This window comes from Castor canadensis, chromosome 14 (genome assembly GCF_047511655.1).
Source record: "Castor canadensis chromosome 14, mCasCan1.hap1v2, whole genome shotgun sequence".
Classification (NCBI taxonomy): domain Eukaryota; kingdom Metazoa; phylum Chordata; class Mammalia; order Rodentia; family Castoridae; genus Castor; species Castor canadensis.
Window position 1 is genome coordinate 28,751,553 of NC_133399.1, and position 72,089 is coordinate 28,823,641.

The window sequence follows — 72,089 nt, forward strand, 5'->3', positions numbered from 1 at the left end:
AAACAAAGTTCAGTCTCCTGCCCGCCCCTTTCCTCCACTGATGTTCACGCTCTGTTGATGTTTATTGGAGCATTGTGGGCTTTGCCTGGGGCTGGCTGCCCTCACTTTTCACCTCTGCTCACCAGGTTCTGGAAGCTCATGCAAAAACCCTCTTCCTTCCTCTGCTGTTCAGATTGGCTCTGTGGGGCTTAGGCAGTGCCAGTCCCTGCGACCCCAAAGCAATTGATGAGCCCCCTAGGCTTCCTTCACACCCTCTGGCCTGCTCTGCCCACCATTCCTTGTGGGCTGCCAAGGGGCTAGCACAGTGCTCCTGACCTCTCTTGCCAAGAGCATGCCTCTTTGCTGGGTTGCTCCTTTCAGGCATATGTGTGTGATTGTACGGAAGTTAGACTTGCCATGTGGGGTCAGTTTTAGGAATTGTTTCTAGCTAGGACTGGTGTCCTTCCAAGTCTAGCATTTGGGGTATGGGAAATCATTGTGTGTGGTAGGGTTTTTGTTTTCTTTTGTTTTAAGGGTTTTGGGGGGTGTTCTCCTCTTTGGTCTCTTGGCTTTTTCTTTTTCCTTTCTTTTCCATTGGCCAGCTTAGGCCTCTTCCTCATGTCATCCCTCTAGAAAGGTGCCCACTCTTCTGTCCTCTTGCAGCATGCATCCAGGGCCAGAGCTCAGACCTGCAGATGGGTTGGTGCCTTCTCTGCCTCAGGGGCGTGGGAACTGGGAAAGGGGCTTCTAAAAATAATAAAATAAAATAAAATAAAAAGGTGAAGTCTTTGGCAGTTTCTACCCACTAAGATCCTGGAAAGCTGCAAGGTTTTGCTGATCTAGATTCATTACAAATGTCTTCTTGCTAACCAACCAGGATCTGGGCCTGCCAAAAGCAGAGGCCCTCCCGGAAACCAGGCCACCACCACTCCACGGGGCTTTGTGTATAGAGGCCTGGACCTGAGGCCTCAGAGGCTGCAGAAATCTGGGGCAGCCAACATCAAGAAGCCCCTTTCAGGGGCCAGAACTCCTCTGCCAGGGTGGATTCCTCAAGCCAGAACTGCATAACTAAAGCAGTTGCAGTTTTTTTTACAACTTTTTCTTTTCCCAAAAAATGATTTGTAGTTGTGTGTGCAGCACTTTGCCCTGATATGTGTGCTCTACAATAAAAACCAAATCTAATATATTTTGAAAAAAAAAGAAATACTCAAGGAATGGAAACAACCAAATTGTTCACTACAAAATGTGGTACATATATAAAATAAATACTATTCAACCATAAAAAGAGTGGAATCATCATTTTGACAACATGGATGGAAGTAGAAGTCATTATACTACATGAAATAAATCAGACACATAATGTCAAGTTCCATATGATCTCATTTATATTAGAATCTTTAAAAGGTTATCTAATATTTGTTGAAAGTGGAATGATTATTACTGGATTTTGGGGACATTGAAGGATATGGGAAAAGTTTGATCAATGTGTGCTGGCTAACAATTAGAAGCTAGAAATTCTGGGGTACTAGTGTATACTGTGCTGATGTATGTATTATGGCTTTACATTCCAAAAATGTAGATGAAAGATTTTGAAAATGTTCACCAAGAAATGACAAGTAAGGACATCAATACATTTAACCTGGTTTAATATTCCTAAATGTGTACATATATCAAAATTAATGTGTATAAGTTTATATATTTGGTGGCAGTAAAACCAAAAAATTCACAAAGGTACCATGATTTTACTTCAAAGTCAGTTAATGTGATAAAATGTATATTTGGAACTATTGTGGTAGGATTGCAAATAGTGTTTATGAAACTCTAAGCAAGGAGTAACATCCCTGGCTGTATTTTGGGCAGTCTTCAGTCATCAAATAAAATATATTTGACTCTTTCTTGTAAAATACAGAAAAAGTCTTGGTGCTGAAATCATCCAAATTGATTCGGGAGAAATACTGTAGGTGTGTGCATTTTTATAATGCTAAAGTTTGCATATTTTTCCTGAAAAGGCCCATGTATTAAACTGTTTTGTGTTTTTAACCTTAGTTTTATTTTATTTTTGAATTAGCATAGATAAATAAGAGGTTTCATTGTGATAATTCCATGCATGCATATAGTGTACTTTGAACAAGTTCACCCCCTCCTTTACGTTCTCATTCTCGGGCTCCCTCCTCTTGCCCTTTTCAGTGTTTGATGGGTTTAAACATACATCTATGTACATATGTGTATATATATGTATATATATATACGTATATATATATATATATATATATATACATATATATATATATATATATATATATATATATATATAAGTATATACAACCTAAATCCTTCTCAACATTCAGTAACCTTTCCTTTCCCTCTCCCCTCTCACATTTACTCTTCTCCAGTCAAACCCCTTCTTCATATCCATTTCCCATAATTACTATTATTATCATCATCACAATTTTAGGTCTATGCTGCATAGGGAGTGATAAGGTGATATTTGGTTTCTTAAACTTTGGTTTATCTCACTCAATATTATGATTTCTGGTTCCATCCATTTTCTGCAAATGAGATAATTTCATTTTTCTGAATATTATTCAGCCATAATAGTATATTTTACTACACATACACAGGATATTTTCTATATCCATTAATAGTTGTTTTGTGTCTAGGCTGATCCCACAGTGTCTCCCTTGTGTATTTATATACACTGCTTCAGATATATGCCCAAGAGTGGTAGGGCACTGTCATAAAATAGGTTTATTTTGAGTGCTTTAACAAAGCTCCAGATTGGTTTTCATGGTGGTTATAATGGTTTACATTCACTCCAATAGTGTATGAGGGTTCCTATCCTTTTCCCTGTATATTTCCCAGTATTTGTTGCTACTTGTATTATTAATAATTGCCAGATTGCCCAGGGTGAGAGAAAATCATTGTGTACTTTTGATTTATATTTTCTTAATAGTTAAAGATGTTTAATATTACTTATGTATTTATCAGCAATTTTAATTTCTGAGAACTCTGTTCAATTCATTTGCCCATTTGTTTGCTTTTGGTGATTCACTTTTTGAGATTCTTTGTATATTCTAAATAATAAAACTTTATTCACAGACTATCTGGCTAAGATTTTCTCCCCATTCTGAGCATTATTTCTTGGTTCCAATAACTGTTTTGATGAGCAGAAATTTTTTAGTTTGATGCAATTCCATTTATCAATTCCCATTCTTACTTCCCATGCAATTGGAGTCCTATTCCAAAAATAATTACTTACGCCTCCATCTTCCACAATTTTTCCTATTTTTTCCAGTAGTAGTTTCAAAATTTCATGTCCTTCCATTAAGATCTTTGATCCATTTAGAATTGATTTCTGTTCAGGGTGAAAGGTAGGGATCTAGTTTCAGTGTTCTGTACGTAGACAACCAGTTTTCCTATTACCATTTGCTGAAGAGACTCTTTTCTCCAGTGTAAGATTTTTCTCCTTTGTCAAACATCAGAAGAGTGTACTTGTGTGGGATTTTTTTCTGGGTCTTCTATTCTGTTTCACTGACCTTCATGTCTGTGTTTGTGCTTGTACCAGTCTGTACTTGTTACTATTATTCTGTAGTGTAATTTGAAGTCTGGTATCGTGATATCTCCAGAGTTGCTCTTTTTTTCTCAAGGATATAAATTGTGGTATTTAGTATCTTTTATGTTTCCATGTGAATCATAGTATTGATTTTTCAATTTTTGTGAGGATTAACATTGGAATTTTGTGGACATTTCTTTTAATCTGTAGATTTCTTCTGGTTCACCATGCTGTGGTGCTGTTCAAATGTGGTATAATCTATAAGAGGTTAAGTACATTGGAAGGAAGTAGGTCAACGGGATATGGTCTTGAAAGAGATACTGGAACATCCAGCTCTCCTCTTTCCCTCTTTTCTCTTTCTGTCTGTCAAGAGATGAACGGGCCTCCTCTGACACACACTATTTCCATGAAATGCTGTGTTGTCACATGTCCAAAGCAACAGATCAAGTGACTCTGAAATGAAACTGCTGAAACTATGAGATGAAATAAACCTTTCCTTGTTTTGATTTGTCTCAGGTATTTTGTACAGAAATTAACAAAATATCTTACCTAATATTTACTAATATGTAATTTATACACACATACACACATATATACATATATATACCACATAATTCACAATTAAAAATTATACATAGTTCCAGATAACATTAGTTTATTTGGATGTTTCTGTTTGCAACTTAAAAGGCACTAATTAGAAAAGTGTCACGTGTTGTGGTTATGTAAACAAGGTCTGTGAAATGGAGCTGACCAGAAAAAAATGGAGAGAACTGAGTGATGTAGACATGGCCTCAGAGGTCTAGAAGTCAGACTTCCCAAACTATTTGTTTCTACGGAGTTGGTTTTTAGGGATGTGCACATTGGGTATCAGAATGATAGCAATGAAGATCTCTGGATATAGAACCCCAAGGGATACTGAGACTACAAGTGTCACCTGGGACAATCTTATTCAATAACCCTGCACCAGTCAGAGAAAAACACTTGAACCTCCTCTCCCAAGATGGTCCTTCCTGATCAGTCAATGACTCAGTTAATCTGTCTGCAATTCCTGAAGACACATCTTCCATCTTGAACGTCAATGTGACATATTGGATATCATTTCCTTTTTTAATGTTGTGGTAGGTGGGGGTACATTGTGGCATTTACAGAAGTTATCACGACATGTCAAAATATCATACTTGAATTCATGCCCCCCATTTATTTGAGATCTGTGTTTTTAATATATGAATTCATGGCTATAAAATTTTCCCTAGAACTGCTTTTGCAATGTCCTATAGGTTCTGATAGGCTGTGCTTCCATTCTCATTAAATTGCAGGAACTTGATCCATTCGTCAGTAGTGGGGCATCTTGGTTGTTTCCATAACTTGGCTCTTGTGAATAGCACTGCAATAAAATGGGTGTGCAGGTGCCTTTAGAGTAAGCTGTGTTGCATTCCTTTGGGTATATCACCAGGAATGGGATTACTGGATCATATGGCTGATCTATGTTTAGACTTTTAACAAGCCTCCAAATTTTTTTCCAGAGTGGTTTCACCAGCTTGCATTCCCACCAGCAGTGTACAAGCGTTCCTTTTTTCCCACATCCTCACCAACACTTGTTGGTGGTGGTGTTTTTGATGATGGCTATTCTACCAGGGGTGAGGTGTAATCTTAGTGTGGTTTTGATTTTCATTTCCTTTATGGCTAGAGATGGTAAGCATTTTTTCATGTAGTTTTTGGCCGTTTGAATTTCTTCTTTTGAGAAAGTTCTGTTTAGTTCAGTTGCCTATTTCTTTATTGGTTCATTGCATTTTCTTAAGTTCCCTATATATTCTGGATGGCTATACCTTTATTTGTTATTTTATTTTTCCCTCTAACTACCTTCAATAGTCTTTCCTTGCTCTCTATGCTGATTGAACTATAATATGCTGTGGAGAGGTTCTATTTTGGTTATGTATGTTTGGTGTCCTGGAGGCTTCCTCTACTGGGTGAACATTATTTTCTTGAGAGTTGGGAAATTTTCTGCTATTATTTTGTTGAACATGTTACATATACCTTTGGCTTGAACCTCTTCTCCTTCGTCAATGCACATGGTTCTCAGGTTTGGTCCTTTGACAGAACCACAGAGTTTTTCTTAGTCCTTTCTCAGCTCTTTAGTATTTTTGTCTAAGAATTTTTCTACTTTTTCTTTAATAACTATTTTGTCTTCAAATCCTGTAATTCTGTCTTCAACTTGTTCCAGTCTACTGTAGTGGCTTTCAATTGTATTTTTAATTGACTTAATGGATTTTTTATTTCCAGGATTTCTGTTTAATTCTCTTTTTTTGAAACTTTCCATATTATTATTAAATTCCTTTTTCATATCCTGTGGTGTCTTATTTCATTTATCTCTTTTTTAAAATAATTTTCTTATGTTCATTTTAGAATTTTTAAAATTATCTTGGAGTTCCTTTAGTTGTTTCTATGTCTTATTGAGATTTTTTTATCCATGTTCTCCTGGGATTCATTGAGTTGTTTTCTATGTTCCCTTTAAGTTCCAGTTCAAGTTCATTGAACAACCTTATCATCACTCTCCTGATGTCAGCAACTGGGGATTTACCCTCTTCCACCAAATGCTCTATTATGTTATTGTTAGTCTTTTGCAGAGTCTTATTGCCCTGACTTCTTTTTCTCCCTATGTTTTTGTTTTGTATATTTCCCCTGTGTTGTTGATTAGTTTTGTGGGGTTTTAATCACCTGTTGTCTTTCCCTTGACTTAATTTCTATGCTCTGACTAGTTCTGTTGTTAGCGAGGTTATAGTAATATTTCAGTTACCTAACATAGATGTATAATTTTGCAATAACAAATCCACAGATTATGCCAAACCAGTTATTTATATAATATATAAGGAATCCTTGGTGATATTACTTATAAACAGTGTGTACTGGGAAAATAACAGATGTTTTCAAAGAGATAGCTACTTACATTATAAAAGAGATGGCTCTAGAAGAGGGTGTAGGGATGGGGACGGGACAAGGAGGAGAAGAAATATGAGGTGTGGTGTCTACAGGGTAATAAGGTGGAAATGTGTGTAAAAGAGTGGTTCGGTTGTTGGGGGAGGATGCTATTGTTAGTTATTGCAGATGGACAGGAAGGATCCACATAATGTGTAAAGCTGGTATAATAGACTATTCGATGAGTGGTTAATGTGGAGGGGAAATAGGGGGAAATGAAGGAGCAGTTGAGGAAAATAAGGGGAAGAAAGGAAATGAGAAAGGAAGAAAAATTGGGTGTAAGAGAAAGGAAAGTGGAACAAGACAGGGCTAAGCAAATTGAAATTTGAACATATTGGAAGAGGGAGATAAGTAACAACAAACTTTAAAAATTTAAATGTTGAAATAATAAAAACAGTAAACAAAAGTATATATTTATTATCCAAATTTCTTCCTTGTTATGGAGAGGAATGGGTTTTTCCGCAATTAATTGAGATTTCTGGCTCTTTCCTCTGATTTCTAATCTAGGTGCCAACACTTTTTTATATGGGCTTCCCCTTAATTTTTGTAGGCTGGGTTTTGTGGCAATGTAGGTTGCCCCTCCCAATCAGACAGCTTTAGGTGGGATCTGCTCATGTTGTTTGAGCCCCAGCTCTTCTTAGTGGGAAGGGCTGTCTACTGTAGGCAGAATCTTCAAATTGGTGCCGTTAGGAGCCAATATGGAAGCAGTCACCTGCTCCTACTGCCTATGAGGTCAAGCCTAGGAGCTAGAATTGACCTTTTTGTTTGACTGCTTTTCTGTTGGAAATATGTCAGTTTCAGCTCACTACCAGTTTCTCTAAGGTCATCTAAGACCACCTTAGGGAAGAAACAGGGTGGCCTCAGACTGGCTGGGCCAACCTGACCCCACACAGTCTGAGTCAGCTTGGTGTTCCTTCCCACCCCCCACCAGGTGGAGGTGAAATTTTACCTGCATTTAACTGGCCACCAGTTTTGTTCAAGAGGGGTGCAGTCTGCCCACAACCTGTGCTGGACTATGTGGGTTCCTCCAGAGAAGATGATGTATTGTTCTTACCTGGCAGTTTTACTTGGTAGAATCTGGTCAGCTCCAGGATGGTGCAAGTAGGCAGCCATCAGAGATTCCATGTCCAGGGATTTTGGCAGGTGCAGGATATCCTAGATGCTTGCAGAACTTGTTCTGTAGTTCTCTGCATTGCATTTTTGTTCTTCCAAGGAAGGAGAAAAGAAACCAAAAAAGTAGAGAGAAAAACGCATGTGGGCCGTCCACAGCTTGTCTGCAGTATCTGGGCTTTAGTGGCAGTTATGTAGTATAAAATGCTAATTTAAGAATCAGTCTGTGTACAATATGTGCACCCTATGGATTGTCAGTATCATAGATGGCAAGGAAGCCATGCTACTGGATCTTGCTACCACAAACGTGATGTATGCTTCTGGAATGGTGAGAGCCCAGGGTTCCAGGGTCTCCAGATATTCATCCTCTTGGTTTCCTGACATCATTACTCTTAAATCCAACCAGGTAACTGAAGTCTCTTAGTTAATGATTGGGAAGTGAGGTCAGATGTAGTTGATGAATCTAACTCACTTAATGTCAAATTCATTTAAGCTCTTATGTGTTTCATTATATATATCCATGCCAAGTAAACATTGTTATCACTGATATTTCTTTTCTTGTTGTATTTGACCATGATTTCCAGAGGCATAATCAGTGCCCAAATATTTCCTTTATATTTGAAGTTTTCATGGTAAGGATCTTCTATGTCTTTCTTCTTTCCTAAATTAACCTGACACATTGCTTCTTTCTAAGAAATGAATAGTGTTATATGCAATATTTCATGACAGAAAAAATTAACCTAAAATAGAATGTGTCAGTATGATAGTCTCATATGGTGAGGACTGCACTGGATGTTTTTCTTATATTCATTTTTCATCAAGAAGCATTGCCAAATTTAATGTGTAGCTTCATTGAAGCTTGCTAAAATAAATTTGTATATACAGCATAATGGATTGATGTATGTAATCATTCCAAAGTGACCACATTTGATGTTCATGAACACATTCATCACACAGTTCACACTGCAAAAACAATATATCTAGTCTCACACAGTTAGTGACTTCACCTTCTCAAACTTGTACATGAATCTGAGTGACATTCCTGGTATGTAAGTCCACATTACCTGGAATGCTAAATGTGGTCATGGACCCTGTGTCTTGCCATGAAAACAGAAATCACTGATACTAGTAGGACTCTGATTGTATTATAAGTGTTTTGAAGTGTGTGTTTCCTTGTAATTTATTTTTTGTGAACATCAGGAAATCATTTTTCACTTGTTTCTTAGATGTCTATGCATTTCATTTTGTCTATCAATTAAGTGATTTTTTAAATCATACTCACCAACCAAATAATGGGAATAACTCCTTTAGGATAAGACAGAGAATCCTAAAGACACAATATCTGGTATGTATGTAATTCAGAATTTGACAGTATTTTGTATTATTCCATTTAATCTCCTTTCTTCCCTTTTCAATTATATTTTTAATAGGTTGTGTAGAGTTTGAAATGTACATTTATAATTAACCTAAGCTATTGACAATAATTTATAACTAATCCATTGCTAGAGTCAGCACCTTCAATTTTGAATTTTTTATTAGCATTCATAAAGAGTTTACAATGTTTTCACTGTGATGATTTCATAGTGTATACTTTGAACAAGTTCATTCATTTTATTATCATGTAATTCTCTCTCTTCTCCATACCATTTTCAATAGTGTTTTCTGGGTTCAATTATGGATTTTTGAACTGATCTCTCCATACAGTCCCCAATTTGCACTCATTAGACAAAAAAATCTTGCAATCAGGGTTGTGCAGCTTTTTTTAAAATTAAATTTTGGAGTGCTTCAGTTGCATTTTCCTGGGGTATCATGTGAGTTTCAAATATAAAAACAACATTTTCTAATCTTTGCTCACCTGCTAAAAATAACATTATGGGAAGAGATGGAAATATGTTTTAAGGAAGGGTAAGACTAGAGACTGTGGTCTGAAAGGAAACATTGAAAATGCAAATAAGCTATGAGGTATGAATGATAATTTAGGCATACTTGTTCTGTATTATCAGCATATCTGCGCTGAAACCCAGTTTCTGCCAGGTATTCATGGTGGATCTAACATCCATGCTATAACTACAGCTTACCTTTGGTTCCTCTTGAGCAAGTGGGGTGACAGTAAAACTTATCATAGCTGAAATTTGAAAAGATCTTCAGGTGATTATGAGGCAAACTGAAATTACATAACTGTCATATCACAACTCAGATTTTAAGATATCATTGCTGTCTTTTTAAAATAGCATGGAATACTTCCAATTGCAAATAATACTTTACACCCAGAACTTGTTCTCAGCATTTACAACAATGAATGACACTGAGTTGGCATTCAATGAATATTTATTTCAAATTTTCTTTGGCCATTAGTCAGTAGATGGGCACCTATGCTGATTCCATGAGTTGCCTACCACAATAGGCAACTATAGTGCTGTCCTAAAAAATGGGTGTTTCCAGGATCTTAATTGGAGGCTGACCTCTATTCACTCAGATAAGTGTTCAAGACTCAAAGAGCAGAATCATATGGTAATTCAGCTTTTAGATTTATTGAGGAACCGACATATTGACTTCCATAGTGGCTGTACTAATTTACATTCCCACCAACAGTGTGTAAGTGTGTTCCATTTCCCCTGAATACTTTCCAGCATTTGTTGGTTGACTGTATTTCTGACTGGGGTAAGAAAGAAGCCCAATGTCATTTTGCTTGGCATTTCCTTTGTTATTAAGGATGTTGAACATTTCTTCATGTGTTTAGTAGCCATTTATATTTTATCTTTAGAGAACTATCTGTTTAATCCACTTGTTTATTCATTCACTGAAATGTTTGTTCTTTTTGGTTTAATATTGTGTGTTTCTTGTACCTACTGGATATTGATCTTCAGTCAGATGAGTAGCTGACAAAGATTTTCTCCAATTCTGTAGGCTGTTTCTTGATTCTGATAATTCTTTCCTTTTCTATCATTTTTATTTTTACTTATTTCATCTTTATTAATATTTATTCATTGTAGGGGAGGCATTTGTTGTGAAATATATGAATAGCCTTACAGTGTACATTAGTTAGATTGCCTTCTACATCTTCCCCACAACCACCCCCTCCGAGTCTCACTTAAAGCAATTACAAGAGGTTTCTTCACTCTATTTCCTCTATATGTATGAAGCCATTGATTATATTCCTTCATGTTCATCTCCACTAGTCATCCTCACCCTTCCCACAAGCACACCCCCACACAATGCACCTATTTTACAGTCCTGTCTTTCATTATTAATTCCAAAGTCAATATACAAACATATTTCTCAATGCGTCTCAGCTGTGAATATGCTTTACTTTAGTAAGTTCAAACCCCACTATTACTCTCCCTTACCCCTTCCCTCCTACACTCCATTACTTGGCTGTTTCAGTACATATCAATAGGGCTTCAACCTGCCCAGACATGAAATATTTTAATATTGTTGACTCTCTGTTATTCTCTTTTCCTTTCCTCCTTCCCTGAGCTCCATTGTAGTTCTATTATGGTCAACATATTCTACCTGTAGATACACATATGATCTTGTTTATTTCTGTGGATCTATCTTCCACATATCAGAGATAAAATGCAACCTTTGTCTTTCTGAACCTGGCTAACTTCACTTAATATAATGTCTTCTGATTCCATCCATTTACTTTCAAAACATGTAGTTTCATTCTTGTCTATGGCTGAATAAGACTCCATTGTTCTTGGATCTTATTTGTTGGGACAGTATTTTACTGCTTCAATCTCATGGCTAGTTATAGATCTATTTAGGTGGTGAATATCTTCTTGATTGAATTTCGATTGGTTAAATGCAAGTAGAAATTTATCCATTTCTTCTAGATTTTACAATGTACTTGAATGTGTTTCAAATATTCCCTAAAAATACCTGGATTTCAAAAGTATTTGTAGTTATGTATCCTTTTCCATTTTTTATTTTATTAATTTGGGTCTTTTCCCTTGTCAGGTTGGCTAAGGGTTTATCGATGTTATTAATCTCTTCAAAGGTCCAATTTTTCCTTTTGTTAACATTTTGTTTAAGAGTTTTGGTGTTGATCTCATTGATCTTAGCCCTGATCATTATTATTTCTTTCCTTCTACTCAATTTGGGTTTGGTTTGTTCTTGTTTTTGTACATGCTTAAGGGGTATCATTAGACTGCTTATTTGAGATGCTTCTGTTTTTTTAAGGTAGGCCTGCACAGCAATAATTCTTCCCATTAGCAGTGCCTTTGCTGTGTTCAACAGTTTCGGTCAGGTTGCATTTTCATTTTCATTAGAGTCTATGAACTGTTTTATTTCTTCCCTTATTTCTTCAATTCAGGAGTATGTTGTTCAGTATCCATGCGTTTGAATATTTTCTCCTGTTTATTTTGTTATTTAGTTCTAGTTTTATTCTATTGTGATCTGATATAATACAATGAGTTATTTCAATTTTCTTAAATTTGTTAAGGCCTGCTTCATGAACTATAATATGATCTATTTTGTAAATGGCCCATGAGCTCCTGAAAAGAATATTTTTTTCGTGGTGGCTGGATAAAATACTCTGTACTTTTCTGTCCATTTGTTCTATTCTGTCTATTAGTTCAGAAGTTTCCTTGTTGATTTTTTTGCCTAGATGACCTATCTATTGGTGACAGTGCAGTATTCAGAACTCCGACAATCACTATGTTGGGGTCTATCTCTTCTTTTAAGTCAACTCCTATTTTTTAATGTAATTGGGTGCACTGATTTTGGCACATATATGGTAAGAACTATTATTTACTCTAGATAAATTGCTTCTTTAACTAATATGAAGTGGCCTTCATTGTCTCTTCTGAATATTTTTCATCCGAAGTCTACTTTATCAGCAGTTAGTACAGCTACTCCTGCTTGTTTGGGGGGGTCCATTTGCTTGTAAAAACACTGTCACCCTTTCACTCTTAGGCCGTGTTTCTTTTCTCAGTGAGATATGTTTCTTGTAAGCAACATATAGTTGAGTTTTTTTTTTAAATCTAGTTTGCTGTCCAGTACCTTTGGATTGGGATATTAAGGGCCATTAATGCTCAGTGTCAGTATTGAGTGCTATGTGGTGTTTGGAGTTATTTTTATTACTCTGTTGTTTACTTTCCACCTATTCCTTATTGCTAGTTTGCTTGGTCAAAATGGTTTTCTTGCATTTTCATGGCTGATTCTAATTTCCTGTTCTCTGTGTAAGGATTCTTTAATTATTGGAATCATACAGAGAACATATTTGTCATCAGTTAAATGGTGGCACTCAAAGTGATATTTACATGTTCCACTTTCCCCTCTTGTGAATATGAACACACTTGATGTAAGTGAATGTCACATATCAATAAAAGGATTTTTTTTCAGATAATATTATGTCTGGATACTCAGTGAATCATAAGCATAGTTTTATGTTTTCTATGGAATAGAAAGAAGCATCAACAGATATGGAATTAATTCAACCAGTTTTTGATAGCCCCAATTGTTTAATTTTGTTTTAAAAACATATTTTAGGACTCTATGGTACTTTTACTATCTCATTGTATATGGCTGGATACATATGAATATACTAGTTTTTATCAGTACTGGCCTTTGAAATCATGGCTGTTTGCTTATTAGGCAGGTGCTCTTTCACTTGAGCCATGCCCCCCACCCATGAATTTTTAACATTCATAAAGTATCAAGGCAGTAAATGATTTCTTTGTCTTGGTTGTAATTTTCATCATTGCACTTTGAAGACTCCATGTTGTTGGGGGGTTTAGAAATTATTCATTTAATTCCAGGGTCTTTCTAATATTGATGACATTTGTGTAATCATTTTTCTGTTACAGCCCATAAAGCTAATTGAATATTCTCTTTCATGTCACTTGACAATCTTTAAGCTAGTTTTACCTAGTGGTGAAATTACTGGTTGAAGAATATAATTTTTTCTACTTTGTGTAGCTCCAGTAAGATTTCCAACATGATTGAGGTAATTTACCTCCTTATTTGTTAATTCTGATGTTCAGTCATCACAAAAGTTATTCTTTTACTCATGTAGTCTAGTCAGTATGAAATAATGCTTCCTTAATTTCTATCTCTTTTTTTATGAGATAGAGTGCCTTTTCAAGTATTATATGCATCACTTCTTTCCTTTTGGAAAATATGTGCTTCAGAAATTTCCAGGGATGTGTTTGTATTTTTGTTAATTTATAAAAGTTCTTTATTGAACTAGAAATTCAAACATTTTTAGTTATTTGTAGTGATTATTATTTTTGTGCTTGGCCTATTGTTCATTAGCTTTATAGTGTTCAGTGAATGTAACAAACACTCACTTTTAATATGGCTTCATAGCTCAATATTTTTATGTAGGGGCTCTCAATAAATTCTTGATAATGAAAGCTGTACTTTTAGAGTTTATCCCATTAGTTAAATTCCTGATGTATACCGAATGTATTTTCAACTTTGGAATAAATCAAAACCCCCCATTTGCTTATTCTGCAGTTCTCTAATAAATAAACTATTCACTTATGTGCTGGTGTTTTCCTGAACTCAGTTTTCTGAACAATAATATTGTTACAGCTCCCCCTGTACTAATATCTTATTTCTTCTTTATTACACCACAACAGACCTTTAAAGCTAAGTTACTTGTGGTGACTATTCCTAATGTTTTTTATTATAGTCACAGTTGTCTTATAAGTATACAGATTTTGATTAAATTCCAAATTCCTCCAACAGTATTTATAAGAAAGAACCATAATTTAAATTGGTGACCTGCAGTTTTCAGAAAAAATGTGAATGCTACTATTATGAAATTAAGAAATGTTCATGGTGAATGAAATAAACGCTCCAAGCGCGAGTTTACAGCACAGGACTCAGCCCTCGGGGAGCTCTTTTCCTGCAGTTGCTTCCACTCTTAAATCCCCACCTCGCAGAGTTGAGGAGTTGGCGACATGAATTTCCAGTCTCTAGGAGATCGCCAGGACGCGAGCAGCAATGGGAACCCGCGCATCCCGCACCTCTCCTCGGCCGGGCAGCATCTGTACAGCCCCGCACCGCCTCTCTCCCATCCTGGAGTCGCCGAGTACCAACCACCACCCTATTTTCCACCGCCTACCAGCAGCTGGCTTATTCGCAGTCGGCGGAGCCCTACTCGCACCTGCGAGAAGCTTAAGCCGCCGCCATCAACCCTCTGCACCAGCCGGCGCCCACTGGCAGCCAGCAGCAGGCCTGGCCCGGCCGCCAGAGCCAGGAGGGGACCGGCCTGCCCTCACACCACGGGCACCCGGCCGGCCTGCTGCCGCACCTCTCCGGGCTGGAGCGGGGCGCCGTGAGCTGGCACAGGGATGCCTACTGCCGCTCCGATCTGCTGCTGCCCCATGCGCACGCCCTGGACGCCGCGGGCCTGGCTGAGAACCTGGGGCTGCACGACATTGGGCACCAGATGGAGGAGGTGCAGAATGTCGACGAGCAGCACCTGCTTCTGCACGATCAGACTGTCAATCGCAAAAGTCCCGTTTCCATGACCAAGATCCCCCTGAGCCTTCCATGTCAAAAGGAGCTGGTGGGAGCTGTAATGAATCCCAGCGAGGTCTTCTGCTCCTTCTCTGGAAGACCGTCCCTTCGTAGCTCCACGTCTTAATATAAAGTGACGGTGGCTGCAGTGCAGAGGCGACTGTCACCACCTGAATGCTTAAATGCTTCCTTACTGGGAGGTGTTCTCAGAAGAGTCAAATCCAAAAATGTGACTCAGATCAACAGTAACTTATTTTTTGCAGTGTTAAGATATGGCTAGTTTTTATGTCCACTAAATATTTATCTTAAAAATTAGTATTTATCTAGCTTCTCCAGAGATCACATCCTTCAGTGGGAGGCAAAGGTTGTGTGTGCTTAGCAGTTAGTTCACAGGTGCCGTTGACACCTTCTAGTGTCAACCTTCTGGTTTTAGGAAACTTGTAGAAACAAAGCCTGCTGATTTTCATTTTCCTTGTCTTTTTTTTTTAACTTTGAAAGTTTTAATTCTTTAAATGGGAGTCTCTCTGAAATGACATGTTCCTTTAAGGTACTGAAGCCTTCTTTGCATATTTATCTCAAATCTTGATTTTTTGACTAAACTTGAAAAGGGTAGGCAGGAAGCCATTGTTGCTGCCTGTCACTCCCAAGTCCCTGTGGAGGCTCTGTATTTTGAGAAACTGTGTTGAGTGTACAGATCTTATTTATGAATAATTTGATAGGGTCTGTAAATACTGGTGCACTTCTTACAAGTTTTTGGAGACATGGGATTCAGTTTTAAAATTAACTTTTAATGGTGATGGGGTAATCTATAACACCTTTTCAATTTTATTCCTATGTACACAGGGAATTCAGAATTATGAGGACACTTGGCTTTGTTCTTGGTTTGTCAGGTTCTATTTAATTGGAGTTCTGTTCAGAAGGCAATAATTTTGCATCTCATTTCTTTGGGGCTGAACCCTCAGAGGAGTGTGCTGTATAGTTCCTGTGGGTGAAATTCAGATTTCCAATTGAACTCTGTAGCTGGCAAAGATTTTCTCCCATTCTGTAGACTGTCTCTTGAGTGGGGTGACTGTTTCTTTTGCTGTGCAGAATCTCTTTAGTTTGAGGCAGTCACATTTGTTCACTATATGTCTTAGGTGCTAATCATTTTGAGTTCTGTTTAGGAAACTATTCCCTACACCTATTTGTTCCAGTGTATTTCCTACTGCTCCTTGGAGTTGTTTCAAAGTATTATACCTTATATTAAGGTCTTTGATTCACTTTGAGATGATTTTGGCACAGGGTGAAAGACAGGGATATAGTTTCAGTCTTCTGTATGTGGATATCCAGATTTCTCAACAGCATTTGTGGAAGAGGCTGTCCTTTGTCTCTATTGTGTGTTTTGGGCTCCTTTGTTAAAGACCAGTTGGCTATAGGTGCATGGATTTGTGATGATCCAGATCTTCTAATCTGATCCATTGGTCTTCCTGTCTTTTTTTATGCCAATATGATGCTGTTTTATTGTTATGGCTGTGTAGTATAGCTTGAAGGCAGGTATTGTGATGCATCCAGCAATAGACTTTTTGCTCATAATTGCTTTGACTATTTGAGGTCTTTTGTACTTCCATATGTATTTCATAATTTTTTCTCTATTTCTGTGCAGAATGTCATTGGAATTTTGATAGAGACTGTGTTGAACATGTAGATTGCTTTTGGTAGTATGGCCATTTTCACAAAATTGATTATACAGATTCATGAGCATGGAAGGTCTTTCCATCTTCTGTTGTCTTCTTTGATTTCTCTCTTCAGTAGCTTATAGTTTTCATTGAAAAGGTCATTGTTTTCCTGTCTTAAATTTATTCCAAGTTACTTTATTTCTTTAGGCTTTTGTAAATGGGATTGTTTTCCTGATTTCTTTCTCAGTCTGTGTGTTGTTGGTATATAGAAAAGCTATTGATTTCTGTGTATTATTTTGTATCCTGCTAATTTGCCAAAGAGACTATGAATTCTAATAATTTTTGGTAGAGTTTTTGGGGTCTGTAAGGTATAGGAGCATGTCATCTGCAAACAGGTATAGTTTGACTTCTTCCTTCACTATTTGAATCCCTAGTATTTCTTCCTCTTGTATTATTTCTCTGGCTAGGAATTCCAAAACTACATTGAATTGTAGCGGAGCAAGTGGACAGCCCAGTCTTGTTCCTGACTTTAAGAGAAGCACTTTCAGTTGTTCTCCATTTAGTGTGAGGTTGTCATATATATCCTTTTTCTTGTTGAAGAACATTCCTTGTAGTCATAGTTTCTTCAGAGCTTTTATCATGAAAGGGCGTTGAATTTGTCAAAGGCTTTTTCTGTGTCTCCTGAGAGGATCATGTGATTTTTGTCCTTGTGTCTGATTATATTCTGTATTACATTTATGGATTTATGTGTGTTGAACCTTCCTTGCATCCCTGGAATGAAACCTACATGGTCATGGTATATGATCTGTTTGACTTGTTGAATTCTGTTTGCCAGTATTTTATTGAGAATCTTTCATTTCCATTCATTAAAGTTATTAGTCTATAATTGTCTATTCTGGTTGCCTCTTTATTGTGTTTCAGAATGAGTATAGTGTAGAATGAGTTTGGTAGTGTTCCTTCCCTTCCTATTACCTGAAAAAATTTGAGTAGTTTTGGTATTAGTTCTTTAAAGGTTTGGTAAAATTTGGCTGTGAATCCATCAGGTCCTGGGGTCTTCTTTGTGGGCAGACACTTTATTACTGCTTAAGTTTCATTGCATGTAACAGGACTATTTAAGTGGTGAATATATTCTTAATTGAATTTTGGTTAATTATTTGAATCTAGAATTTTATCCATTTCATCTAGATTTTCCAGTTTACATGAATATAAGTTTTCAATGATTCTCTGGATTACATTAGTATTTGTGGTTATGTCCCTTTTTTCATCTCTGATTTTATTAGTCTGTGTGTCTCTTGTGTATTGATTTCAATGTCTAAGAGTAAATATATGACCAAGAGTGGAATAGCAGGGTCATAAGAAAGGCATGGATTTTTTTTTCAGTAACTTCCATACTGATTTCCATAGAGGTTGCAGCAGACTGAATTTCTACCAATAGTGTATGAGAGTTCTTTTTTCTGCATCCTTACCAACATTTGTTGTTTGTTTTCTTGATGATAGCCATTCTGACTGGGGTGGCATGCAATCTTGGTATTTGCATTTTGATTTGCATTTCCCTTATGGGTAAGGATGTTGAACATTTCTTACTGTACTTATTAGACAGTTTTCCTCTGAAAACTATATGCTCATTTTAACACTTAAAAGTTGCATTGTTTGTTTTGGAGTTTAATTTTTGAGGTCTTTTATATTCTAGATATTATATTCTAGATATTAATCTTTATACACTGAGTTATTGGCAAAGATTTTTCTCCCATTCTGGGCAGCCATCCCCTCATTCCAGTAATTGTTCCCTTTGATGTACAGAAAGATTAAATTTGAAGCAATTCTATTTGTCAATCCTTGCTCTTATTTCCCTGGCTATTTGTGTCCTCTTGAAAAAGTCATTTCATATGCCTCTGCCTTTCAGGTTTTTTCAAATATTTTCCTTTACGAGTTTAGTATTTGAGGTCTTCCATTAACACATTGGATTCATTTTGAATTCAGTTTTGCACACAGTGAGATAGAGGGTCACGTTTCATTACTCTACATGCAAATAACCAGTTTTCCCAGCACCATTTTCTAAGGAGAATGCCTTTCTCCAGTGTATGATTTTGACTCTTAGGTCAAAAAAATAAGTAAGTGTAGCTGTGTGGGTTTATTTCTGGGTTTTCTGTCCTGTTCCATTTCATATTCATGGCTATTTTTGTGCCAGTACCTTCCACATTGTCAAAAAGGGTCTTTTAATTATACTATTATGCCATCTGCAAAAAGGGTTAATTTGATTTCTTACTTCCCTCTTTGAATAGTTTTATATTTCTTTCTCTTACCTTATGGATGCAGATAGAAATTACAGTGTTTTATTGAATTAGAGTGGGGCTCATGAGGATGCTTCTCTTATTTCTTCCTTTACAGAGAATTATTTGGTTTTTTCTCATTTTCTATGATGTGTGTTATACACTTGTCACATAGACTTTATTATGGTGAAGTATATTCCTTCTACTCCTAATTTTTTCAGAGCTTATTCCATGAAAGGAATGCTGCATGTCGTCAAAGAATTTTCTGCATTTCGTGTGTTGATTATGTGGGTTTTTTCCACAGCCAGCTCCACACCTGAGCAGTTCAGCCTCCTGTCTTCACCTCTCTGAAGTTGACCATTTCTCCAAACTGTCTTATGCTGACATGCAGATGAGCAAGAGATACCTAAGGGGATTTAGGGAGTTTGCTTGTGATTGAGTCCATGTTGCCTAGAATGGTATGTTTTCCATCCATCACAGCAGTACAGCACGTGGTGGAATCCCCATTCGTGTGTCTTGGTGGGAGGGAGTTTCCCCTTACCATGACAGAAGCTAGAGAAGCCACATATCACTGGTCTCCACACATCTCCTGCTAGGAATCACACAGATATAGGCCAAACCTTGGGAAATAGGGTGCTCCTTCCCTAGGCTTTGTAGAGTAACCAAGAGATACACAAAGAGTTATTTGAAAATGTTCAAGACTCAAGTACTGACTTCTGTTTTCATGGGAATTTTTTTAACCAGACTGATTCTCAGGACTGACCATGGCTATGAGTCTTGCAGCTATTCTTTCTTACCTCCAGAACTTTTATTCTGGCCTGGTTCTCTATTCTTTTTGTGAATCATCAAATTTACTTCAAAAAATTCCTGTTAAAACTACAACACTCTTTTTTGTAGAGACAGGAGTGAGGGTGAGAAATATAAGAAGGGTAACTAAGGCCAGGGAACCCAGTGGTCATGATGAGTGTTTGATGACATATTACTTGGAAAGACAGTTAATTCAACTCCCCAGCAGGGAGTATCTTAGACTATAAAAGTGCTAACATGTGTGGTACAGAGTGTAAGTAACATAGGTAGCAATCCATCAGGAAAATGCTGTAGCATTTTTTAATTCCTACATTCACCATTCACACATACATATATATGGGTATGTGTGTGTAAACACACAGATTTATTTGTATGTTATATATGGTTATAGTGCACATACATATGTGTTATATATAGTGATACATACATAATATTGAAAAGACATTTGCATGGGCCATCAATTTTAAAGAATAGCTAATATTCAGTCCTAAACTCAGAATAAAAATTACAAGTTAATTTATTTGGCATGTTTTCAGGTCAGATTTATGTAACATAATAAAAATAAGCTATGTTTTGATATTTTGTCAACAAAATTTATTATGCTCATCACATTTCATAGAAACCCTTTAGTATCCCAATGATCCAATTCTGATTAACACATTCCCACTTGCAAACATTCTGACATGCAGTTGTAAAGACATTGACCACAAAAACCATTTGTCAAATAAACAGCATCCCAGAATCATTCTGATGTCCCCTCAGCCAGGCTTACTAAGGCTCCCAGACAGATGTGGGGGTGTTCCAACAGACTACCCAAGAGAACAATGGGATCCTGGGGTATAAGCTTTTCTCATTCACACTTCAGTTACTCACTGGCTTGTCACTGCACACAACTTACACCACTGCTCCTAATTTAACAAAGTAAAGCACTGAGGAATTACAGGGTATGGTCTCTGATATATATTAATAAGATGTGGGTGCCTTGAGCTCTAAGCAACTGCACATCTATCTCCTTTCCTTCTTAGAGGGCTAAAATTCATTCCTTTGAGGAGAAACACAGAGGTATTGAGTAACTATGTATTTTCAACACCGCTGCCTGGTTTATGAGCTGCGGCCCACCCTGGGCTACACTCTTTGCAGCAAAGCTTCCAGCATATTTCTAGATTAGATGATTTATGCAACTTCTGAGAGAGTGGCCAAATAAAATGTGGTATTATTTTACACTAATCTAATCCCAAAATTCTTACATAACAATGCCAATTTACCAAAACTAACAAATCAACATTGATTTAATATTACAAACTAAACTAGACACTTGCTTGGGATTCCATCAATTCTCCACTCATCTTCTTTCTGTTATAGGATCCATTTGAGGATATCAGATTGTGTTTAGTCTTCTTGTTTCCTTAGCTTCCATTAATGTGAGAAGTTTCTGTCTTTCTTTGTTTTTTTTTTAATTTTACTGCCTAGACCTTTTCTTAAGAGCTGTTTTTAAAGTATATATCCATCTGTAGAACTTCCATCAATTTTGGATTGTATGTTCTATCCTAGTTAAATTGAGGTTATAATTTTTTGGAAATAGCACCAGAGAGCTGAAGTGCACTTCTCATTTTATCACATCACAGAGTAAGTAATAGCAGCATAATTTACTGAGGATATTAACTTCCATTGCTTAATTAAGGTGATACCTGATGAATTGACCCTCTGTGAAGTTACTGTTTGCCCACCCCCTTCCAAGACCTGTTAGTTAGATTGATTGACTAAGGACTGTTTTATCTACATTGAAGAATTATGACCCACCTCCTGAAGGCAAGAGTGTCTAAGAAACTGTGGACATGAGCTAAAACCACACACTGATTAACAAGTATCTTTGGGGAGATACTTTCAGGTTGCCAATATCCTGTTTCTCCCTCAACTTTCACCCACTGATTTTGGTGACAAATTTTAACATTTATCATCAGGCTTCACTGTTCTGCTCCAATGGTGACTATTTCCCTATTCCTTTTACATACTTTTTTGGAGATTATCCTTCATTTTCATTCATTCATTTAATTATCTACTTGTATCAGTCTGGATTATGAGATCTTTATTACATTCCTTGGTTAGAATCCAAAGACTTTTGTTTTTATTTTGTTTTGCTTTGCTTAAGTTGTTTTCTGCATGACCACTGGAATTCCTTTCAGATGCCCTCCTGCTTTATTTTTCTATACTTCCTGATGTTATGGGGCTACATCTCTCCTTCCCCACCTCTCAAATCAGACACTTCTGCAAGGCTCTTGTCCCACTGTTGAAGTGAGCTGTTTATAAACCAAGATCCTGTGAGATTATTATTACTAGGCTCTCTATTGCTGCTTCTGGACTCTGAGAGAAAATATGTATCTGTTACTTTGTGACTACATATATGATTATATCTGTTTCTATATGCATTTATGAGAATATTAAACTAAATATGATTTCATAGTAACATTTCACTTTAATCCAACAGCAGAGTTCATTACAGCCTTCCCTTAGATTGTAATTTTTTCTCAACTAGCAGGAACATGGCTCCCATTATCTACAATTTATTTCCTCATTTGTTCAACTCTAGTATGAATATGGTTTCCAGACTGTTAAACATGACCTTGTGGAAAACAAATTTGCCAACTAAAGTTAAGCATTTTTGTGCAGTGCTTTTTATGTCTAGCCTTATGTACTGAGACAAGTTTCTCCCTCCTCTTACTTACTCAGTCCTTTCTTCCATGAAATTATGCCATGCATTTATGGTACAAACAGGGTGACACTCTACACTTCATTCTCCATTTTCCCCTAATGCCTGCTGTTATGCTTTTAAATAAGCACAAAATTAATTTCACCTTTTGCTGTATCTTTCTTTTTTTTTCTTTTTTGGGGACACTATTGGGGGTACCCTACTTGCTAGACAAGCACTTTACCATTTGATCCATATGCCAACCATTTTTGCTTGAGATGTGTTTCAAGTAGGATCTCGAGTTTTGCCCTGGTTGGGGAGTGGACCATGATCCTCTTAGTTAGACCACTCATATAGCTAGGATGACAGGTGTGAGCCACAACACCTAGCTCATTTGTTGAGATGGGATCTCATTAATTTTTTGCTTGGGCTGGTCCCAAACAGCAGTCCTCCTGATATCCACCTCCTGAATGTGCTGTATATATCCACGAGTTTAACAAATGCACCATCATCATCCACCATCACAGTCCCTTATAGAACCACCCATCCTTCTAAAAATTCCCTGTGCAACACTTTGTAGTAAGCATCTCATCTCAAACACATCACTGGCTACCACAGATTTGTTTTCCAAACCTGCAGTCTTGCCTTTTCCCAGAATTTCACAGAACGGAAGTCAAACATTGTATATTCTGTGGATTTGTTTCACCAATGTTGTAAATGAATTGATAATTTGTCTCTATTGGTGGATTGGAAGTATTAATTTAATCCATGGTACACATTTTATTTACGAATTAACTTGGTGATGAACACAGAAATCATTCCTAGCTTTTCAGGAGTGATAATAAAACTGCACCACAGCTTTCATGAGAACACAAAACCTTAAATCTCTTGGATACAGATCTGGGATTGCTGTGTCCTAGGTTAAGGTACTTCTTGCTTTATAAGAAACTGACAAGGTGTTTTCCAAAATGGACAAATTCAGATCAGTCAGTCAACATTGCAGGCAATGTTCTGCTGCCCCACATTTCTCTAGCCCTTTTTGAGAACTTGTTTTATTTTGTTTTGTTTATTTGCTTTAGCCACGTTCACAGCAACGCAGTGATAATCTGATGTGTTATGATTTACATTTCTTCAATGACCAAAGACATTGAGCAGATGTTTCATCTGCTTATTCCATCTGTGCATCAACTTCAGGGAAGTATTTGTTCAGCTCTTTGTACTTTTTTAAAAATTGGAATGTGTTTATTCTTATACTGACCTTAAATTTTTCTTTTTTCATTGTAGATCAAACCCGTTATCAGATATAAGATTTGAAAATACTTTCTCTCATTCCATGGTCTGACTTTCTGCTCTCTTAATAGTGTCTGTCAAAGAACAAAAGTATATAATTGATAAAAACAATTTTACCAAGTTATTTTATGGGTCATGCTTTTTGGTGTAACATGCAAAAACTCATCAACACAAGGTCATAGAAGTCTTTCCTGTAATATTTTACATGTTACACTTTACGTTTACGTCTATGCATTGACCTCCATCTATCCCTAAAAAGACTATTGTTTCCTCCAGGAAAAAGTCCTTTAAATCTCTGTCCAAAAGAATTTTGCTCTATTTGAGTGACTTAAAAATGTCAGTTCAGTGAAGATGGCTGATAATGTTGTCCAGGTCATCTGTATCTTTGCTCATTTGCTATCTGCCTGCTCTATCACTTGCTGATGGAGACATGCTCTGACATCCAGCCTCCAATTTTAATTTGCCTCTTTCCTTCACAGCAATCAGTTTTGCTTTATGTAACTTTGAAATTCTATTGTTGCATGCATGCACATTTGGCATTAATGAAGTTTTAAAAACTATTCATCCATTTGTCATGTCCCTTTTCAGAGGTGATAATATTCTTCGTTCTGATGTTCAGGTTTTCTGAAACTCATACAAATCATCTAGCTTATTTTCATCTAAAATGATTTTTAAATATACATTAAACACATAAAAAATATACAAACTAAGGAATACCATGTGAAGTTTTGATACATGTATGCACTGTGCAATGTTTAAATCAGGTCAAACATTTATCATTTCTTTGTGACATTATTGCCTCTCATCACCCCACACTGCAACAGCACCCAAGAACTTCTCACTTCTCTCTAACCATAACCTAGTGCTCATCCACCAGTCATCCCCATCTTTCCTTCCTGGCTCTACTTTGCCCCTAGTAGCCAGGAGGATCCCATGAAAGAGACTCTGAGGCAAGGGACCTGCGGTTAGTGGCCATGCAACAGGCATTCTTCTGTGTATTTTCTGCAGGTATAAATCAGGTAAAAATTATTATTTTAGCAAGATTATAAATCCAGACCCACAGGATTCCACCCTGTGAACATGTCATGTTCAAAGTACACTAAAATGGAAACATGTTTTGCCAGTGAACTGAACAAACAGATATAATGCAAATTTTATCTCACCAAAGCTAACTAAAGCCCTGTATGGGTTCCTTTAAAAATCAAACTGTTAAATCAAGACTATTCCACTCCTGCCCTTTTCCCCATCTGGCTCCTTTGACCATGACTCTGAATGCTTCAAATGTCACCCTTCTCATCAGCACCTCTGTCACAAGCACAGGCACATGAATTCCTCTTTCAATGTCCCTGCTGTGCAGTTGAAATGCTAGGTCTCAGTTTCATTTTATCTTTTCTTCTTTTTTTTGTTGACTTGTTTCCTTGTTCTCTTTTTCTTCCTCTGTAATTCTAAGGTTCATTGCCCTATATCCTCATTATGTGTTACCACAGTCCAGGCAATAGCTGTCTGAGCTAAAGCAAAAGTAAAAATATGGAGAGAAATTCATGATCTATGAGGAAGTTTACTTATACTAATGGTACATAGGCAATTAAAAGAGCTCATGACTGGTGATGGTAAACAGATACAAAAAAAGGTCTGTGAATTAAATGTTGCTGAGATTCACCAGGAAATAAACATGTTTATTGCTTCCCCACCCCCAAAATTAAACTTCAAAGCTAAACTTCAGGCATTATCCAATTAAAGTATTTAAGTGTCATTTTTAAAAATAAGTTTCCAATAGAAATGGAGAATTATTTTTTCTCAAGGTACTGGGATTTGAACTCAGGGCCTTAGAAAGTGCTTAGAACTTGAGCCACATCCCACTCTTTCATGCTTTCAGTGATTTTCAAGATAGAGTCTTTCACTTTTTGCCTGGACTGCCCTTTGCCAGTCTCCTATCTTCTCCTGAGTAGCTAGGATTACAGGCCTATAGCATCAAGCCTGGCCCTTAAATTGAGAATTTTTTAATTCTTATTCTTAAATTAGAGAATTTTTTTAAAAAATCTAATTTGCTTTAGTCTTGAAATTAAAAAAAAACCTGAAGTAATTAATGATCTGTAAATCTTAAAGTACAAAAAACTAAAATAAAAAATACATGGTCAACTTTGCAAACAAATTCACCCCCACTCTTCTTCCTTAAGTCACCTTTCTTTCCTCCTTTCCCCCACCTTCAACAGTTTTTAATGAGCTATATTGTGCTATGTTCCAGTTTTTTGAGTCACTGGGTGAGGGGGGTCTTCCCTATGTTGCCCAGGGTTGTCTTGAACTCCTAAGTTACAGTGATTCTTCTACCTTAGCCTCCTGAGTGCCAGTAAGACAGGAGAGTCCCACACCATGCCCACCTTGTGTGTCTTTCCTATGTATAAGTGCATTTTTCTTTTTAACATTTATGCAAAAAATGATCAGTGGATTAGAAATATTTTTCATAATAGGTCAACCTATTTAGCAATATTACCTATTCGTAACTGCCCATGTCTTATCAGCTATCCTTTATTGGTGGAACTTGAGTCAGGCTTTCCCTCTCCTCCCATCAGTCCATCAACCCTAGCTCCCCTGAAGTCTGGGCAAACACTGAAAGCACAATGTCCTCACTGAGCTGACCTGAGCAAGACATGTTTCCTGGCAGAATCCTTCCCCACTGCTGCTATGTGCTATTGTCATCCCTTACTTGCCCACATCTTTTCTTTTTTTAAAAAAAATTCCTCAGTCTTTTTTTTTGGTCATTTATTCACATGTGCATACATTGTTTGGGTCATTTCTCCACCTTGCCCCACTCCCCCACCCTTTTCCCTTCCTTCTCAGTTTCAGGCAGGTCCTGTTCTGCCCTTATCACTGATTTTGTTGAAGAAAAGACATATGCATAATAAGGAAGACAAAGCAGTTTTGCTAGTTGAGTTAAGGATAGCTATACAGAAAGATTCCTATTGCTTTTGTGTACCCATGTGTTACAACCCATGTTGATTCAACTCTAATTGATCTTTACATTGGTTCCTGATCCCCTGCTCATGATAACTTGTCATTTTAAGGTTTCTGTATTAGTTCCTCTGGAGTGGGGACATCAAACCCTTTCATGTTTTGAGTTTTCTACCTATTCCTATCTCTCCCGTATGTGCTCTCCCCTTTTCTTGTGATCCATGCCCAACCACATTGCTGCATTTGCCCTATATCTAAAGCCTGCATATGAGGGAGAACATACAATTTTTGGTCTTCTGAGGCTGGCTGACCTCGTTCAGAATGATGTTCTCCAGTTCCATCCATTTACCGCCAAATGATAAGATTTCATTCTTCTTCATGACTGAGTAAAATTCCATTGTGTACAAGTACCACATTTTATTGATCCATTCATCAGTAGTGGGGCATCTTGGTTGCTTCCATAAACTTGGCTATTGTGAATAGTGTTGCAATAAACATGGGAGTGCAGGTGCCTCTAGAGTAACCTATGTTGCATTCCTTTGGGTATATCCCCAGAAGTGGGATTGTGGGATCATATGGCAGGTCTATGCTTAGATTTTAAAGAAGTCTCTCAATTTTTTTCCAGAGTGGTTGCACCAGCTTGCATTCCCACCAGCAGTGGATTAGGGTTCCTTTTTCCCCACATCCTCGCCAACACTTCTTCTTGGTGATGGCTATTCTAACAGAGGTGAAGTGGAATCTTGGTATGGTTTTGATTTGCATTTCCTTTATGGCCAGAGATGGTGAGCATTTTTTTCACGTGTTTTTTGCCCATTTGAATTTCTTCTTTTGAAAAAGTTCTGTTTAGTTCAGTTGCCCATTTCTTAATTGGTTCATTGATTTTATGAGAGTTTACCTTCTTAAGTTCCCTGTATATTCTGGTTATCAGTCCCTTGTCTGATGTATAGCTGGCAAATATTTTCTCCCACTCTCTGGGTGGTCTTTTCAGTTTAGAGACCATTTCTTTTGTTGTGCAGAAGCTTTTTAATTTTGTGAAGTCCCATTTATTCATCCTTTCTCTTAGTTGCTGGGCTGCTGGGGTTCTATTAAGGAAGTCCTTGCCTATACCTATTACTTCCAGAGTGTTTCCTGCTCCTTCCTGTAGTAACTTCAGAGTTTCAGGTCTGATATTTAGGTCCTTGATCCATTTTGAGTTGATACTAGTACAGGGTGATAGACATGGATCTAGTTTCACTTTCTTGCAGACAGATAACCACTTTTCCCAGCAACATTTGTTGAAGAGGCTGTCTTTTCTCCATCATACAGTTTTGGCACCTTTGTCAAAAATGAGGGGGGTATAGTTGTATGGATTCATATCTGGGTCCTCTATTCTGTTCCAGTGGTCTTCATGTCTGTTTTTGTGCCAGTACCATGCTGTTTTTATTGCTATTGCTTTGTAATATAGTTTGACATCTGGTATTGTGATATCTCCAGCATTGCTCTTTTTGCTGAGTATTGCCTTGGCTATTCGCAGTCTCTTGTGTTTCCAAATGAACTTTAGGGTAGATTTTTCAATCTCAGTGATGAAAGTCATTGGGATTTTGATGAGAATTGCATTAAACATGTAGATTGCTTTTGGGACTATAACCATTTTTACTATGTTGATTCTACTGATCCATGAGCACAGGAGATCTTTCCATCTTCTGTAGTCTTCCTCTATCTCTTTCTTCAGGACTTTGTAATTCTCCTTGTAGAGGTCATTCACATCCTTTGTTAAATTTACTCCTAGGTATTTGATTTTTTTTTGAGGCTGTTGTGAATGGAATTGTCTTGAGTATCATTTCCCTTAAAAGACACAATTTGTTTATTTGGCTAGAGGAGCTGCAGATCTGAGATCAACCTGTTCTTCCTATTACAATGTTCTTTTTGAATCTGTAAGGCTGATTTTTTAAAATGTTACTTTCAAGCATTTACTCTTACTTTTCAAAATATGTTCCTATTTGAACTATTTCTCATTATGATTCCAGATAACTATTGACTATAAATAGCCACAACCATAAAGAGTCCTGTTTAAGGACAACAGTGCTCCAGGAAGGCACTCATGCTCAATCTTGCACAGTCACACACACACACTCACACATTTACACTCCTGTGTTTTCAGTCACTCACTCTTGCAGGCATGTTCACCCTGGTACACTGTCACACTCACACATGTAATTGTACTCATGGTCATTCTCACAATCACAAGTTCACTCTAAATCACTGTCACACACATACACACAAGTTCTCTCACACACGCCATGGGCTGGCAGGCACTGACCCCACAGGAAGTCAGTCAACCCAAGGGCACAGAAGCCACACCTGACAACCATTTAAACCCTGTGTCCTCAGTTAGTTAGCAAAGCACCCCAGGAAGATGCCTTGACCTGATTCTGGATTTCCAACCAGTATGTCTTCAGAGGAACAAATGCCTTGCTGCCCACCCCTCCCGCAATCCTTTCCAAAAGCTGCCTTCCACAGCTGAGCTTGACTCCACTTCCCAAGTGTTCCCAGCACAGGATGCTGCCCCACCCACCTCCTTAACCCAGGCCCAAAGCTGCTCCCACAACCCACTTTGTGGCTCCCATCACCTTGTGCATACTCACCCTCCCTCCACCATGTGCACGCAGTGCATTATGCCACCCCACTTCCCTTCCCCAGTACACTACATTGTGCTGCCCCACATTCCCTTCCCCATGCCTAAAGTCTGCTTCCTCCACCACCTGGCTCCCTGCACAGCTGTGCTCCCAGTAGTGCAGGAGAGGCTCCCACCACTGCTCTGCTCCCTCCAGCACACGCACTGTGTCCCTCCCCCTGCCACTCGCCTCACAGGATGCCTCCCCACCCTGAGCTCCCACACAGATCTCCTCCCAACACCTCCTTCCTGTGTGCCCAAAACCTGCTCTCCCCTCCTGGTGGTTCCCACCACTGTGCACAGGACACCATCTCCCACCCATGTGCTCCCAAGCAATATGCCACACTGCACAGGACCCCTACCTCCTAAAGGATATCTACCACACCCCAGCCTCCCTCAGAAAAGACACCTTCCCAGCACCCAAGCCCAGATGAACCCTGCATGTATGTAGGGGTGGTGCACTTCTGAATGGCAGTGTCCTCGTGGAAGGGAGAAGGGAGGGCACCTAGGCATTTTGCATGGAGCAGGTATACCTTCAGAGGGAAGCATCACTAGCTGAGGAGGACAAAGTGTTGAAATGGCTGCCAGGTGTGGCTACTGTGCCCTTGGGTTGCCTGACTTTGAACACCCTTTCTCCTTCCAATTAATCTTTCCTCACCTTCTGTGACCTCTACTTTCTTCCCAGGGACCTCAATGGTGCAATCCCACCTCAGCAGCTGCACAGGTAAGTGACATCTCTCTCCAACTCCTAGGAAGCCAACTTACCCAACCTCAAAGCTAGGAGCCTGGAGTTGTCTTGGGCACCTCCTGCCCTACTTTGAACTCAAGAGCAGGAATGTGTACTTCCCCTGTCTCCTGCAGTGTTGAGCTTGGGCAATTTACTTATCCTCCCGCTGCTCCAGTTTGGGCAATTTACCTAACCTCTTGGTGCTCCAATTTCCTCACATGCCAAGCTACACTGCTAGCATTTCATAAGTTTGATATGAATGGTAAGTGAAAATGCCGTTCAACCTTGACCAAAATGTCACTCTGTGATGAATTCCATACATGATGGTAGTACCATAAGTGTCTATCTCCTAATGGAGTCAGAGCTGTCTTTGTGTAAGTACACTCTACAATGTTTGCACAGCTATGTGATAACCTGGCAGCACTTTTGTCAGAACATATTCCCATCATTAAGTGATGCATAACTATGTATTTAAGAACCTAACACAGGGACTACCAGGAAAATTAGCTCAACAAATATTTATAGGACACCTATTCTATGTTAGGTGTGGTGGCTCTACCCACTGCATCTACACTGTGACAAATGTTACATAAGTCACACGAAGTCCCTCACCAAGTTTATTGTACTAGGTAAGCCTGAAATGGGGACATGCAGTCACAGTTGATAAAAATGTTAAAAGACATACATAACCTTCAGCAGTTACTATACTATACCACATGCTACATTCTTTTTTATTTTTAACTTTTCACTTTGAATAAACAATGATAGATTCAGGAGTTGTTTCAAAAATGGTTCAGGTTTCTCCATTTTCTTCACCCAATTTTCCCCAATAGCTACATCTTGCATAATTCTATGCAAGTATCAGAAGAAGGAACTGACATTATATAGATCTACAAGACCTCCGTTTTATCTGGACTCACTTGTGCATGTGTGTGTGTATGTGTATGTGTGTGTGGTGGTATAGTTCTATACCATTTTGAACATAGGCAGATTTGCTGAAACCACCACCACACTCAAGATACTGTTCCATCTCCCTCATTGTCCCACCCCTGCATAACAACCCCTAGCAACTACTAATCTATCCTCCAACACAATAATTTTATTGTGAGAATGACACATGAGTGGAAATACACAAGATGTAACATTTTAGATTGCCTTTTTTTAAAACCCAGCACAATTCCTTAAAGATGTGCTTACTATATTAACAATCATTTGAGCTTCATAATTTCTCCACAAAGTATGATCCCCCATCTGACTCCATTAGGAGATAGACTCCTATGGTATACCATCATGTGCTCTTTCAGTGGAAGAAACTGAAGAATGGGCAGACAACATGTCTGTGATCATTCACATGACTGTGAAGAGGCAGAGATGAAATTTGAAGCCAGATCAGACCCTATAACATGACACAACCAAAGTAACTACAGCATTGAAATGTGATCTCTTTATTCAGGACAAATTCTGGAAGTTGTAAGGCGGGATGTAGAGAGGTAAGCATGTTAAGTGGTCAGAGACACATCCTTTAAGGCCTGAGGTTTGGTGGGGATTATAAAAAAGAGATGTTAGATGCAACTGAATTGATTTTCCCCATTTTTTCTCCAAACTGTGGTATTTCCCCAATCCTGGTCCTTTTCATCTTTTAAAGGCAGCCTGCCAGTGCCAGACTTCATCTCCTGGTACCCTGCTCAGGTCCACTTAATTATGCACACCTGTCTCCTGCCTCTAGGCTTCTAACCTGCTTTGGCTGTATCTTAATGTCCTGGGTTATTCCTCTTGTGGCTTTAATCTCTTCCTGTCCTGACTAACTTAGCTTGCTTGACTGTTTCAAACCCTGGCATTAAACCCTTGGTCAGGGTCTTCAGAAGATTCCTTAGTACCTAGACCAGAACTGACTCACATGTGACCTCCTTTTCTCCTCCCCTGCTACAGTGGTGTTTCTGTCCTGGTGCTGTTCACCTTCAACCTCACCATCAACAACCTGGAATTTGAGGAAGACATGCATTGCCTGGGCTCCTGGAAGTTCAATACCACAGAGAGAATTCTGTAGTACACACACACACACACACACACAGAGAGAGAGAGAGAGAGAGAGAGAATATAAACCTAATAAGAAATGCATGTATAACCTTTAGAGTATAAGTTTTAACATATTCTTGAAAGACTCAAACTAGACATAATGAAATGACAATACACCAAATGATGACAGATATGAATTCATATAACCAAAAGTTCTCCCTAAAACACCAATTTAAAGGAATGTCTATGCAAATGCCAACATATTTTTTTTTGCTTTGTTGGGTTTCCTGGAGGCAAACAAGTTGATTTAAAGTGTACATGGAAATATTAATGAGCAGCAGTAGCAAAGAAATTCCTGGGAGGAAGAGAAGGCCCAAGAGAAGGGTGTGCACACACACATTTGAAAGCCTGTACATTTAAGGCAGTGTTGAAGTGGGACACAGAGCAACAAAGAGGGAGAGGACAAAATCTCAACATATTGAAGAAGAAAACCTGGAATTAGAACAAAGTATACACAGTGCTTATATTATGAGTCAGCAAATCATTGAAGAAAAGATGGACATTGAAATGAACAAAATTAGGAAACTGGAGAACCATTTGGAAAAAAGGATAAAATTGGAAACTTATCTTAGATCATCACCTTCATTATGTTAAAAAAGTAACAAAGAATTAGCTTTGAAGCTAGGTGCTTTGGCTCAGTTCTATAATCCTTGTTCCTCATAGAAGAGGTGTACTAACCTCTTACTGAAGATGCTAGCGGATTATGAATTATAGAAGAAGGCTACTATATGTTAGAAGATGAACTGTATCACTGCCGACAAATTCACATTGATTTTTTTAACATGCAGTATTAGCAGGTTATTGAAAGAGATATCAGTGCAGAAATACTACTGGATTTAGGCACCTTGAAAATCTCCTTTTCTTTTTTTGGCTTCACCTAAAAGACTGGTTGTTCGGCTAATGCCCAGCCTGGGCTGTCTCACAAAGTGCAGAATTCACACAAGTGCCTCCAACCAGAGAAAAGCACAACATTTGCTGTCTAGCTGCAGGAACTGCCCCAATTTGCCTGGAGCTAACCTGCTACAAGTTGCTATCTAGAGGCCGAAAATCTAACATGCCACATCCATTACTGTGGCCACATTTATGACATAAACTAAGAACCTAGATGCCTTCTTTCTGCATCTTGTTGTCATTTCTTCATCACAAAAGCCTGGGGCTCATTGAATCTGTTACTCTAGTAAATAAGACAATAGTTTCCACACATTTCCCTCAACTTCATAACTAATATAAATTCAGCTAATTGGGTGTTGTTTGGGCCCTTATCTGATTTGTGTACTTTCCCTATAACAAGAAAGGTAAAGAACATCCACAGTCACAGAAAAACACAAGAACAATGAGATCAAATTGAATATGTATAAACCAAGAAAGCTCTCTGGAGAAACCATTCATCTAAAAACTTGATGTTCTGGAACAATGAGGCAAATAAATGTACGCTATGAAATAACAGCCTTCAGAAGCTCATAAAGTCTTTTAGGAAACACTTAGACTTTTTCTGCAACTATATGACAATATGGTTGAAGGTCATGAAATTTCTTTAGCACCTAAAGCCTACACTGCTATAAGAATTGATATTTCTTATTGGAAGATTGCTTCTCCCTTGGACTATGAAAATGAATGAGAACATATCTGTCAATAAATTTGTGAAATAGTTTGATACCTTTCTTTTTGTATCCATTACACCTTGTGATTAAAATGTCTAGTAATACCTTTAATCTGGAAGTCTTTGATAATTTCTGGAAAGGCAGCGCAGGTGGTTGGTACATGCAGTACTTGTGACAGGTAAGTAAGAGCAGTAGCAACATGCAGATTCCATCTGAGTAGTGTAAAGTGAAAATACATGTAAGATCTGAGATTCTGGATTTGTGAAAGTTTGCCAGTGGGTAGCAAAGGAATGAAGATTGTGTTGAAGTCTGTACTGTGGATAATTCAAGTGGTCAAACCAAGGACAGACCCCAGAGACATCCCATATTTGAGTGTCTGTCTGGGTCCCACACCGGTATTATTTTATTTCTGTAGAGGTTATGTATTTTCAAGATAGGTTCTTACAATCTGTCCCTGCTGGATTTGAACTGCAATCCTCCTGTTCTCTGCCTCCTTTGTAGGATGGATTACAGATGTGAGCCATCAGCTCTTAGCCCTTTAAAATATTTAATTATCCTGGCAAGAGCCAAGGTCAATGTGATGAGCAGTCATTTAAAAGGAAGAGTGCAATGCAGAGAAACTAAAGCAGATACTTTAAAACAACTAAGGCCAATAGGAGAAGGGGACCAGGAACTAGACAAAAGGTTAGTTGAAGAAGAATTAATTCAGACGGTAACCCACATGTACAGGAAATCAATGCAAGTCAACTCCCTGTATAGCTATCCTTATCTCAACTAGCAAAAAGCCTTGGTACTTCTATTATTGCATATACTCCCTCTTCAACAAAATTAGATATAAGGGCAGAATAGTTTCTGCCTGGTAGCGAGGGGTAAGGGGGGTAAGCGAGGGAGCAGGGTGAGGGGGAAAGGGAGGGGTGGGGGAAGGGGGGAGAAATGACCCAAACATTGTATGCACATATGAATAAAATGAAAATTAAAAAAATAAAAGGAAGAGCAGTGTTAGTACTCTAATAGTCACTTGTGACAAGTACAGCTTTAAGACAAATATTAAAACCAGGATTGTGATATGACCCAAGATCCACAGAAGTGCACCTATTCTGCTAGTGCCCTTATCAATAATTCATTTCCTCATCTCAGTCAACTTTGAAAAGACATGAATGTAGAGAGAAAGGGCCTGATGACCAAATGAAGGAATGAATGTTTGGAGACAAGAATCTTGGCACCTCTTGTGAATTAAATAAGATATCCTGTTCTGTCTCACTCTTCCTGCTGTGTACATTTTGCACGGTGTCTTAGGAGTCCTTGTCCTTTAAGGATGTGATTGTGAACCTCACACAAAAGTATTTTTAGTTGGTACGTTTGTAACTATTCTTAAGAACTAATAGAAATTCAACACTTTGCATAAATCCCCTCCCCATGCTTGGCTCTTGCAATAGAAATTTCAGTAGCTCCTCAGGCCATCATACTGGTCTAATAATAGCTTTCTGTCCTGCCAGTCTCAGACAACACACTTCAGGACCTTAATATTCAACTAACAGACATATCTACAATGATTACTATGCTGCAACAAATGAAATATGGATTAAATATCTTCATGGGAACATTTCCAGACATGCCATGGAATCACATTAGTATGCCATTGATAGAGCTCAACTCAAAAATCACTGATGTCCAGGTAGAGGGAGAAATTCTGGCTCAAGTGGTAGAGTACTAACCTAGCAAGTATGAACTCATGTTCTAAACATAGTACCAGCTAGAAGGTTAAAAAACTATGTGGAACTGAATATGAATGCAAAACAAAGTCAAGACATTGACCAAAGCTGATATGGAACCAGGAACCCATTGTGACTACACTCAGGTAGCTGACTTAGGAGGATTTCCAGTTTCAGGTGCCTGAGCTACATAGTGTGCTTTCTGATACACAGCAAGGTCCTGTCTCAAAACCAAACAGAATGGCAATGGTTGGTCTGGTCTATAGCCTGAGCTACTCAGGAGGCAGAGTTCAGGACAATCATGGATGGAGGGCAGTCTAGCCAAAAAGTTCAAGATACACCATAATGGAAATTCCCAACTCAAAACAGGCCTGGAGGTGTGGCTCAAGAGGTAGAGCACTGGCTTAGGATGCATGATAAACAAGTAAGTGTGGGGCAAGTGCCAGAGCCCACCGTCACCCGAGGTCTCACATATCCAATATAACATATAGTATTAGCACCAGCTAAGTTTCACATAGTGTCACATGCATGTGGCCATGTTTTGTAAAGGAAAAACTGTGACTTTACAATAATATAAAGTGGACAAAAGCACATAAAAAACTTACATACCTCAGGTATATAGCTAAAACTCACTACAAGTTTTAGTTTTTCCTTAAAATCAGTTCAAATGTGAAGATACATAATTATTAAAAAACAAAAAGCAAATTCTAATATCATGTCAATGTGTGTATTTTTCTGTGTTTATGAAATTAGCCTAGAAACTTCTCAGTTGTAAGAATAGGAGTAGCCATCATTACCTGATACTAATGTACACTATAAGGCATAATACTGAAATAATAAACACCATGGAATCACAATACATACAGTATGAATAGAAGAACACATGTGAACATGTTTCAGATGGTTATCCAGGTGAAAAATAACTTCAAATGTGTCCTGCCTATCTTAGACCACACCCACGAAGACCTCAATATACCGTCAGAATCAGTATACGTGCAGCGACACGAGGAAGCTAACTCCCTTAAGAGCCGTATGACACAGTCCTCCAGTGACTACGCTTTTGTGGTAGTGGGATATCAACTCAATACTTTCACTTTGAGTCATTCCAACTACACTTTCTCCTGATGTTATTTTAGAGTTAGGGTCTCAGAAACTATTTGCCTGGGCTGGCTTCAAAGTGTGATCCTCTGACCTCTGCCTCCTCAGTAGCTAGATTTTCAGGCGTGGACCACGAGTGCATGCCCAGGGCACACTCCAGTCCCAGCTGCCTGCCAGCCCTCTCCTCATAGTCAGAAGAACTGAAGGCTGCCCTCTCCCAATGCCCCACAGCTAGAGGGTCTCGGGACAAAGGTGTCCAGGAAAGAAGACAGAAATGGGAGGCTCGGCTCAACAGCAGAGGCAGGTTTGTGTCGGGACAAACCTGAGCTGACTCTAGGCAGAGGGAGAGAGCAGAGTGCCGCTTCTAACAGGCAAGGTACGGTGACGTCAGAAATGGCACAGGTGGGGGGCAGCGGGTGAGCCTTGAGAGGCTGCAGGTTTTAGGATGACCTTACTCTTGCTGAACAGAGGGGACCCCGGCGCAGCTGCCCTAAAGGAGGCCGGGCCTGCAGACTCGGAGCACGCGGTGGGGAGAAGCACTCCCGCAGTCATGGACGCCCTCCCTTCCCCGTCACCACGCCACACGCACGCACTGTCCTTGCCTTTCGGGTGTTCGCGTCCTCCCTAAGGTTCTCCCTGCGTCCTGCAATTCACAGGGAGAAATCGGATGTGGAAAAACCGCCTGAGCATCCCGGACCCAGGACACACCTGGAGAGGATTCCAAGATAGCTGCAGATGGCGAGCTCCAGTTAAAGACCCGCCCCGATCGCAAAAGCCCGCTCTTTCCTCTCTTTTTCTGTGCCTGATTGGACAGTGCTCATGCAGTTCCTCCAATAGGACAGCGATTGAAGTCTGAGTGACATCAGAGCACACCAATCAATGGCTGAAAGATGTTAGACTGTCAAATTCTCTGCAGCAGCTTCCTGAGGGAGGACCAACCTTCAAAACTGAACAATTGTACGACCTCGTATTGATGACAGCAGGTTATGAATTATAACAGGAGGCTAGTGTATGCTATGAGCCGAATTGTGTCCCTCAGGAAAAAAAATCATGTTGATTTTATAACACACAGTGTCAGGGACTAAGTGAAAATGTCTTCCCAGGGCAATATTTCGAGATTAAGGGACACTTTAATTGGTCTTTTTTTCTAGTTGTTGGGCTAATGCCCGGTCGTTGCGGTGCCCGAAATTCCAGAAGTGGCTCAGAAGCCTCGCAAACCACTCTGCTGTAGGACTGCACTGACTGGCCCAACCTTCCCTGTGCTAACCTGCTACAGGACACCATCTCTATGCCACCAGTCTGATGTGTCACAGTCGTTACCATCGCCAACTTTATGACATAAGCTAAGCATCCAGAGGCCATCATGTCACCATCTTGCTTCCAGACCAGCAATCCCAGAGAGTCTGGGAGACCCCACCTCCAAAATGACCACAGCATCATGATCTGGTGATGTGCCTCAGGAGTAGAGTGACTGCTTTGCAAGAACAATGCCATGCTTTCAAACCAGAGTTCCTGCTAACTCCTGCTTTTCATCCACAATAAGAAATTGAAGGATAACCTGTATAAGATGACATGGGTATAGCAAGAATGGAGCACAAATTGTAACACAGGCATGTTGGAAGACAAACAGAAGATGCTTGTAACACAGGCATGTTGGAAAACAAACCGAAGATGCTTTATAAAACTAAACTTTAAACTTCAAGATGATCCCCAAACCACAATTATAGGTATGCATCCAAAGAAAAAATTTCAGGATGAGAAAGACAGCTGCACTTCGATGTTAAGTTTAGCAGTGATACTCATGGCAGGTAAGAAGCAGAAACAACGTGCCTTTGACATGAGTGGATAGCCTGAGATTCCTCCATCTGCTCTTGGAGGCTCCAAACCCATGCCTCAGACAATTCTACAGGAGAGGTTCCAGGGGCTGCTGTTCATTAGAAATGCCAAGAGATCCAGACACAGGACAGCTATGGGCACCTGACGGCAGTTACTTGTGAAGTCCTGGGTCAGAAACGTCTCCAAATACATCCAGGCAAAGAGTTCACAGAACCCCATCTTGGATATTCCCAACTAAACTAGGGCTGGAAGTTCATAGCAAGAATGAGACCTTAATTCAAACCAAATACCACCAAATTAAAAAAGAAATAAGAGGTACACATGTAAGTGTGGGGAAAATTCTAAAGCCAAGCCTCACACTAGGTCTTATATGTCCCGTACAAGAAATAGAATTAGCTCAACCTAAGTTTCATATTATGTCGCTTGTCTGTGTTGTTTCATATGTGGAAATTTTTTGAAAAGGAACAATTGTCAATTATTATGGGCATAGGCACGTAAGAAAACTGGATTACATACCTCAGATGTATAAAGAAAACTCCCCACAAGTTTAAGTTTTCCCCCAAATCAATCTAAATGTCAACATATTTAATTTTTAACAAAAAACTACACTTAAATTCTAAACTCATCTGAATGTGTGTATATGTGTGTGCATGAAGTTAGTGTACGTATGTGTATGAAATGTGTGTGTATGAAACTTCTCAGTTGTAAGAAGTCATAGCCATCTTAACTGACAATGATGTACATTATCCAAGTAATAATACGAAAATAATAAAAACCAAGGAATCACAATACAAACAATATTCAGAGAAGAACATATGTGAATATTGTTATTCACAATAGGAACGTATATTTCCTATTGTTACACAGGTGAAAAATAACATTGTGTCTTGCCAAGTTCAGACAGCATACATGAGGACCTCAGTATGGGGCCAGTAGCATTTGTATGTGCAGAGACATTTAGGAAGCACAGATCCTTTCTTTGGCTTTTGGCACAGGCCGCCAGTGCCATTTTTTTCAGGGGTACTGGAATTTTAACTCAGGACCTCGTCCTTGAGTCACTCCAAAAACCATTTTTTTGTGATTTTTTTTCCAGTCAGGGTCTCACAAATAATTTGCCTGAGCTGGCTTCAAACTGTAATCCTCCTGATTTCTGCCTCCTGAGAAGTTATTAGGTGTGAGCCACCAGCTCTCAGCCTCCAGTGACTACTTGAAAGCCTGATTATAACAACTTAGCCATGTGGATGTCATGTAAGAAAAAGCAGACTATGTGCCATTGGTACACAGAGGTCAGAATGGCTATTATTATAAAGCTGTGTGGCTAGGCACTGATGGCACACCCTGTAATCCTAGGGCTGTGAAAGGCTGAGCTCTGATATCCAGAGAATTAAGTGTCCAGACCAACCCTTCAAGAGTCTGGGAGACCCCACCTCCAAAATAACCACACAACTGTGGACTGGTGGTGTGTCTCGAGTGGTAGAGTGCCTAGTTTGCAAGCATGAAGTGCTGAGGTCAAACCACAGTCCTCCTACAAAAAGAGAAGCACAATATAAGATCAACAAAAACAAAAAGGGATCAATTGAGTCTTCTCTGCCTTCCTCTCCTGTGAAATGCACACAAAAGGTAAATACTAAGCACCCTTTGAAAAAGGAAAAAGATGCAATACTGTCTTTTAGACATAAGCAATACATAGTTGATAATGCTATGGAAAGGGGAAGTCAGTTTTAGGGAAAGTGGATTGGATGGAGGATATTAGGGATTTATTGTTAGAGTAGTTGGACTGGGGGTGTTGGTGTTTAGATTTAAGACTTCCTTCCAGATATTTGGATAGCTGTGGGCAAAATGGGTGGGCCCATCTTGAAGATGGCAGCTTGGGTGTGCGTGAACCAATGACCCTACCATCTCCACACACCAGCACACCTCCATGTAATCTAGAACTAGGGAGAGCGTTAGGCAGGTGACCTGTACTGACATCCTGATCCCAGAGCGAGAAGATGCTGAAGGTGGCCCCACACCAATCCCCACAGCTAGAGGTGACCCACTGTGCAGGTGTCCTATAGGAGAATACACAAACGAAGAGGGGAGATGCAAACCGCAGATTACGACCTGCCTCCCTTGCCATTCAGGTCACCGGCCTGCAACTCTATCCTTGGTTTTAGGGTGGCCCAGTGTCCTCTCTGTAATCTGTTTGAGTCTGAGAATTCATAGGGAGACAGAAGCTGTGGCAAAGCCACCTAAACCTCCTCAATAGAGGAGAAACCTGGAGATCATTGCAAGAGGATCTCTGACAAGAAGCTTCAATTAAAGACCAGCCTAACATGATTCAAGCCCACCCCTTTCCTTCTCTATATGTGCCTGATTGGGAAGTCCTCATTCCGTGCCTCCAATTGGACAGGTCTTGAGACCCTGAGCGACATTAGAGAAATGTCACAGTGACAAGTTGTATGCTGCAGATTTGGGAGAGAGGACCTAGTTCATCACAGAACTAGTGATGATGACAATGTATTATGAATATTCCAGGATGGTAGTATATGAGCATAAATGTGTCCCCCTGAAAAATTCACATAAAAATTTTCACACACAGTGTTAGTGGCTACATGAATCAAATGTCAAAGGACAAATACTACTGGATTAAGGCACCTTTAATTGTTCCTTTCTTTTTTGACTGCACATCATAGAATGGTTTCTAGGGCAATGCCCAGTCAACACTGCATCCAAAAGTACAGAATTCACACATGTGCCTCCAAAAGCAGCAGAAACCACAGTGTTTGCTGTTCAGCTGCAGGAACTGCCCCACCTGCCGGGCTCTAACCTGTTACACTCGACATCTATAGTCTGAAAGTCTAATGTGCCACACACATTACTATGGCCACATTTATGATGTAAACTCAAGTTCTGGAAGTCTTCTTTCTGCATCTTCTTTCTGTCACCAAGACACAGGCTCAATGCATCCCTTACAATAGTCATTGTAATGACAATAACTTTGTCAGACTCAACAATGATTTTGACATATTTCCATCAAATTCGTAACTGATATAAATTCAATTAATAGGGGTTTGGGCCCTAAACTGAAAGAAGTTGATGATAACTTGTGTTTGAGAGGACATGTACAACAAGAAGGAAGCCCTGGGAAACTGCAGGTGAGAATAAATTTTTATACTACCATTTTGGAAAAGAGCTTGAAGGTTCACCAAAAAGTAAATATTGAACTGCCAGATGATCCAAAAGTCACAATTCTGGTTATGAATCTGTAACAGTGGATATCAGAAAGTACAAGATGGCTGTACTCTGATGTTCATGGTAGCACTATTGACAGTAGCTAAGATATGGAAAAGGCACTTGCCTTTTAAATGAGTGTACAGTCAGATAATCCTCTAGCTGCTCTGATGAACTGCAAACCCACACCTCAGGCTGCTCTACAGAGCCCCCAGTAGCTGCTATTCAATAGAAACTCCAAGGGACCAGACTCAGGCCAGCTGTGGGCACCTGTTGACACTAAATTCTACAGTAATATAAATTATCAGGCTCTAATATTGAAACAATGAACACCAAATATCACAATATAGACATAATTCTTTTTTGAGCATTATTGGAAGTAAGTTTCCTATTATTAAACATGTAACAAATAACATTAAATGTGAATCGACTAAATAACCCAAACAAAAGGCAGATGTTCTGACTGAGGACATAGCATAGTAGAAAGAGTGTATGTACAGAATTTATAAAACCTTGGGCTCAATTCCCAACACCTACTGCACATATAGGTGTTGGGAATTGAGCCAACAATAGATAGGTCCTAACTATCTCTCCACATGTATACCACTAGGTAAATGAAAATCTACTCCCTTTCAAATCACTCTCTAAAGCATAAATAATTAGAGAGATTTCTGTGTACAGGGCAGGACAGAAAATACCCACATCAAATGGGCACGAAAAGGGGTTGGACATGTGGAAATGTGCCCAGGACAGAATGTCAAACACACAGGATCATTCTCAAGTGAGAGATGCTGGGAACATAATTGTGTCACCCTGACTCAAAAATCTTCCGTGTGTGGATTATTCACTGAGCACAAGGAGAGGAAAGCACTATGCATACATGAGTCTCCCCAGACCACAGAACAAAGGGTGGTGTTAAATGGTCATGCATATGCTCTTCCCTAGGATGAGGGCCGAAAAGGAGTTAAAGTTCAATTTCCTCTTCAAAGAGATTTCCACCTTAGTTTGATCACTGTTGCGAGGTTATCCATGAGTTGTAGGAAGTTGATAAGGCAAAAAGCAAGCAAAACAACAACAAAAACACCCAAGAACCCCCTTACCCCAATCCAGTAGACTTCAACCATCCTGGACAGCAGTTCAGTACTTCCTAGGGCCTCCCCCTGCTCACCCCTCTAATGACTCCATGTCCACCAGTTCCTTCCAGAAGGCGTTTGTTCATGCAGTGGGTATTTCAAATGTAACCCATGCCACTGCAGGGAATATATCCTAATTCTCCAAACTCTGCCAGTAAAGCAGAGGGGACAAGTGGTAATTTCCTGGGATTGGAGAGAAACAAATGATTTTAAAGGTGCATGCTAGTATTTGTATGGTCAGAGAAGGTTTTCCAAGAAGAGATCCTCGTGTATTCCCTTAAGTGGTTTATGGTACAAACCACCAGTAACTACTTAACAGCCTGAGTTCTAACAAATTTGTCTCAGAAATGTTCTGTACCAAAGAGCTGACCACCTGCCACATGAGAACAACCATCATAGTGGCTATTATTACTTTTAAAATTATTTCTTATTGTTCTGTTTTTTAATTTTGTGATAACATTTTGAGGTTTACAAAAGTCCTTACAATATGTTAAGCATATCATACTTGAATTCTCCCCTAAAACCATTCTCCTGTATCCCTGCTCCCACCATTCCTGGACTAGTTTATAGGTCTCATTTCTCCATTTACATAGATTGTACACAGTATTTGCACCATATTCACCATCATACACCTTTTCCCCACTACTCCCCCTTCCCACTACTACCTGTGCCACAGGGAGGACCAGTTTTGTCCTCCTGTTCTCCAATTTTATAAAAGAAAAAATTTACAGTTTTGTTTGTTTAAGGAAACAGTGAGTTTCCTTTTGAGATCTATCTGTCTATATATAGATATATAGATATAGATATAGATATAGATAGATAGATATGTATATATTAACTTGGTTATACCCCTGTAATCTGGCTAATTGGTACTCAGTTATAGAGATCAGGATAATCATGGTTGGATGGCAGTCCATGGAAAAAGCTCAGAAGACCATATCTCAGAAATACCCAACACAAAACAGGCCTGGTTAGTTGCTGAAGGTGTAGAGTACGTATCTAGCAAGTGTGAGTCCCTAAGTTCAAACCCAGCACAACAAAAATGATAAGAAAAATGAAGAGGTAAAGAAGAAAGTGTGGGGCACCTTAAGGGCACAGACTCACACAAGGTCATACATATATACGGTAAGGAAAATAGTAGTAGCAACACCTAATGTTCACATAGGTGTCACATTTAAATGTTGTTTCACATGGGGACATGTGTGTAATGGAAAAATTGTGAACTTATCAGTAAATTAAAATGTACAATGGCTCTTAAGTTTTTCTTCCAAAATCAATCCAGTTGTCAACATACATATCAAATTCTAAACTAATCTGAATGTGTGTTTGTGTATCTAAAATAGCCTAGAAACTAATCAAATGTACATTATTAAAGTATAATATTGGAACACTGAACAGGAAAGTTTCCCAATACACACAATAGTCATGATAAAACATTTGTGGATATGAGATTTCTATTGTTATCCACATAAAAATAAAAATTAAATGTGTCCTTCAAATCTCAGACAACACACATGAGGACCTGAATGTGTCACAGTAACATTTACATGCAGAGAATATTAGCAAGCACAGATTCCTTAAGAGAATTATGGTATAGTACTCGATAGACTACTCTATTTTTCCTGTAGTACTGGGTTTTAACTCAGGAGCTCCATCTTGAGTCACTGTAAACTGTACTTTGTGATGGGTTTTTTCAAGTTAACATATCACAAACTTTTTGCCTGGGATATCTTCAAACTATAATCCTGATTTCTGCCTCCTGATTAGCTAGGATCACAAGTGTGATCTCACATCACTTGGTCTCCAGTGACTACTTGACAGCCTGGGTTATAGCATATTTGACTTATGGATGTACTGTACCAAACAGCAGACCACCTGCAGCCTGAACACAGCAGTCAGAATGGCTATTATTAAGAAGTTGAGGGGCCAGGTGCTGCTTGCACATCCTGTAATCCTAGCTACTGGAGAGGCTGAGATCTGAGATCTGGAGGACTAAGCTTACAGACCAGCACTACCAGAGAGTCTGGGAGACCCCACCTCCAAAATAATGATAGCAACTCGGAATGATGGCATTGCTCAACGGGTAGAGTGCCTGCTTTGCAAGAATGAATACCTGAGATCGAACCACAGTCCTACTAATTCCTACTTTCTTTACAATATAAGAATTTAAAGGGTAATATATGTTGGAGAGGACATGGACATAGCAAGAACGGAGCCTAGATAAATGGTTGGTGAGGATAAATTTTAATAAAACCATTTTGGAAAAGGGCTTGTAGGTTCTTCAAAAAGTAAACATTGAATGGTCAGGTGACCCTAACAGCACAATTCTAGGTATTCATCCCAATAGCGGATATCAGAATGTCCAAGATGACAGCACAGTGATGTTATGTATGGCAAGACTCACAGCAAGAAAGGAACAAAAACAAGTAAAGCGACTTTGATGTGAGTGTATAGACTGAGATTCTTCCCAGATGCTTTGAGAGGCTCCAAACCAATACCTCAGTCTGCTTATGAGGAGAGATCCTAGGGGCTTCTATTAACTAGAAATGCCAAGGGACCTGACACAGGGCAGCTATGGCACCTGATGACAATCAGTTCTGAAGCCCTTGGCCAGAACTGAACTGCCAGATGATCAAATGTTCTGATGAGGTGCCAGTGCTAAAATCCTTGCAACACCAGAGGTAGAGATCAGGAGGACCATGGTGGGAGGCCAATCTCAGCAAACAGTTTGAGACACTATCTTGGAAGTACCCAACACAATACAGTGCTGGTGAGGTTGCCTAAGTTGTAGATCAACTGTCTAGAATGTAAGGCCTTGAGATAAAACTCCAGTACCACAGGGAAAAAGGAAGAACAGATAACAGAGAAAGTGTAGGGCATGGTCTAGAGGCAGCCTTCCTCTAGGTCTTATCTATTCAGTACAACAAATAGTATTAAGCACCACTTAAGTTTCTTATAGTTATCACAGGCATGTGTTGTTTCATATGTGTACATATTTTGTAAAGGAAAAACTGTGAATTTATTATAAAATAAAGAATGTACAACTCTGAGCCCCAGGGGATCAGACCTGAAATCCTAGCTTCAGGAGGCAGAGATTAGGTTTGTGGCTTGAAGGCAGTCCAGGCAGATAGTATGTGAGACCCTATCTTTAAAACACCCTTCACAAAAAAGGGCTGTTGGAGTGGGTCAAGGTGTAGTCCCTGGGTTCAAACCCCAGTACTGCCAACAAATGTACAAAGTCAAATGAAAAAGCTGGGTTACAAACCTCATTTGTGCAGATTAAACTTGTCACAAATTTAACCTCTTTAAATATCCTTCTCTGTCTCCCTTTTCTAGGACAAAGAGCACTGTGCTGCATTAGCTGGGTGTAAAGCATGTACCTCACTTTTCCTTAGATGCTCACTTTAATGGATGACTTCCTGGCCCTTACATCTAAGAAAAAGTTACTTTTGCCATCTGTTCCCTTTGCCTTCAAGGATTCATTGCTACTATTTTTTCCTAGGGCCATCTCTGCCATTTTTTTCTGCCATTACCCACCCTCAGGTTTGCTCAACTACCAATGGTATACAATCATACATATTTACTTCCCAGGATGAGGACAGAAAAGGAGTTAAAACTACTTCCTCTTAGTAGAGATTTCCAGCATAGTTTCCCAACTATTGCACTGCTTTCTAGCCAGCTACAGGAAGTTGATAGGGAATAAAACAAGCAAAACCAAGAAAACCCTAACCAACTCCCTTACCCGTAATCCAGTAGTCTTATACACCCTTGGACAGAAGTTCAGCACATCACATTGCCTCCCTCAGCTCACCCCATGGACAACTCCTTGTCTAGCAGTTCCTGCTGGAGGAGTTGTCCATGCAGTGAGTGTCTCAGCTATCTCATTTCATTCCAGGGAATACATCCTCCAATTCTGTCAACAAAGCAGAGTGCATATGTGCTAATTTCCATGGATTGCAGAAAAATAAATGGTTTTAAATGTGTGCACTAGCACACATTTATATGGACAGAGAAGGTTTAAAAAGCACAGATCCCTTTGTACTCAAGAGGTTTATGGCTACTTGACAGTGTGTGTTCTTTTTTTTTTATTATGTATACCCATGGTTGTTGCGGTGGAATTCACAATAGAAATGTTATTGGATTAGCTTAGGTGTGCATCAGTGACTAAATGGATAAAGAAAATGTGTAATGTATACACAATGGAGTTTTCCCCAGCCATAAGGGAGAATGAACAGAACTAGAGATGATGTGTTAAGTGAAATAAGTCAATCCTGGAAAGACAAGTATACATTTTCTCTCATGTGGATCTAAAGGGGGAGGACATGAACACAAAAGAGGGACTATAAGGAATATGACAGTGAAAATGGGGTGGGAAAAGGATAAAGAGAAATAGAGGGACTGAACGTGTTCAAAACATATGCATATATAGATGTATCATAATGAAACCCCTTCTTTTATACAGTTAATACATGACATCCTGGGTTCTAACAAATTTGCCTTGGGGATGTAATGTGCCAAATAGCAGGCCACCTGCAGTCTGAGCACAGCTGTCAGAACAGCTATTATTAGAGAGTTGAGGGGCCAGGTACAATAGACCCATCCCTATAATCACAGCCACTTGAAATGCTGAGCTCAGATATCGGGTGGATCGAGAATCAAGACCAGTCCTGGCATATCCTCTGGAAACCCTTACTCAAAAAACCCACAGAAGTGGGGTGGTGGTTTGACTCAAGGGGTACAGTACCTGATTTGCAAGAATGAATTCCTGAGTTCAAACCCTGGTTCCCTCCTAACCCCTGCTACAACCTATAAATGAAGATATAGGACAACCTGCATTTGAGAGGACATGGATATAGCAAGAAGGGAGGATGGTACACTGCTGGTGAGAATAAATTTTAATACAACCATTTTTAAAAAAAAAATAACTGGAAGTTTACTCAAAAAATGAAACTGTGAACTGCCAGATGATCCCAAAATCATAATTCTAGGTATGATCCAAAACAATGGATATCAGATTATTCAAGAAAGCTGTGGTCTGATTTTCAATGAAACAATACTGACTTCAGCTAAGATATGAAAACATGTAAAGTGTCTTTTACATGAGTGTATAGCATGAGATTCCTCCCAGCTTCTCGGAGACTTGTCAAAGCCACACCTCAGACTTCTTTACTGGAGGAGTTCCAGGGGCTGCTATTCATTAGAAATGGCAAGGGACCAGACACAAGGCAACTGTGGGCACCTGGAGACAGTCAATCTGTAAATTCTGTAGCTCTGAACCAGTAGAGACTCCAGAGTCATTCTCATGAGGAGCCTGTGCAGGGGGAGACAGAGGAGAAGCAAAAAACTAAATAAATTTTAAACACGGGGTCAAGTGATTTTTCTCTGCCTTCTACACAGGTGAAATGTTCAAAAAAATGTTAATCATCCTTTTGAAAATTCTTATCTGCAGTATTTGGAGGAAAAATGATGAAATACTACAGTAGCTATACCATAGGCAAATATGATAATGCTGTTGGAAGGGGAAGTTCATTTAGGGGACTTCGGACTGGAAGGAGGAATTTTAGGAATTTATTGGCATACTGAATATGAGCTGGATAGGTGGTGGGGGTTCTGGGTGGATTTAACAGACAGCTTTCCACATATTTGGGAAGCTGGAGATAAAACAGGTGGGTCCATTAGGAGGAAGGCAGCCTGGGGTGTGAGTGGGCCACAGTTCCTACCATTGCCACACATCCGCACACCTCTACAACATCTGGGGTGAGGGAGCGGTGGGGACAGGCAGCAGGAGGTGGCAAGAACTCTACCACTTGAGTTAGCCCCCCTGCCCTCCACGTGGACATAAAGTGATTTTTCAGGTGTGCCCTATCTGTGGCATACTGATATGATTCCATGGCATTCCTGGAATTGTTCCCATGAAGACATAGAACCCAGAGCTCATTTGTTGCCTGATAGTCATCATTGTATATAGACAAAAACTTACCTGGTTAAAACACACCTTGTGAGGTGCAAAGTCATATCCTTAAAGATCACTGACACACAAAACACCCTGCATAGTATACAGAGCAGGAAGCATGAAACAGCACAGTTTATATTTTTCAATTCATTACAAGTCCCCATGTTTCTGGTCTCCAAACATTTTTCCATGACTTTGTCAACAGGGTCTTTCCCTCTACTTTCATGTATTTGTCCATAGACACTGAGATGAAGAAATGAATTATTGATAAGAGCAACAGCAGATCAGGAGCAACCCTCTGGATGGTGAGTCATGACACAATCCTGGCATTTGTATTTGTCTTAAATCTGTACTCATAAAACAGTAAATATTAGGGGACTGACCCTACTTTTCCTTTTAAATGCCTGCTCATCACATTGACCTTGGCTCCTATCAGGATAATTAAGTATTAGAAGGAGCCAGTCACTGAAATCTTAGACCTGCATTCTTGCTATAGTGAAGGCAGACATCAGAAGGATTGCAATTCAAAGTCAGGGGGACAAATAGTAAGATCCTGTCTCGAAAATACCTAACCTGAAGAGAAATTATAGAGTACCAGTGTGGGACCAAGTCCCACATTTAAATATATGGACGCCTACGGGATCTGTTCCTGGACTTGATTCTTTGAATTACTCACAGTAGAGACTCCAACAGAATTGGCCTTCCTTTACTACCACTGCCAAACTTGCACAAATGCAGAATGTCAGATCATACATTATTTTCATGTTACTCTACTCAGAAGGAATCTGCATGTTGCTCCTGCTCTTACTTACCTGTCCAAAGTACCCCATGTACAAATCAGCTGCATGCTCTTCCAGAAATTATCCAAGACTTACTGGACAGTCTTTTCATGAGGATTGAGGTTTACACTCAAAAGGATATAAAACTATTTCACAAGTTCATTGACAGCTGTGGCCTCATTCTCCCATAGCCCAAGGGAGAAGCAATCTTAAAATAGAAAATACCAATTCTTATAGCAGTGTAGGCTTTCAATGCTAGAGACGTTTCATGTCACTCAACCCTATTGTCATATATTTGCAGCAGAGAAAATCTAAGTGCCTCCTAAAAAGCTGTATGAGCTTCTGAAGGCTGTCATTTAATAGCATACATTGATTTTTCTCATCATTTCAGAATGTCAAGGTTTGGATAGAATGGTTTCTCCTGAGATCTCTCCGTGGTTTCTCGGTTGTTATCTTGTTGTCTCTGTTCTCATGCTTTTCTGTAACTGTCAATGTTCTTTATCTTTCCTGTTATAGGGAAAGTACACGAATCACATTGGGGCACAACACCTAATTAACTGAATTCATATTAGTTATGAATTTGAGGGAAATATGTCAATACCATTGCACAGTCTGACATATTGTTGTAACAAATGCAATGATCACACGTCTTGTTAAACATAAAAGAAGGCTTTCAGAACTTAGCTTGCATCATAATTGTGGCCCTATCAATGGGTTTGGCACCTTAGACTTTTGGCCTATGGAAGGCACCAGGAGGTTGGAGCAGTTCCTGCCCCTGGGCAGGAAGCAGTGTGGTTTGCGCTGCTTTTGGAGGCACTCGTGTGAATTCTGCACTTTGGCCGCAGCACTGGCTTTGCATTAGCTCAACTAGCTGTCTTTGACGTGCAGCCAAGAGAGAAAAGAGCAATTTCAAAGTTCCTTAGTCAAGTAGCATTGCTCCTTTGACACTTGTTTCACTTAGCCACTAAGAGTGTGTACAAAAAGTAAGGTGAATGTTTTGGGGGTGGGGCACAATTCCACTCATAACATATACCAACCTTTATAATTCATATTCTGCTATGATCTTCAAAATGAGATAGTAAACCTGTGCTACTATGACATAGGTTCTCCCCTTCAAAGCTGCAGCAAAAAAATTGTCATTGTGACCTCACGGCGCTATGCAGTTATGGATTGGTGCAACCTAATGTCACTCAGAGCATCCAACCCTGTGCAGTTGAGGCACGGCATGCCGCATGCACAGTCAGTCATGGATACAGAGTGAAAGGGGCAGACTTGAATGTGGGGCAGGTTTTTAACTGAAACTCTTGGTCAGAGAGCATCTGGGAATTCTCTCCATGTTGTTTCCCCTGTTGAGGATGCTTAGGTATCTTTGCCACAACCTAGGGACAGCTGAGAATTCTCAGATTCAAGCAGATTACAGGGAGGAAGCTGGGCACACTAAAACCAAGGTTAGGACATGCAGGTCAGCGTCCTGCTGGCCAGGGGAGGCAGTTCGTAACTGGCTGTGTCCATGAGTCCTCCTGGAGGGCAGCTGACCGGGGTCGCCTCTGGCTTTGGCTCTTGGGGACGCTATCTTCCTGCCTTCTGGCTGTGGGAAGGGCCGTCAACACAGGGTGCGTGCCTAACGCTCTCCCTACTTGAGACGACATGGAGGTGAGCCGGCATGTGGACATGGTAGAATCTGTGTTCATGCCCACCCCAGGTTGCCTTCCTCCTGTTGGGCCCACCTCTTTTGCCCCCTGATCTCCAAATATGTGGAAAGCACTCTTAAATCCGAACACCACCACCCCAAGTCCAGCGCCTCTTTCGTCGAACCAAAAATCCCTAAATATCCCCCTCCCAGCCACCATTCCCCAACACAGACTTCCCCTTTCCACACAGTCATCAACTAATTGTATGCTCGAATCCCCACAGCCAGAGGGGGTCCCCCATTCTTGTTCTAAGGGAGGCCCCTGGCCTGTAGAGTTCTGAGCACATGGTGGGGAGTCGCACTCCTGCCAGTTACAAACAGCCTCCTGTCCTCATCAGGACGCTGACCTGCATGGGCTGTCCTTGTTTTTGGGTGCGGCAGATCATAAATTCAGTTAAAGGACCCACCCCATCTCCATAATATCATAAATCCCGCCCTTTTCTGTGATTGGGCAGTCCTCATAGCATGCCCCTATTGGATTGGTCTTGAGGCCCTGAGTGACATTAGATCACACGAATCCAAAGCTGCATAGCTCAGAGGTCACAATGACAAGTTCTATGCTGCAGCTTCTGGAGGGAGGACCTTGCTCTTTCATACAACAGGTGTACTACCCTGTTATTGAATATGGTAGCAGACTGTGAATTAGAGCAGGAGACTTGTACATGTTATGAGAGGAATTGTGTCTCCTCCGAGAAACAACTTTGATTTTCTAATACATAGTGTTAGCGGTGAAGTAAAACAGGCATCATATGAGCAATACTGACTAAGGCATTGGAGCTGTCATTTTTTTTTGACTGCAAAAGTCTGGCTGTTGGACTGGTGCAGAGTCAGCCATGCGTGAGCGTTGTCCCCTTAGTGTGTGACCCAAGTCCAATAAAATTACTGCTTTTATTTTAGGTCTATAATCTGCAGTTGAGGGAGAACATGTGATTTTGGGCCTTCTGAGGCTGGCTAACTTCACTTAAGATGATGTTTTCCAGCTCCATTCATTTACTTGCAAGTGAGTCTGTAAGAGTCCCAATATTTGAATGTGGGTCCTGGCCCCACCCTAGTCCTTTTGAAGTTCTGCCTGTGGAGACCCTTCTGTATCCACGCTCATCCACACAGATCACAGGTCATGGATGTTAATGTGGTGAAACTTGTACTGGTTTCAGGAAAGTAGGATATCAAATGGACACCACATTGATCTGCATGGAGCTCTGCAAAAGAAAGCTCAGGAGACCTGAGAGCTCTGCATTGTAGTCCCAAATGGACTTGGGCATGCTGGGGAAACCAGGAGACAGTTTCATGACTTCTCAATGGAGTCATGTAGAATGGGTTTAATGTGGCAATTTTGGGACAATGTGAATAAAATGTTTGCAAAGAGTATGTTAGAGATTCATTGATCTGTCCTACAGTATGATTCTGGGGAATCATGGAGGCACTCTGGTTCCAAGATGTAACACAATTTCAAACTTTCAAAGAAAGGTGTGTAACAAGTATTTCATTGTTTGTATAAACTCCAAGGATGGAATAGGGTACTCCTGGCCACATGGTGTGCTGGGATCTCTTTGAAAAAATATTTTGGTGGTGCTGGGGTTAAACTCTTGGCCTCATGCTTGCTTAGCAAGTTCTTTACTGTTTGGGCCACTCTGCCAGCCCTTTTGTGTGCTAGGTACTCTTTTTTATTTTGGGGTTGGAATTCTGGCCCTACTCCTTGAGCCTCTCCACAGCCCTTTTATTCTGTGATGGGTTATTTTGAGATAAGGTCTCATGAACTATTTGCGTGGACTGGCTATGAAAGGTGAACCTCCTGTTCTGTCCTGATTATGTATCTTCACAGCCATGAGGCACTGGTCTCAGGTCTGTGTTAGGTACTTTTGAGATAGGGTCTTCCCATTTGCCTGGGCTGGCTTCAAAATGCAATCTTCATGATATCTGCTTCATGAGTAGCTCACATTACAGGTTGGGGCTACCAGCACCTACTTTCTTCACATATTTCATTTCCCTGTTTGAGCCAAGGTCAATTGTTATGAGCAGACATTTCAAAGGAACAGTAGTGTCTTTCCTGTAATGTTTACTGTTTCCTGAGTACAGCTTTCTTGAGCAAGTTATTTGAAAGAGAAAGAACAGGTAACCTTGCTGTACATCCTATATTTATGACTCACAATCCAGTGTGGTGTTCCTATTCTTTTATTGTCCTAATCAATAAATCTTTTCATCATCTTAGTGACTGTGAATTACCTGAATATAGAAAGAAAAGTGTGATGACAAAGTCACAGAATGAATAATGGCAGGACAGAATCATGGGGACTTCTGATGAAGAAGATATCCTGTGTTGTCTCAACATCTCTGCTCTATACGCCTGCTAGAGCAGTGTTTCTGTCCTGGTGCTGTTCACCTTCAACCTCACCATCAACAACCTAGAATTTGAGGAAGACATGCACTGCCTGGGCTCCTGGAAGTTCAATACCACAGAGAGAATTCTGTAGTACACACACACACACACACACACACACACACACACACACACACAGAGAGAGAGAGAGAGAGAGAGAGAGAGAGAGAGAGAGAGAGAGAGAGAGAGAATATAAACCTAATAAGAAATGCATGTATAACCTTTAGAGTATAAGTTTTAACATATTCTTGAAAGACTCAAACTAGACATAATGAAATGATGATACAGCAAATGATGACAGATATGACTTCATATAAAAAAGTTCTCCCTAAAACACCAATTTAAAGTAATGCCTATGCAAATTCCAACATATGTTATTTTTTTTGCTTTGTTGGGTTTCCTGGAGGTAAACAAGTTGATTTAAAGTTTACATGGAAATACTAATGAGCAGCAGTAGCAAAGAAATTCCTGGAAGAGAAGGCCTGAGAGAAGGGTGTGCACACACACATTTGAAAGCCTGTATATTTAAGACAGTGTTGAAGTGGGACACAGAACAAAGAGGGAGAGGACAAAATCTCAACATATTGAAGAAGAGAACCTAGAATTAGAACCAAAGTATACACAGTGCTTAAATTATGAGTCAGCAAATCATTGAAGAAAAGATGGACATTTAAATGAATAAAATTAGGAAACTGGAGAAGCATTCAGAAAAAAGGAGAAAATTGGCAACTTATCTTAGATCATCACCTGCATTATGTTAAAAAAGTAACGAAGAATTAGCTTTGAAGCTAGGTGCTTTGGCTTAGTTCTATAATCCCACCTAATCATAAAGTGAAGATTGGGAGGATCCCAGGTGAAGGCCAACTGGGTAGTAAGTTAGCAAAATCCCATGTCAACAACAACAACAAAACTTGTTGGGTTGGTGCATTTCGATAATCCAGCTATTTCTAGCTGTGTTGAAATCCTAGGTAGGAGGATCACCATTCAGGGTAGTCTCAGGCAAAAAATAAAAATAAAAAAACCTTAAAAACCAACCAAACAAACAACCCCCTCATGATAGCCTGTCAGGAAAATAGCCAAGACAATAAGAGGGCAAGGCCTCAAGTGTTAGAGCACCTGCCTAGCAAGTGCAAAGCCCTGAGTTCAAACTCCAGTATAACCAGAAAACAAGAACAAAAAGCAGCTCAGAGAAGATTCATTACTTCACACAGAATCTTTCTACTTATGATAAATCAAAATAAAAAGCAATACATAATTTATAATGTCAGCTTTGTAAACTATATATTTCTATTTAGATAAAATAACCATAAGGTCAAGAGGCAAACACACAAGTTGGGAAATAATATGAGAAAAAAAACTAGGCAAAAGATATACTTAGTTCATAAAAAAGCAAATGCAGGCCAGCACCAGTGGGTCACACCACTAATCTTAACTACTTGGGAGGCTGAGATCAGTTTGTGGCCAGCTTAGGGAAACAGAAAGAAGACATGTCTAAAATAACCAGAGCACATGGACTGCAGATGTGGCTCACAGCCCCATTCCCAAAGGGACAAGGTGGGGGAAAATGTTAATGGCCCTGAAACATAAGAAGTGTATTCAATCTCACTCATAATAAAATGAATTGAAACTATATAAATAGAAATAATTCTCACAAATGAGGTAGGGAAAAATCTAAATGTATGACAACGAATTACATTGCTAAGAGTAGAAAAAAATGCACAACTTCTGAAGAGGGCAAATCGGTGATACCAAACAAGGGAATTGGTATAATCCTGGCTTCTTCCATACATGCATGGATAATTAAATCTCACCTTCACCTTCAAAATTAGTGTGTGAGTGAAGCCAGGATATTGGTAGCTCACCAATTTTGATGCTGAATCTTTCTGCCCCTCTTAGTGTGTTACGAGCATCCCTGACCCTGTGTTTTCTTCCTAAACTGTCGTCTTTTCAATAGGTGACATGGGCATAGCTTCTGGGTGAAGTTGAGGTGAACGGCACTATTTATTTAGGATTTTCAGAATTTTACTTGTACGATACTCACTTGAAGAAACATTAGAGAAAATCTTACATTAACAGGGAAGAGAGATCTGCCTTTATTTATTCTGTGTAAGAATGGTCCTGAAAGGGTAGAGAAAGGAAACTGGTTGAGGTCAATTCTTTTTCTTTCCCTATCTGTCTCCCAGAATGAACATTCACTGATTGCTAAGGTAGTAAGTCTATTGTAACTATTATAAAAGTTACTGTAAAACTCACTCCAGAATAATTGAATTGTTTCTTATTTGAAAAACTTCATTTCCTATCAGTGTGCAGGTTAGGACTCACATTTTCATCTTATTCACAAAATTTGTGACTTTGACTTTCACATGAAATAGACCTACTTTAAGGATTATAGTCCTCATTACAAACAATAAAATATAGCTTAGTAAACTCAGTTTGACAATTATACTATTGAAGTACATAAAGTTACATGCATATTCTTCTACTCTGTGTTGACCTATTCTCTAGATATTTCAGAAAAGGCTTTACCAATGCTCACAGAATGGTAAAAAGTAAACTTCCTGGTATAAATCACATGTGCAATGAGGCAGGTTCAGCTATGTTATTCTACAGGATGCTTGGGAAACACACCATCTTATGCCTTGTAGTAAAGGTGAGGCTTGCATTCCTTATGGAATTACATTCACACCTTACTGTAGGGAAGACAAGTCATTTCATTTTTACACCTGAACATGCTTAAGTCATCTCCCCAATCAATCATATCGCATCCACTGAGCTTAACAATACTTTTCCAGTATAAAGTCTATGGACTATAATGCGCTACCCCGTTGGGGAATTTATCATTTCTATTTAAATGAAAGAAATCACCTTATTAAATCTAATCTGCATCAATTAAGGTACATAATGTGACAAACAACAATTAACTCAGTCTAATGGACGTAAAACAAAACTTTATTGAATGTTTAGTGGAGATATTCAGTTAATTAAGGTAACAGTGAAACAGGATTTTCAAAAAGGAGGAATTGAGACAAGACCAGCCTCTGAGGTTCATGGGCCTTAGAGTTGAGCTCACACTAACTCCCACTACCTCTAGCTTGTCTAACTGCCCAAGCTTTCAGTACAGATGTATCCAAGATGCATAAATGTTCACCCCCAAGTGAAGGAAAACCCAAGTTAAGTATGGATCTCATTTGTCTGGTCTGACTCACTTGTCCATGCAGATGGGGAAGACGGTGGCACTCTTATCAGAGAGGGAAGGAAAAACTCCTTCACAGATAAAAGCAAAAGCAATTACTACCCACCTCTTGGCCCTATGAGCTTGTGTGCACACGGGTGCACATGCCCTTTTTACACAAATGTGTACAGAGAGAAGAACAGAATACATAACAAAAATGTTCCAGATAAATATATGTTCCTATACGTGTCCCAGTATCATCAAGCAGTTTTAAGCTTTAATGACTTTAGAAGTTGTAAAAACATTTTATGGAGATCATTATTTGAAAGTTTAATTCTTTCAATTTTCTTCTCCTATATGGTTATTAATTTTCATATTCTTGTTTTGGTCCCTATGATATGAGTGGCAACAGCAAACTGAAATTAAAATTCATCTTTAAAGTACACCAAATTAAGTATGAATCACGTGTAAATAATTAAATGTGCAAATATTTTCCAAAATTGGTCTTTTTTACACTTCTAACATTATTAAGCTTAAAACTACATATGGTTTGGGGAATACCCTTATATACAAGTATTTATCTCAAATGATACATTTGTTTCATGGTCTAGCTTTCCCAGTGTGACTGTGTCAGAGGCATTTGTGCATTCACACATGAACTGTCTCAGAGATGTCAAGGGGTGGGTTTTGGGTTTTTTGTATCCATTACCTTTTCCTTCTCTCAGTAACAAGTCTGTCTTCTGACAAAATAATATACAAATAAGTGTATTAAATGAAGATATGAGGAAAGGTTTGCAATCATTTATAGAAAAAGATGTGTAAAAATACATCAATATCTTGTTCTACTGGTGATATCTTTAGGAATGAAAAGTTTGTATCCCATTGGGCCAAGTTCCTTCTACCTATACTGTTCCCTTCTCCAAAGGCAACCCTGTAGGTATCTTAGTGTGTCCTGACAACCTAGGAGGTCTTAATAGTAACAGGAAAGTCTCTCCACAAGCCTCCAAAGGTGGTGTGATCCCAGTGATCCTGGGGCTCCACAGGGCTCTTGTGGAAACTTTCTTCAGAGCGGCACCACATTTTCCCAAGGCACTGGGAGCAGCTACAGGAGATCTGATCTATCTATCATCAGACCTGCCTTTCCTTGATGTTTTCTGGCTTCTGAGGGTTGTGCTCCTCTAGGCAGACTACAGCAGTGGGCTGGATGCCATCATTTGAAACCTTCGGGACACTGTGTCTCTAAGTTTCTGCAAGAAAACAAAAGCAGAAAGAATCCTTTAGTGAGGAAAGCACCTTTGCTCTTGGTGGAGGCTGATGCTCAGCTCCCATCAGGATTTCCTGCAACACTAGAACACTCAGGACAATTTCCAGGTTCTATTACATGTGAAAGTTTGCCAATTAACTAAAGAAGACATAGTCTCATTTGCTATGGTATGTATGAACGTAGCTTTGTGCAGTCTTTGCAGCTGTGTGTGTAACTGCACTCTTCTGGTCACTTAGAAAACCATACTTTGTGCTATAACAAAAAGAAACAATAAAATGGGAAAGAATAACATATGAAGTTTCTTGAAAGGATATAAAGGTCCTTCAAGAAATGAAACCTGTTAAAACTTGTCAGAAATGGTCAAAGATGAAGAGAAACTTCTACTCCTTTATTTCTCCTTCTTACTTTGAACTCAACACCTTGGAGGTAGTAACCTTCATTCATGGTTTGTAGTACACACACCATGGACAATTTTCCCTAGGGGAGGGAAAAATGTGATACAACTAGCTGTGGACATTTGAGTGTTTGAAGTAGGCATGAGAATCACAAAATGGAAATTAGAATCTTAATACAACCCACTGTGCTGCACATAAACCCTCCCTCAGGGACAAAGGCCTGTCTCTTCCTTGTGCTGTGTCTCTCTAAAGTGATCCAGCAGGCCATCAAATAAAACTAGTGGGGGAGTGGCTCTGATGGCCTATGATTTATCCAGGTACTATGGGCCTCCTCTGCTTTGTGGAATTGCTAGACAGGTCCCGGGTCCTCTCCTATCATACGGCATGGGTAGGATGCATTCTCCTTATTTTGTCATCTCTTAAGCATTCACATCATGCACATATTCTTCTGAAGAAAATTCTCAGTGATTACGGTGAAGTGTTCTACTACTAGTCCCACCTCTTCTCAGAAGCCCAAATCTCAAGTTGTTGGGGGTATTTCTCTATCCTGGGATGCTCACCTCTTCTGAAGTCTACCCACAGCAGTTTCCACACCCAATGAGAGAAGACGCGATGCTGGTGTTAAGAGTTCTGAGGTATGTCTTAGGACATTTTGCTCTTCTACTTGGCATGGACTGCTGTCTTTTTCATCCTGTGCAGAAAGCAGTGAGTATTAATAAAAAGGGCTATTTGATCCTACTGGGGGTGTGTAGGTAGTACTGAAGGTGGTAAGTCTGTATGAACAAGTATGATCATGGCAGTTTGGAGAAGTTCAAGATCTTTCCGTGGAGTCTGGTCTGATTCTGTCATTTAGAGGCTAAAAACAATGCTTATGTTCATATGGATGCGCGCATGTCACAGAGCTTTTCCTTCCTAAGTCTGTCTTTCTTCAAGAAGGTCTTCATCTTCCTCCTCTTCTGCTTCTTCTTCTTCTTGTCCATCAAGCAGGCGAAGGCCTCATGGAAAACGTGACAGCTGAAGCCCTCCTTGATCCCATGCTCCACGTGATACCGAAGGGTCTCCAAGTTGGGGAAGACCCGACAGCAGGCCATGCACCTGTAGCCACGGTCCAGTGCCACAAGCCACTCAGGTGTTCTGGCCCTGGAACTTTCCTTACACACCACTGGTTCTGGGGGGCTGTGCACCTCCTCCTTTTCCTCTTGGGCTTCATTGTCCAAGCTGAATTCGCTGTCATCCAGGAGTGCAATTGTAGGCACATAAGAGCGGTAGGCTTCTGTGTGGGCCTTCTCAGGAAACATTATCTCTTCTATTCTCATTTTCTTTTGGGGGGGCATCAATCCTTCTGTATCTGGTAAGACAGCCACACCCCTTTTCATTTGGACATGCATATAGTAAACTTTCATGACTCTATCCCATTCCATAGGTGCTGAGGATGTACAGGGATGATTATTGAAATACGCAGCAATATAATCTAGTGGAAACGGCAAAGAAGACTCTGGGTCGGTCAAATTTTCTTTTAAAGGCATCCCGTGGGATTCACGAAATGGAGCACCTGGATGTAATCTGTGACTTTCTAGGAGAGAAAAATTGGAAGATCATCATTTTGTGTGGGCATGTAGAATGGAATCACATATACCTGTGATGTTCCAGCTTCTGTATGTGATATGAATTAGGTTAGGTACAGCAATAAGGATGTGAATTTATGGTGTGCCTTGTGGAGTTATAGGTGTGTTCTTCTACATATTGGGCTAATATTTCTGGTACTGGTGAAAGGAGACAGTGATGACTATACGTGTGTGCACCTTAAGGTTAACATAGCACATATGGCCTTAAGGATGTTTGTTAAACAATGTGATAGTAACACTTAAGTGTAAAGAGGACTTACATGTCAGAGCAAGTGTGTATGTGTTTATGAAGGGTTGAAGTCATGACTGATGAAGGGACAAGTGTTTGAGAAGATCTGTGTGTAAAAGTGCTTCCTCTTTAGGGCACCTGAATTTTTGGCAGTTCGGGATAGTGCTGGGGAGTTAAAATACACCATCTAGCTGAGGGGATATTTTTGTGTGATTAGGTGAGATCCAGTGAATCACTGAATGGCTATATGCAGGAATAAGAACTGTAGGCAGGTGGAAGTTTATGCCTATGGAATGTCAATAGTGGACAGTAAAGACAGATGGAGAGGGAAGACATGTTTGTGTGAGACAATAAGCAAAAGGAAGGAGTAATGGGCCCTGTGAAGGGGCACAGTATGTGACTGTGGGAGCTTGAGTTTGTGCCACTCTGATCACCCCTGCCCCCACTCCATCTCAATACTGTCCACTCCCACCCCCTCAGCTGTCTCAATATTCTCACGGAACTGTGAGAAGAGAAACTGTATCTTGTCCTTGAAGGGCATTACCACTATCCTTTTGTAGAGACCTCAGTTTAACTTAGCCCCTCAGCCCCAACACCCTTTCCCATAGATGAGGGAAGGTGATGTGAATAGTGGATGCATGATCAGCTCAGCTGACCCTCCTGCCCAAACTGAAAACCCATCTTTGCATCTGCCTTACCATCCTTCTCAACAGGAGTGATCTTGTTTCCAGAAGAAATGCCACAGAAATAGATGGAGGCAGAGGAATTCTCTCTTGCCTCTGGATTCCATAGTGGGACTGTGACAGATTTCTTAGGAGGATCCTCTTGAGATTTGGAGACACCACAGAAATAGACCGAGGCAGAGGAACTCTCTCCTGCATCTGGATTCCATGATGGCACCACGACAGGTTTCCTAGCAGCGTCTGCTGACTTGAGGACACCACAGAAACAGACTGAGGCAGATGAACTCTCTCCTGCATCTAGACTCCGTGATGGAACCATGAAAGGTTTCCTAGGAGCATCCTCTGCAGACTTGAGGACACCACAGAAGTGGACCGAGGCAGAGGAACTCTCTCCTGCATCTGGATTCCATGATGGCACCACGACAGGTTTCCTAGCAGCATCGTCTGCAGACTTGAGGACACCACAGAAACAGACTGAGGCAGATGAACTCTCTCCTGCATCTAGACTCCGTGATGGAACCATGACAGGTTTCCTAGGAGCATCCTCTGCAGACTTGAGGACACCACAGAAGTAGACTGAGGCAGAGGAACTCTCCTTCATCTAGACTGCATGATGGGACCACGATAGGTTTCTTAGCACCATCCTCTCAAGAGGTGGAGACACCGCAGAAATAGACTGAGGAGGAGGAGTCCTCTCCTGCAGATGGATACCATGCTGGGACCATGACACGTTTCTTAGGACCATCCTCTTGAGACTTGTGAAATTCTGGAGAATGAAACCACACAACAATAACAAAAGAATGGAGAGATGGTATAAACTTGAGTCTGTGACACTCAAAAACAGACATGGTCAGTGGATATTTTGAGACAGTGTTATCACCTGTGGGCTTTCCTCTCACAGAAATTAAGGTGATTTATCCATTCAAACCTCCAAAATAAAAGTAAACACTTGTTAAGTTCCAGGGTGTGGTGGTTCACAGCTGTAAACCCAGTTATGTAAGAGGCAGAGGCAGGAGGATCATGAGTTCAACGTAACCCAGACAATGTTAGTGTATACCTCAACAACAGAATGGTTGGGGTATAGTTTGAGTGATAGAGTGCGTTCTTACCATGCATGACACCAGCGTTCAATCCCCAGTACAACAAGCACCAAAAAAGCTGTTAGATCTGTGTGTGCGGTGAATGTCAGTGGGATACGATAGCTTCCATAGGATGATTTTGGAGATATATACAGACTATTAAGAACATGAACTCCACTTCAATTATGATATATAACTAAAGATTATATATTATTATTATCAACTTAAGTTCCACACGAGAAATTGTGCAAGTAAGGCATATGGAGTATAAGCTTTAAGAAGAATTATTGTGTGTGGACATATTTCTTTTTATACACACAGAGAGGCAGGTGTAGATGTAAATATGAGCAGGCGATAGCTGTTCATATTTACATCATATAGATAAAAATAAGGAACTGGGCATGATACTGTTAGATGTTCCTATGAAGATGTCACAGATTAGCACAGATTCCTCTTCTGGAAATAAGCCTCCAGATTTTTCTTGGATTTCTGAAACCTTCCTATCCATATCCTTTAGGAGCTCTGCCTAAATGCATCTGGTGCACTTCTGGGGACAGAGACTCTGGACAGTCCTAGAGAGAAGGGGTTCTTTGTGTCAGTTGCTGACTAAAGGAGCTTGGTCCCAATTTTAGTCTGTCCTTCTGCCTCACTTTTGCACCTGATCCTTCCTCAGCATCACCTCTCCCTTACCCCATACCTTTGTGAATGAGCTTGTCCTTGGGAATGCATTCTGAGTCTCCTTCTGTCTGTCTGTGGCCTTGGGCCAACCCTGAGGGTCCACACGGTGGAGAGCATCCCTCTAAGATCACTGGAAAAGAGAAAGAAAATCAGATATGTGATTTTTTTTCCATCCAACAAGTGCCATTACAATAATACAAATGGTATCTGTCCTCATGAAAATTATAATCTTAACTGGTGCCTACTATTACCATTTTAAATGTTGAGTAGCATTTATTGTGACAGTACATGTTATGAGTGATACTGTTTGTACAATGAGTCATTTGTAATGGAGCTATCCCCTTTTGACCTGGATATTTTACTATATTATGAGTAGCATGCTTCCTGGTAGGTAACTTTGATCATTTCATTAAGTTGTCTGTAGTAGAAATGAGTGAAAGTCAATACCTGACTTCAAACTATATTACAAAGCAATAACAATAAAAACAGCATGGTACTGCCACAAAAACAGACATGAACACCAGTGGAACAGAATAGAGGACCCCGATATGAAGCCACACAACTATAACCAACTTGTCTTTGACAAAGGAGCTAAAAATATACGATGGAGAAATAGCAGCCTCTTCAACAAAAACTGCTGGGAAAACTGGTTAGCAGTCTGCAAAAAACTGAAACTAGATCCATGTATATCACCCTATACCAAGATTAACTCAAAATGGATCAAGGATCTTACTATCAAACCCCAAACTCTAAAGTTGATACAGGAAAGAGTAGGAAATACTCTGGAGTTAGTAGGTTATAGGTAAGAACTTTCTCAACAAAACCCCAGCAGCACAGCAACTAAGAGATAGCATAGATAAATGGGACCTAATAAAGCTAAAAAGCTTCTGTTCATCAAAAGAAATAGTCTCTAAATTGAAGAGAACACCCACAGAGTGGGAGAAAATATTTGCCAACTATACATCAGACAAAGGACTGATAACCAGAATATATAGGGGACTTAAAAAACTAAATTCTCCCAAAACTAATGAACCAATAAAGAAATGGGCAAGTGAACTAAACAGAACTTTCTCAAAAGAAGAAATTCAAATGGCCAGAAAACACATGAAAAAATGCTCACCATCTCTAGCAATAAAGGAAATGCAAATTAAAACCACGCTAAGATTCCACCTCACCCCTGTTAGAATAGCCATCATCAGCAACACCACCAACAACAGGTGTTGGCGAGGATGTGGGGAAAAAGGAACCCTCTTACACTGTTGGTGGGAATGTAAACTAGTACAACCACTCTGGAAAAAAAATTTGGAGGCTACTTAAAAAGCTAGACATCAATCTACCATTTGATCCAGCAACACCACTCTTGGGGATATACCCAAAAGACTGTGACACAGGTTACTCCAGAGGCACCTGCATACCCATGTTTATTGCAGCACTATTCACAATAGCCAAGTTATGGAAACAGCCAAGATGCCCCACCACTGACAAATGGATTAAGAAAATGTGGTATCTATACACAATGGAGTTTTATGCAGTCATGAAGAACAAAATGTTATCATTCGCTGGTAAATGGATGGAATTGGAGAACATCATTCTGAGTGAGGTTAGCCTGGCCCAAAAGACCAAAAATTGTATGTTCTCCCTTATATGTGGACATTAGATCAAGGGCAAACACAACAATGGTATTGGACTATGAGCACATGATAAAAGCAAGAGCACACAAGGGAGGGGTGAGGATAGGTAAGACACCTAAAAAATTAGCTAGCATTTGTTGCCCTTAACGCAGAGAAACTAAAGCAGATACCTTAAACGCAACTGTGCCCAATAGGAAAAGGGAAAGAGGAACTAGAGAAATGGTTAGATCAAAAAGAATTAACCTAGAAGGTAACACACACGCACAGGAAATCAATGTGAGTCTATGCCCTGTATAGTTATCTTTATCTCAACCAGCAAAAACCCTTGTTCCTTCCTATTATTGCTTGTACTCTTTCTACGACAAAATTAGAAATAAGGGCAAAATAGTTTCTGCTGGGTATTGAGGGGGTGGGGGGGAGAGGGAGGGGCAGAGTGGGTGGTAAGGGAGGGGGTGGGGGCAGAGGGGAGAAATGAACCAATCCTTGTATGCACATATGAATAATAAAAGGAAAAAAAAGAAATGAGTGAAAGTGATCTGTCAGCAAAGTCTATATATTCCTCTATCTCCTCATGCTCTTCTTAACTGATGGGATGTCAGTAAACCAGGAGCTCTTTGAGAGCTCTGTATTAATGATGACAAGATTTCCTTCAGTCCCAGCCCACAAATTATCTCAAGGAGGACACTTGCCACACTGACTTGATGTATCCTCTGAATTGTTACTAAAGCAACAAGTATATTAATCAGTACTCATTACTACAGTCTGGTACACTCTAATGAAGCTGGGGTTTACCAACTTCAAAATCTAATGATTTTGAGAGGCAAATAATCTTATCTGGTATACAGTTAAGTGGACAATTACATTAGCTGTTGATATTTATCTTCCCCTAGCCTACTAAAGTGTTTTCTATGTGAATAAGAATAAGTGCATGCTTTCTAGGTCTCATCATTTACATTCAAGAGCATCTTCGAGTATGTTCTAATTTTATTTAAGGTTGATTGAAGACAATATCATACATAAGCCCCCTCTCCAAAAGGACCATCATAAAATGCACAAGCCCCAGTCGTTGATAGAAATTTTAAGATTATCTTCAGAAATGTAAGCCACTCTCTAATCTTAGGGCTGGCTCGAGTCTGTCCCCATCCCACCTCTTGAGCAATGGGCCAACCTCACAGGAGTTACTTTTTGCTGTTAATCTCCATGGAAACCATAACTGCTAATGTCCCATTTTTCCAGAAGTGGCCAAATCTTATCTCCTTAATTCAGCCACCAGGATTAGATGGTTGGTTTCATTTCACAAAGAAGCCCCATATTTACATCTTCACAGTCTTAAACAAGAAGTTAGGTTTTACTCTTGAGTAAATAAATTCTTTGTTCTTTATACTTACACTCATCTCTTTACAGGTTTAAAATTTTTTCAGCCATTGTCTCAATGTTTCTATGAACCAAACACTCCTTTCTTCTTCTCAGGACCTAGCACTACTTGCTAGGTAAAGTTTTACCTCTTGAGCCAGTGAACCACAGTTTATTCTTCATTAAAACGAAAAAGTACTATTAGAAAGTTTATAACAACATAATTTCCTTCATTGTGTCCTTAAGGCAGAAATCATATGAAAGGAGATGCTTTATATAGAAAATTTTAAAGAAAAATTACTCTACACTAACCATCCACTATGTCTCTGACACAGTAATCTAGAATAACTATGCATAGATAACCTGGGCACTAAGTCACAGTGCTAAGACATAGGTCCTCTGAAACTATTTTTTTCTCTCAGACTATCTGGGTCCTCAGAAAGACCAGTATATACACATTTGTCTCTGTCCCTTCCTTCTTTAATCATTTCTTCTCTCCTTTAAATCTTTCTCTCCTCCCCTCCTCCACCACAAACTAGAAATCTTCCTTATGCCTAAAGAACATTCAAGCACACACCTCTTGACTTCTTTGCTCTTCGTAGAGTTTGAGGAGAGGACCTCTTTTCCAGATACTTCCTCTTTTCTTTTGGATTCATGGTTGAACTCTTTGGAGAGTTCCTTGAATCAGGTTATTGAAACCTCACTTTAAGAAAGGTAGTAAAAAACGACAAATAATGAAATTTGAACACAGAGAACAAATCACATGAGAAATGATCTCTTCACCACTGTCCTGACCAGTGCTCAGGACAAAATAACAGTTATCTCTAAGGCCTCAGCAGTGTTCTATGACCTATTGATGACATCACTACAGTCCAAGGACCAGACCATTGCTCACAGCACTGCGGGTGGGGGGCTAAAACCTGCAGGGGTTGAGAAGCAAAGTGTTATCTTCACTTAATGAATGGGGAAGTGATGAGGAACAGTGACAAGAGAAATCGTTTATCCAAATGAAATTAACGTGAAGTTTTATACCTTGCTTGACAATAAAACTAGAAAATAGATCACACGCACTAAACAGAAGAAACCCCTTTATGTGTCAAGGGATAGTGCATTACTAAATGTCCCCAACAGTGAGGATGTGGAAGTGCTCAGGTGCAGTAGGCTCACAACCATGCTTGTGCCACAGATGATAACACATGTTACATCTTATTAAAAGTGTCTGAATTATGAAGAAACATATGTGAGCTGCATGTTGAAATACAGGAGCAGATTTGAGAATGAATTATAAATCTAAACAACTTGTCTTTATTAGCTTACCCCTACTACTGGGAACACACACATGTATCTTCAAAACCAGACCTGCCTTTTGTCACTCTCCTTCATCACTTCCTCATGGTTGTGAGAAGAGAGTACCCTGAGCTTCATAATGGGCCTTTGTCAGGAATTCTGCTTTTGTCAAGTTTGAAGGTCTCACTTTGAGGGATTATGCTCCAAGTCCAGTCTGCCTTCAGGAAATATCTAGGTGAACTCTCAGATGATTTCATTATGCCTCACACCCAGTACAGCATACACCTCATCTTTTAGGGTTAATATGTGTTTACTCCCAACCTTAGTAGTTATCATTATACCCAAGGCAGGACCTTGCACTCAAAAAGTCTCCTACACCCTCCACTGGTCCTGCTTTTGAATATTCCCATTCATCATGACAATGGCACAATAGGCACATTTATCAAGGAATTCTCAGCTTTGTATGCTACTAGAAAAACTAAAATTAAAACAAAACCAATATTCTATCAACTGGTAAAGATAAAGGGATCAAATTATTCTAATGAATGAAAAGGATACGGGTGAACTGACGACTCTTCATGATCTAAAATGAAGTACTGACTTCTACAGTTGTACTGAAAGACAATGAGCCAACATTTTATAAAGTAAAATATGCAAATAGCCTATCTCTGTAATTTCACTTTATTAAGGACATTTAGTAGGATGATATTCATTATTTTAGGAGAAGATACAATGCATCTCAGAACAGAACATACTACCAAAGAATACTTTTGCTTACACTTACATAGGTCATTTCATTTCTTTTCACAACAGAGTAAATACTAGTCACAATGTGTGAAGAGAAAAGGTTATGGAAAAGCTCAGACTACCGAATCCTATGACTAGAGAGTGTGGAAAGGATCTCCTTACTAAAGTAACATGAAGTGGAACTGGACTTGTCTTGGCCTAGGAAAAGCTGCATCCTCTTTTGAGCACTTCCTTCAATATAACAGTGTATAAACTCACTAGCGTCATTCCTAGCAAATAATATATTAACAGCATGGAAAATTCTTAGCTCAATGAGCCTCCTGTGGGATTTTTAGTAATACTTAGCTTTTTAACGCTCTTGACCAGCTGAATTTGTAGAGGTTGAAGACTGAACAGTTCTTGCTTGAAGCCAGCTCTTGAGGAAGCTTGAATAACCAACTTCACACCCTATTGTAACATCCAATCTGTACAAATGCTCTCTGTTCAATCAAAACTGTCAAAAGAATGTGCAAGACAGAATATGAAGAAAAAAAAAACAGAAGGAGAAAAGAAGACTGAATTTTCCTTTTCCCTATTTGTCTACCTACCCTTTGCCTATGACAACTGGTAAGGGATAGAATAAAGGCCAGAGAACAAGCTAAGCAAGAGAAATATTTAAGAACTAACACCCCAAATCCTCTCTCCAGTCCACACCTAAAATCCCACCATGTCTATTTATTGAATGTATTCAGTATGACAAAGACCAGTGAAGTTAGTTCCTGTTATGACCTGCCTGCGGTGGGAATTACAAATATAAAGGAAATTGGTTGAAGATAATGGGCTTAGGATAAAAAAGTTTGATGTCAAAACTGTTCTTATTGAAGTTTTGGCAACAAGTTGAACTACATCCCATGTTCTTCATCTTAAAGTTGTGGCAGTCCTATGGAGTTGAGGAACAAATAATACAAACCTGAATACACTTCATGAATGATTGTCAAAACTCAGTAACACAAGTAAACACCTGATTGTAAGTATTTTCATAAAAATTATGGGTATAAAATTGCTGTCTAACTTTTACTGAGGTGTCAGAATTTAGCATGGAAAATATGATAAAAACCAAACTGAATACATTCAAAACAGATAATTTAGTTTGAGCAAGTACTCCATGTAGATGTTTCCACATTTGACTCAATTTTAATGGTGAAAGTCATTACATTTGATTTCCTTCCCTTGTTGTCTTTCATAAGCACAAAATTACACGTCTCAATTGCATTTTGCAGTCTTATCAGGAAAACGCTTCTGGAAACTATTCTTGATATTGGCATTGATGGGAAGTGGGAGTTTTAAGTGAATGGGAGAGTGAACGGAGGCTGGTGCAGTAGTGCAAGCCACATGAATAAGAGCAAAGTGCCCCAACTGAATGCTAAGAAGGCTCCAGAACAGACACTGAGGAAAATGGATGTGCACCTACTTCAGCGTACTGAGTCTACATGACACAGGGAAAGCCAAAATCTTCCTGAAAAGAAAAACTGAAAGCATTTTCTATAGGTGAGAGCTAGAAGGAGAGTGTACTCTCTATACTCTTAATGAAGTGCAGTAAGGACACACAAAGAAATGTGTAGGAAAGTGAGAAGTCAAATTATGCTTATTTACAGACGAACTGAGCTAATGCTTAAAAGACCCTGAGTACTCCACCAAAAATCTCTTGGATCTGATAAGAAATGTTGTCAAAGTCACAGGATACAAAAGAAACATATGACAAAAGAAACTGAGGAAACCCTACAAAAGGCAAAGAACTATGACCTTCACTGTTGGGCAAAATAACAACTGTTAAAATGGATATACTAATAAAAGCAATCTACAGAGACAATGATATGGCCATGAAATTCTACTGTCATGTTTCACAGAAATGGAAAAATCAATTATAAAGTTCATCTGTGAAGCACAAAAGATAGTGGGTAGTCAAAAGTATCATAAATGATTAAAGCACTGTTGGTGGTATCGAAATACCTGACTTTAAATTGAACTACAGAGCCACAGTAGCAAAAAAGGGATAGACAGAGAATCTGGCCTTAACAAATATAGAACATGACGATAAATTTGGGTGACTGGAGACAGAGGAGAGGAAGAGGCAAAGATTAGGAGGATCACGTTGCAAAGCAAGCCCAGGCAAGCTGTTTGTGAGAACCTATCTAAAAAAACAATCACAATAAAAGGGCTGGTAAAGTGGATCAACGTGTAGTCCCTGATTTCAAACCCCAGTAGAGCCAAAAAAAAAAAAAAACAAAATAAGGAGAAATTTTGTTCTTTGCTTTCTGTCTGGACCCCAAAAGAGTTCTACCAAACTCATGAACAAATACTGGGTATCTAGAGTCACACGGAAAACGAAAGTTTGAAAAACCAATGCATACCACCATACATCAACTGGCATTGCTAGGTCAGTGAATTTAAAGCAACTGAAAAACATTCAATTCACTTACGTGGACGTAAACTGGTACACACACTAAAGTTTGGCAGGTGATGACAATTGTAAACTTAGGCCTATCTAATCACCAAGGGGTTCTACTTGTATGTATGCATCCAAGAGAAAATGAAAGCATTACTTCCCACAAAGACAGCACTTGTATGTAAAGAAATGCGAACAAACTAAATGTCAACTTACAAGTGAATGGCTAAACTAAGTGTACTATACTCACAACATGGAATTTCACTCAGTAATAAAAAAGAGTAAACAACTAGACACAATGTTACTTCCTACTTCTGCCTTTCCATCAGGAACGTGACACCAAGACACAAACTGTTTGGGCAGCAGTGTTAAAAACCTTTGCCCCAAACCACATTTCACCAGGAATGTCAGCAGGAAGTTCAAGAAATTATGATTTAAACAGTGTGCTTTACTTTCAAAATGCAGTTTTAAACAGCTACTTCAGGGAAAAGGAAAACAAGACCCACCTGTACAACTGAAACTTGTGACTTTTTCTGCAGTTTCCACCTTGCAGCCTTTTCTTCTTGGAGCATCTGCCATCACCTCCATTGAGGTCACTTTCATTGCAGGAAGACAACTACCCTGAAATGGGAAGGATGACATTCATGATGTTGCAGAGACACTTCCTAGCAGGGCTGGAGGGCAATGCGTGTCCATCTATGAGAAGAAAGATCCGTCTTTAAGGTCACGAGCACTTCAGGGAGGCCCTGGCTGGATTCCTGTGATGCATAAATACACGGGTCTGTTTCCTCCTTACTGCGATTAGGAAGCAAGTAAGCAAAAGCAACCAGAGCAGCGGGAGGCCCACACCCATCCACAGCTCCTGGCCACTTTGAGGAGGACCCTGCAGCCTCCTCCAATCGTGGCAGCATCAGGCTGGACCAGCATAGTGCTGACTGGGCAGCCCCCATCCTGTCTGACCTCACAGGAGGCTAAGTACAAAATACACAGGGACCTGCCTTGCCGGGCATGGTCCTGGTCAGCAAGGGTGGGGTATGTGGACCATCTGATGCCCCACTTTGTGGGAGGAGGTGCTCAGTTCCAGAAATGACCTGGCTCCAGGGGCTTGAGGCTGGGGAGGATCCACGACCGTCAGGCTACTTATGGAAGAAAGTATGGCTGCAGAACAGGCCCAGGGACACCCTCACTCTTGTGCACAGTCACAGTCACTCATGTTCACACTCAAGTTATACACACAATTACTCACACTCATAGCCACTGACTCACTCTTTCTGTCACACTTACACATATTTACATGCACACATACTCAATTTTGCACTCACCCTTACTGTGTCACACTTTCACACACGGACACATTGACACTCAGCCACTCTCACATTCTCAGTCTCAAACTCCCCCTCACACATTTTCATACACAATCACACACAGTTACTCTCATACTCACAATCACACAAGCTCCCCTTCAGTCACACACACACACATTGGCAGCTGCACATTTACAATCACACATACTCACACACTCCCTCTCACACACTGTCATACACCAGCAAACACACGCATTTACATGAACACACGCTCACCTACAGTCACACACATTGACAATCGCACATTTACACACTCATGCAAACTCTCCCACTCATGCACCATCCAACACATGCTTACACACTCACACTTTTAATCCACACACATAGCCACACTTCCACTCATGCTCACTCACCACACACTCACATTTACACTCACACAGTAATTCACAAACGTTAAAGCTCACTCTCACGCACTATTACTCAACAAACTCAGACATTTACACTCACAGTCACTCTTACATACTATCACACAGGAACACACACATTTAGTCATACACTGTCTCTCTCCACTCACACTCACTCTTCCATACTGTCAAATGCAAACACACATTATACCCACATTCT

The 72,089-nt window shown here is 39.7% G+C and overlaps 1 long non-coding RNA gene and 1 pseudogene across 1 annotated transcript; one reads left to right on the forward strand and one right to left on the reverse strand.

Annotated features, from left to right (window-relative positions):
* Window positions 1-14,526: 14,526 nt before the first annotated feature.
* LOC109702342 (transcription factor AP-2 gamma pseudogene) lies at window positions 14,527-37,341 on the forward strand (annotated as a pseudogene).
* Window positions 37,342-62,737: 25,396 nt separating this feature from the next.
* On the reverse strand, window positions 62,738-70,789 carry LOC141416374 (uncharacterized). The gene is made up of 3 exons (XR_012441116.1): window positions 70,668-70,789; window positions 66,280-68,229; window positions 62,738-62,848 (listed from the first exon to the last, which is right to left on the reverse strand). It is a non-coding gene; the product is annotated as an uncharacterized lncRNA (long non-coding RNA).
* Window positions 70,790-72,089: the final 1,300 nt, after the last annotated feature.